This window comes from Hibiscus syriacus, unplaced genomic scaffold, assembly GCF_006381635.1.
Source record: "Hibiscus syriacus cultivar Baekdansim isolate YM2019G1 unplaced genomic scaffold, ASM638163v2 tig00111708_pilon, whole genome shotgun sequence".
NCBI lineage: Eukaryota > Viridiplantae > Streptophyta > Magnoliopsida > Malvales > Malvaceae > Hibiscus > Hibiscus syriacus.
In genome coordinates, this window is record NW_024063159.1 from 1,991,619 (window position 1) to 2,063,707 (window position 72,089).

Below are 72,089 nucleotides of genomic sequence, written 5' to 3' on the forward strand. Positions count from 1 at the left end.
GTCCTTTTTCGTGGAACGAAAAATAGGACAAAGATAAAAAGAGACACAAATTTTCGTTCAGTGGAGTTGAAGAATAACTCCCTATCGAATTGAGTTGCGGATGGCTCCTCCTTCGCGAAGTCGAGTCCATCTTGAAATGATTTGAATCAGAATGTGGCTTCTCGTTGTAGTCTACTTTGGTCTTCTTCTCGGTTTAAAGACCTTGGCTAAAAATTCGACTGGAAAGTAATCCCTTGACTCCACAATGTGGTTGATATGCTCTCGAGCTGAATGAAACCGAACTCGAAAAGTCTTCGTTGACAGATAGCTTTTCTCGACTTAAGTTATGCTGACGGAAAAAAAGGTTTCTTGCTACTAAGGCATGGCTAACCCAGATCTTCTTCTCGGCTTGAAAACCTCGTTTGCAGCTGGACAATAGTATGATTGAGGTGTCATCGAGCTGAATGGAATCGAACTCGACAATTTTTGTTGACAGATAGCCCTTATTGCCTTGAGCTATGCAGTAAATTTGATTTACCTCTGAGTTGAATGTAATCGAACTCGAAGGTCTTTGGTGATAGATAACTCTTCTTTGAGTTTGATATCCTTCGTCATGAAGTTGAAATCCAATCTAGAGATGGATGTTGTTTCTGTGCACGATTCCCCTTCGTCGTGAAGTTGAAACCGCAGGTGGCCCTTTCGTCGTAAAGTTGAGCCTGGTAATTGGATATCATTCATCGTGAAGTTGAAATCCAAGTGGGTAGCATTGTTCCGAGTCCAATATCCTCCGTCGTGAAGTTTAAATTGGCTCTGGGACTGGGAAATTGTTTGTTGACAGCCAGTCGCCCCTTCGCTGTGAAGTTGAGCTTGTGTTGTCTCGAGTTCAATATCCTTTGCTGTGAAGTTGAAATTGACTCTGAATGAAACTGAAAAGTTGTTTGTTGACAATCAGTCGCTCCTTCGTTGTGAAGTTGAGCTTTTGTTGTCTTGAGTCCAATATCCCTCGCTATGAAGTTGAAATTGGCTCTGAAACTGGGAAGCCCCTTCGTCGTGAAGTTGAGCCTCAAATGGCACGATATCCTCCGTCGTGGAGTTGAAATTGTGGATGTGCGGGTACGATATCCTCCGTTGTGGAGTTGAAATCGCAGATGGCTCCTTCGTCGTGAAGTTGAGCCTTGACTTGAATATCTTTCGTCGTGAAGTTGAAATCCAAGTATTGTATGTTGCGGGTGGACACGATTCCCTTCTTCGTGAAGTTGAAACCGTGGATGACCCTTTTATTGTGAAGTTTGGCTTCGAGTTAGATATTCTCCGTCGTGAAGTTGAAATCTACTCTCGAGCAAATTGTGTCGCTTTGAGTTCAATATCCTTCGCCGCGAAGTTGAAATTGACTCTAGCTAAAACCTGAAAAAGTTATGCATATATGTGATGCTATGAATGCAATGCTCTTAGGTGTGCATAAAATGCATATGTAACATATGTTATCCTTGGGCTCTGGAGAGAAATCTCGATCTCCGGTTGCCTGTCTGAAATGTTGATTCTTGAATCTTCAAGTTCTGATCCCTGATCTTGAATTCTTCAAATGTTCAAATATGATGTGCACACTCTATTTTTGATTTGAGAAATGCTTCTCGACCATCTCAAGTATGTGTCTGAGCTGAGTGTGACAGTTCAGATGATGCTTCAAGAGAAGTTGTCTCGAAAGAGATAGGATTCGTTTCAAGGGAAACGATCTCAAAGATATCTGTTGTTTCATGAAAACGGTCTCAAGGGAAACAATTATTTTTTAGGGGAAATAAATTCAAAGATTTTATTTCAAGGGAAACTGTCTCAAGAGAGACAAAATTTGTTTCAAAAGAAACTGTCTCAAGAGAGACAAAACTTAGTTCCAAAAGAAAATGTCTCAAGGGAGATGAAATTTGTTTCAAATAAAACATATTCAAATAATTTGTTTCAAGGGAAACTGTCTCAAGAGAGACAAAATTTATTTCAAGGGAAACTGTCTCAAGAGAGAAGAAATTTATTTCAAGGGAAATGTTTTCAATGTTTATGTTTCAAGAGAAACCGTCTCAAGGGAGACAAAATTTTGTTTCAAGGGAAACTATCTCAAGCGAGATAAAATATTCTTTTTAAAAACAGTCTTGAGTGAAATGAAATGCCTTCCTTCGAGTGAAACAGTCTCAAGTGAGACAAAGTCTGTTTTAAGAAAAGAAATCTCAAGTGAGATAATAATCAACATTAAATGAGATTGTCTCAAGCGAGACAAAATTTATATTGGAAATGTTGAATCTGAATATGAATGTCGATCTTTCAATCTGTCGAGTTGGTTGAAGTGTGACTTCTTGCTGCTGAGTTAAGCAACCACCATAGATTTTTACAAACTCTTTTGAATCAAGTATCTTTCGCCTTGAAGTTGAAACTTGACTCTAAAGATGTGAAGGAAAAGCCTTCGGAAGATCGGATCGTTCGCATCAGGATTTTGAATCCCCGGAGATGCCCCAATATTCAATGTTGAATCTCCAAAAATGCCCCAACATTAAAAGTGCCCCTATTGTTCCTCATTTCTTGCTTCAACATTAATTCTAAGCATGAGATTGCTGTCTGAGAGCCACATGTCATTTACCAAGATCCACTCTAGAGATATTGTCTTGTTTGAAAACAATGTTTCTCTTTTATTTTCAAAGTTCTGAAAATATTAATTAAAAGAGTTTCGAAAATTGTTTAATTAGAAGTTTTGAAAAATATTGCCCCTTTCACGGTTTTACAATTGAGACAAATCATAAAACTAGAGTTCATTGGATATCAAAAAATTAATTATATTATTAATCATTCAATAAATTATAGCCGTTTGACATGTGCCAAGATCAAATCTATTTTTGGGAAATGGTTAAGTAAGGAAAGGATAAAAATGTCTCAAGTTATTATGTTTGGTCAAAGGTTTGGCATTTTTGTTTATTTGATGCTCAAATGTTTGATGGGGTATCTTGCATGCTCCTCTTATTGGAAGTGTTCTCTTATTCCCAACTTTCATGGTCAAGCTCGGATTGTGCGATGTCTTATCAATGAATTCATGGGATCACCTCAACTGCCCATTTTTTGTATTCGAGCCGCCATTTCAGGTTTTCAACTCGAATCCTCCTTTGGTTTCAAGACGTCATTCAGAATTTACGCCTTGAACCCTCTTTTGTTATTTTTCTCTATCATGCATTAATTACATTATTTTTTTACAAATAAAGATTAATCCTGATGGGCGGGATGAAATCTGAATATAGTATCTTCTGTTCAGAAATCCATGTATGATTATAAGGGAATTTTAAGGCACGTAACGTAGGTCATGGTTAATGGTTATGAAAGAAATGGATAAAAGGCCCAAACAAGTGTTTAAGGGTGATTGAACCAAGGATCAATTCATTCTGATGTCTTCAATCATATATTGCTCAATTTGAATCTGCACGTATGTCTCTCTCTCTTGATACTCTATGATCTTCGAGTGAAGTGATTCAGTGATTCGAAAATGATTGTTCTTGATCAATCTCATAGTTTGAATCTCGATGCGTTGTTTGAATCAAGAGAATCTTTGCATATGCATCTTGTCTTTTTTTTAATTTTCCTTTGTTTTTTTCTCTTTTTATTTTCTCTTTGTTTTTTCTCTTTTTTCTGATTGAATCTTCGCACTTGGCATTTGGTTCACCTTTCGGTATCTCATCTGAATCAATGTCTTCACTCATGCGAGCAGATTTTCTCTACCTTGCCCCCCAGTGTGGAGGGTGATCCTTGGCTAGGGTTGAATCAAAAGAAAAAAATATTATAGGCTCAAAAGGGGACACAAGGGATATATATTTTCTCCTGTTGTGAAGGGATGAAGAAAGAAAGTCGTTCATCATTTCATACATGGAAGTCCTCACAGAAAAGGTATCCCCAGGGGGATAGATTTTTCAGGATTATTTTTATTCATATGAAAATAGTGCAATTAATATATGGTTGAATTATTCCGAGTAAATTCTTCTTTCTGCTTCTTGCCCCTAACATGTCTCAATGTTCATGATTTCTACGAGATGCCCCAAGTTGTGTCTTAGAAGAATGCTCATGTTCAAATGAACAACTCAATGCCTTGGGTTTTAATGGCATAAAAATGTCAATTTTGAGTCTAAAAAGACAATGGTGTGACTTTATTTGACTCAAAGAAAGGTATGTGTGTATCAAAAGATAAAAAGGCAATGTTCAAAAGTTTCAAAGGGAGGTAATGTCAAAATTTGGTTTTTTTGGAAATGACAATGAGTTATTTTGGGTAAAAAATCAAAGTATTTTATTTTGGGGTTTGAGACATGATAAGAAAGGTCTAATCTTGTCATATGTCAAAAATCTATAATTCTTGAAGAATTAAAAGAATCCTTAATTCATTTAATATTCGAAGAACTAAAGATTAAAATATGTTCAATTGCTCCACTTTAGAAAGTAGCATACATTCAATCGTTTAAAAGATTAAGCAAACAGGAAAGATCAAAGACGTGTTCAAACAAAACAATCCTCTAAGGGCAAATGATATATGCAATGCTCCCTTCTTCGACTGTCCATGCCCCTGAATCCATCAGGTTTGGGATCTCGCGCTTCAGCGCCTTATAGTTCTCAGAAGAATGTTTGGAGCATCCTATGTGGTAACTGCAAACAGCTTCAACATCGTAGCCCTTAGGATATGTGGACTCTTTTCTCAGATTATCCTGACAGGCTTAGTCGTATAACCAGTAGATCGGGCTCATTCGTTGTGATTTCAGTTTTTTTTCTTTTGATGTTACAATCTTGCTTCCATGTGGTGTCATGTGGTTAAAACCACTTCATCGAATTCTCCAGGAATAAATTTCATGTTTATGAAAATGCTTAAAAATGAAATGTAGATGCAAAATGCAAAAATGCATGAAATGTTCGAGGCATTAATCCAAAAATATGTTTGTTATTATAAATAATCTTTATTGGGACAAAAGTGTTTTATCTTGTAAGAGACATAAAAAACAATCAAAGGTACGTTCGGACTAAATCCTCTAGACCCCGAACAGCTTCTAGTAGGTTGACAAGTTTTCTGCCTTCATCTGTCATTGGTTGAATGCCTTGTCGAACCACTCCAGCTTCCCTTGTCAGGCCGTGAAGATGACGAGGTGCTTTTTGCACTTGATCCAGGAAATCTCGGATGACTGCGTCTCTAGCTTTCACCCTTTGTTGTGCTTGCTCCCAACGGAAACACCACTGCAGACCTCCGTCGAAGGGTACTATCTGAAGCTCGGCTGCTTGCTTCTTGAATCTATTCACAATAACTTCTAACTCCGATATTGTTTTTTTCATCTCTCTCATATTGTTTTTCTAGGTCAGCCATCTGGATTCTCAAGCATTGATTTTGATGTTGACTGTCTACTAAGTGTCTCTGAGTAGTTTTCAATTGTTCTTTCCAAGCTCTTTCATCAGACCCCTTGAACTTTCTTTTTAAGCTATGAACTTCGTATTTCCAGTATTCAGAGGTTAGTTTCAACTTGGAATTATCCTTGACTTTATCTTGATACCCTTTTCTCAAATCCTCGAGCTCAAAACGGACTCTTTTCTGTTCTCTTTCCAGCTTGTCTGCTCTATCTTTCTGAGATTCAGTATCTAGCTTCCATTGATAACGTTCAGCTTCCAGTTCTTTAACCTTCTGTTTCAGCTCGTTATTCACAGCTTCAAACTCCGCCTTAGTTATCTCAAGTTCAGAAGGGACATGCCTGAGATGTTCCTCCATGGTCCAGGTATCTTCACATTCTGGCACCGGGATGTTATCATTCTTTCTCAGTCTTCGCCACTCCACATAATCCGGAGTAAGCATGTCTCTGGCAGCCACAACATCCATTCGGTATACTTTCTTTCACGAATCAGCTGCTTCCTTGATCCTCTTCTTATAACTGTCATCATTATACACAAACTCTGATCTAGCTAGCCTGTATGTTACCGGGACAAACTGACGTGTCTCATACTGTCTAAGTGCTAACAACGGAGCATACCCAACTGCACCTCAAAGTCTGAGTAAGGTCATAGTATCAGAATCCCCACACCGAAAAAGAACGTCACCGAGGAATAACCAGGGGGTTCTCCAGGTAATATCCCAATCCTGAAGATATGTAAAAACTTTCATCCACTTTTCCTTTGAAGCATCTTCATGCCATTTTCTAGTGATGAATTCTCCCAAATGTGAATAGGTAGTACTGAATCGGCGATAGGCTACCCCATTAGTCTTCTAAAAGTGGCTGTGAATCTAGACTTGAAGGTGCTGAATACACCCAACGAACTTTCCTCCGCCAGTTCTTCTGCAATGGTTGAGGGATCGAAAGGTTTCAGCTAAGATGGCTGGTGCTGGGTTGACTCGCCTTGGACGTTATTCGAATAACTCTACCACGGCTGCGTCGATGCAGCCCAAAGTCTTCGAAAAGATAACCAGACCGTACAGACCTAGTGCAAAAAGGTATATAGTCTTCCATTCATTAGGGTGGTTCTTCATTAGTTGCCTTATGTGAATCCACTCGATTACTTCCCCGTTACCTTTGTGTCGAAGTCGATCAGTCACCCATTTTTCATCAACTCCTGCAATCTTAGCTAGTCCGTTCTTGAAAGGCTGACTCTTGATGTGTTTGATATTTGCCCTCTCTAGTCTGATGTTTTCGCAGTGCAGTAGGGTAGTATACTCTTCAATTGTGGGCACCATGTCCTCCCGGTTAAAGGTGAAACAACTATACCCCGGGTTCCAGAATTGAATTAATGCTCGGAGCAGGAGCTCATTAGTCTTGACATGGAGTAAGAGGGCAATATCACCATATAGTTGGCTGAACTTCTGCTTTTTGTCATTCCCCCAACTGTCCCAACTATTTCGTAGTTCTTGGACATCGTTTTGTTTCAGGCTGACAGATGCGTAACTAACAAGCTCTGACACATAATTTCCCTAAAGACTGTCTCCCTTCTCTTTCTGAGTCTTCTCAGACCATAGTCGTGCCTCAACGTTTTTAATCTCTTTTATTACAACACCTTTATCCATTAATTCGGATTTATTTTGTGTTTAACAAACGCTTTTTTAGGATCAATAGCCTCTTGTTATGATGCAAATGCTAGAAAATAAACACAAAGGCAAAAGGATTAGTAAAATAAAAATAAAAAAAAATGACGAAAGAAAGAAAACACAAAAAAGAAAATGGTTAGGGTAAAAATATCCTAGGTTTTGGAATGTAGTTTCGGGGTAGGCTCTAATTCTCCATGGTTTCCCGGTTTAGGTTCTAAAAACGGTACCCGAGTTCTTCTTGCCGGTGCCCCCTTGGGCTTGTCAGACCCTTAGTCCTAAACCCATCACAGGCTTGTGTGGACTAAGTTAAACTCGAGAGGACACATTCCCTTATCCCCGCACGGTGAATAAATTCACACGAAGACATAAGGTATATGAATCCTGAAGACTACTCGCTAGGCCTGCACGGTGAATAAATTCACACGAAGGCGTCACTTTCACCCCCACTTAAGACAAGGTTTGGAGCTCGGGTATAGAGCCTTAAATGAAAAAGATTTGAAGGTTGAAATCACGAGAAAACGATTAGTACAACTATTTACCCGAAAATATAATCAAAAGTAAGTAAAAAAGGATCGAAATATTACCTTAAAATTTAAACTTACCTTTTTCGTTAAAAAGACAACTGGAAATTACCTTAGCCTGACTCACTTACCTGTCCCCAGCGGAGTCGCCAAACTATCGTAACCGTCTTTCGGTTGGGCCCTGGAATTGGGCTTCGACTTGAAAAATGTGGATTGGAGTCGCCACCGACCATTTTAAAACGAATTTAGTTGGGTCGGACACCATCTTACCTGATCTGCGTTTTTACCAGAAATGTGTCGGGTTCGGGAGTCAGTTACGGTCAAGGAAGGATTAGCACCCTTGAACCGCCCTTTCGGTACCAATAATTTACCGGTTGTCTTAGTTACGAAAATTCAAAATTAAAATTAAAATTTAACAGACTCGATTCAAATTACTTACAATTAATTGATTTGAATACCCTTAAAAGATAAAAACATTTGACTCGTAGCGGAGTATAAAATCGAATTAGGATAGCAAGTGTGTAAACGTGAGAATAATAAATAAAACAATAAAAAATGGAAAATAACAAAACAGGTAAAAAATAATAATAATAATAAATAATAAAAATAAACAAAATGAATAAAATGTTAAAAAACAAAGACACGGATAAAGGGAAAAATTAATGGAGTAAAAAAATAAAAAAAAGATAAAAGAAATTAAAAATGAATAAAAATAATGTGTACATATAAAGTAGTATTTACTATAACAAGTAAAAATAATAAATATATAATACTAGGTAAAACAAATAAAAAATAAAGATATACATGATATTAAGAAAAAAATAATAAATAAATAAAAGGAAATAAAAATATAATATATATAAATAAATAAAAATAAAAATAGAATATTAAGAAAATATATATAAAAACGTATAAAATATAATATTAAGAAACAATATATACATAATAAATGTAGAAAAATTAATACATCTATATATATAATGATATAAGATATATATAATAAAAATAATATAATATAAATAAAAAAAGAGGAATATAGTAAATAAATAAATAAAATATAATTAAAAATATATATATAGGGGACGAAATTAATATAAAAGTAAAATTAAAGGGTAAATTTCAAGGTAAATTAAAGATTAAAATTGACTTAGGGGAAATATTAAATACTTAAAAAAATGAACATGCCTCAGGAGTAGATCTAGGTTCGAAACTTCGAAACCCCACCCCTTTTTGGTCATCGGCGCAACCCACGCTTTGGGTTATTCAAACCAAATCTCAAGAAAAATAACATGCACATACGAGAAATGAACGAATTAATGTAAAAAAAATATGTTACCTTTTATGTCCTTTTCGAATCGTTTACAATAGCTTTGCCTTTGTATTTTTCGTATTTTCCTCTGTATCTTGTTTGTAAATCCTCTTTTACAAATAGGGAGGATTACATATATTTATAGTGAAAAAAACTAACTATTTTTATAATCCTAGTAATAATAGAATCATAATGCAACTAGACTTCTTGCTCGGTTGTTGCACGTTTGTTGGTGTGGTTGTTGCTTTAAAAGATATAGAAGTGGAAGAGTCCTCTTAAGAGATGAACTCTTGCTAGTTCTATATTTTAAGAAAATGGGTGTCTACAATATAATCGATCTTAATAAGCCGAGCCTGCGCAGTGGGTTGCGCCTATTCAAGCCTTGTGTGCTAGGCCTGAAGTGCCGCCTCATTTGAGGATTCCTGGTATTCATCAACAGAAACAAGTGTTGGATCAAATGGCTCATAGATTGACTGAAGAAGCTGAGAAATTGGAACTCCCGTTCCAGTTCAATCCGGTTGTTAGCAAATTAGAGAATATCGACGTCGAAAAATTGCTAGTTAAAACCGGGGAGGCTCTTGCAATCAGCTCTGTTCTCCAGCTGCATTCGTTTTTTGCCTCCAACGATGAAGTCCGTCGAAAGAAATCACCATTAGGATAGAAGAATTCGAATGGAGTTCACCAGCAAAGAGCACTCCAGATGAACCAGGGCACATTAGGAGAGTTTCCTGAAAAAGACACAGTTAATGGATATAGTCCTAGTCCCGATTCGGCTTCACTGGCACCAGCACCGGCACCACTATCTTTGACCGGTTCGGTGAAGGTAGATAGCTTCCTTAATGCATTGTCGGGTTTGTCATCGGAACTGATGGTGGTAATAGAACAAGATTCTAATCATAATGGATTGACTCTAATGGAGAGACTACTAGAATCTCTTTACTCTTATGCAGCATTGTTTGATTGTTCGGAGTCCTCGGTCTCGAGAACATCTATGGAGAGACTCGAGGTGGAAAAGATGCTCTTCGGAGAGGAAATAAAGAACATAATAGCTTGTGAGGGAGCCGAAAGGAAGGAGAGACACGAAAAGCTCAAGAAGTGGATACAAAGGCTCAATTTGGCCGTTTCGTAAACGTCCCTCTGAGTTACTGCGCGATGTTGCACGCAAGGAGATTGCTGCAGGGGTACAACTGTGATACCCAAAATATAGGAGGAGAACAGCTGCGTCGGAATTTGCTGGCAAGTTCGACGGTTGTTTTCGGTATCGGCTTGGAGGTGCAGGAAGTAAAGTACGGTAAATAAAAAGTAGTTTCAATCCCTGAAATGTAATGGTTAAAGCTTTTTAACTTTGGAATGCAATGTTCAGTTGTTTATTTAGCTATCTCTGCATTTCTAAAATGAAAAAAGAGTAATGAGGTATGTGATCTTACGGATTTAAACCAACACATGATTCCGTGTTATATTATTTCTACGCAACTTATACGCTGTTGTAAACTGGCTTCTTTTAGCATCAAGCATTCTTTGTCAATGACATGAGTTGTTCGCTCAAGTGTTTCATTCATAATTTGAAACTACATATTGATACATCTAATTAATATTAAAATCTAGAAGATTATAAGATCAAATGTATTTAACTGTAATTATATGTTAAGCTAAATGTATAAATATTATTATATTGGTCTCATTGCACAAAGGCATATATGGAGCGCCGACAACAAATCAATAATTTTTTTTATTAATCTGAAATAAGTATGAAGAAGTATCTGTTTAAAGATAACTCTCAATCATTTGACAATGAACACTTACTCCTAAAATTCCTAGTGCTCGAACCACCGAGATTGTTTAGTTCGTATAATAAATTAATAATCAACACATAGAAGACGGAGAACAACATTTACCCTAAACCCTAAAATTAATTTGAAAGAAGTATTGAATGGTAAATGCGTAGAATAATCAATTTAGTTACTGACATGCAAAAACTTGTCAATAGGCTTAGTCGGTAATAATTCGATAACTATTTGTTATCACCAATGTTATACATATTTACTTCACGTCTGATTCAAAGACCAAAGAGAGAAAGAGGGAGAAAGCTTGCCAGTTAGCAATGCAATTTGATTACACAAGTTAATCTCTCGAAGAAAATGGGGCACATATTTGTGTTGAACACAATGACATCCCTCATCCACTCTGGCGCCACCCTCTCAAATGTCCCCAACGACGATACCCGGTACACCAACTCGGCTTCCTCCCCGCCTCTTTTGTCTACCCACGTTAGGCTGAATGAGTAACCTGTTTCATTTATCCAGAGTCAAATGATCAGTCATTTCTTGTACGCAGCAGCTAGTTCTTGAATAGGTGTGACTATCGTAAACACCAACTACTTATGGATGTATTTATTAAAATCTATATTACTTCATGTATGCTTAATTTCTTTTTCATGCTTTTTATCTGACTATAGTCCCTATCCATGTCCAAATAGATGTCGAAGACAAATGTCAAAAATCAATACTTCACAGAAAACATAAAAAAAATCGGATAAAAGGGTTGAAGGTTTGGACCTCATATTCTGTAAATCCAACCATTTTAAGTGAAACAGACTTTATCTCTGCCATTGCTTTATACCAAAGCGGTTTGCAGAAATAATCTTTAAATTTTTCTGATCTTAAATCACATTACAGATGTTACCGCTTAACAAATCAACATACCAACTTTACGGGGGGAAATACCTGGAACTAGAAATGAAAGATGGAAATACTCAAAATTTAATGAGATGACTACGATTCTCAAGTTAAGAATTACCGCTTGATTGATGCAGAGCTGAAATGCATAGTCCTTCAGTTTGGTTAGCGGTGGATATTTTCATACCCACTAAGCACTCAATAAGATCTTGAAGGAGACAAGTTCCACGATCAGTGGCATTTTCACTTATACTGCCTTTACAGCATTCTGGCTGCATAATCATCCAAACAGTCAGTAAAGATATAGAAACATCTTTTGAGTAAACAGATGATTAATTGAGAATATACCAGCTGAACATGTGAAAGATTCGCGTAGGACAAAGCTTTCTCAGGAATGTCTTCTGTCAAAGCACATGATGTGGTAATTTTACCATTAGCCGAATCAGGAGTAACAATGCTGTCTTCGGCCGCAGCAGCTGATTCCCTGCTACACTTTCTTGTATTCATTCTAGTGGTGTTACCAGAAATCCTCTCTGCCACAAATTGTGCACTTCTAGGAGAGACGGTTGGTATATTATCTCTATTGCCACCCTTAAAATGTCCCTCTTGAAGATTTTGCAGCCTCGTAACTTCTTCAGAAAGTGCTTTATCTGTCATAAATTTTAGCATTCGGTTAGAAAAGAGCTATACAAATGCTTGACACTAGAAAATTAAAACATCCAACAAAGGCAAGTCTACACATTTATCTTATTATGTTTCCAAAGACACCGTGTAAAAATTAAGATAATCCACTTTCAACTTCATATATATATCTAGTTAGTGATTGAGGTGTTCAAACAATAATTGACTTCGTATAAATGTCAAAATGGAAGATGTGGAGTGTAGAAAATTGTGAATATGCAATCAAATCACCAGCACGATAACCATCATAGATGTCAAAATTATGATTTAACCTTTTAAAGTTATAGCAAGGAAGAAGGGAAAAACGAGAGATCTATTAACATTGCTGAGAGAAGTAATATATAGCAATACTGAAAACAAATCAACAAGCACAGTTACCTCCTCCTTCCAGTCCATCTAATAATGAACTAAACAGTTTTTGTCCCGTGCATTTTGGACAAGTGCAAGCCTCAACAATACAAGAACCAACAACCAACTTCAAAGGCAATGACAGATGTAAAACCTAAATTCATTTTTTACTCAGACAAAAACCTGAGCATAGAAAGAGATGCAATCAACAACTGATTACTACTTACACTTCTGGCTGTCTTCAATCAAAAGCTTTTGGTAGTCTGCACAATGTGCACATTGCTTGTCCTTGCTAGACCTGCATTATTACATTTGTGTAAAAGTTCAAGAAAGTAGACTCTGGCATGCTATCGTGCAAAGGCCAAAGTGAATTAAAAATACTTACATTACAGAGGCCACTTCACTTCTCAACTCATTAACTTCAGCATTTAATTTGTCATTTTCATTCTTCAAGTGCTGTATCAACTCCTCTGCAGCTGTAACAAGAGAAAGCAAACAATTAAGCATTTTAGAAGGGTCCTAAACGATTTTTCAAGTTTGTTTAACTAGCAAATATAGCAAGTAGAAAAATTGTCAAGATAGCGAGATAGAACTTCCGTTAATGTTTGGTTCACTTAATCAGTAGAAGTTCAACAAGAATTTATAGAACCAAATGCAAGCCATTAGCAAAGTTTGGTTCGTTCTACAGCCTCACATTCATGGTTATAACTTAAAACAATAAATTTATTGCGTTAACACACAACTACTAGAATGTCACATATTCGTTACGTCTAGAGCTTAGGCCTTAAATGATGGTTCAAGTATCTGAGCACGGTTATGTAGAAATCTATAGTATCTAGTTTCTACCATTACCAACCAAACGAATTTTAAAATGCTATAGCCACAACCATACCTTCCACAAAACGCAAAAGCATCCTGCTTCCATTTTAAAGCTTTTCATAATGACAAACTATCAGTCATGAGATCAGCCCAACCATTAAGCATTCAACCTCAAGATAAAATGATTTTGAATTATAAAACACATTATTTTACCTTACATTTCATAAGGAAGGTCCAAAATAATAACGTATCTTTTATGTAAAAGCCAAAATCAAGTGATAGTTATATTTTGTTATATTTCTATGATATATGCAAAATAAACACAAAAGAGGAAACAAAAACAAAGAGCTGACTTTGAGATTCTCATAAAATATGAAGACAGATAAAAAAAAACCAGTAACACTAGAGTGGTGATATACTGACCACGCACATAATTCAAGAATTTCTCTTCTTGAGCTCTATGTATGTCATCCATTTCAGACAGTTTTCTCTTCTGAAAAAGGAATGGAAATAAAAATCATAATAACGGTGTAGACATAAAGCTACATTTCCTTCTCAACGGGTGGAAAGGGGGGGGGGGGACCGAAAATTCCATTTTAACCAAACAAACAAGAAATCGTATACACCTTGCAGCTGAATTTTATTCCACTTTAACGGGGAAAAAGGGGAAAAACATTTTGCTCTTTTCTTCAGTTTTGTTGGCAACCAAACTTATAAAGATATAAATTGCATGACAGATCTAAAAAGGAAGAGTGGGGAAGTGAAAATCTAAAATTATCATTAAAAATAAAATTTTAGGGGGGAAAGAGGAGTTGCGATACCTTGAGTTTGTCATACTTATCGTAAAGTTTTGCATATAAAGACTCCATCTGCAAAACAAATGGATTAACTAAAATCTGTGATTTTGGAATCAGAACTCAAGTGCCTAAAGAAACCCTTGTTTTCTGTTCAAGATCGATATATACATGAATCGAATCGGTAAAAGGCGGAAACAAAATTAAGCGTTGTAAAAAGGAAAAGATATGTACTCTTCCTCTTCGTCGCGTTTTCTAAGCAAACAATCAGAAATTAACGAGAAGTCTGAAAAAACAAAAGGCGATGATAGTGTTATGAAAATTTTAATTAAGATTTAGAAAATGAGAAAGAATTGTTTACTTTTAACCTATTGTTTGGTAGCCTGGGAAATGCGGGAAAATGGAATTTCAAAAAATCCAGGAAACTAAGCTCTCTCTTGGTCCGGTGGTCGGCCACTGCACTATACTTGCTGCAGAGCGTAAAAGTGAAAGCAATGGAAGAATTTTCAAATTTATGATCAAAATGAAATTAATCTATTTTTGGAATAATTATAAATTAAATTTTTAACATTTACACATTTTTATTAATTAATTCTATTTTTTATCAGTTTATCAAATTCAATTTCTCTCCCATTCTGATACATCAATTTATCCAAAATAATAATAATAATACCTCAATTATTATTGGGTAAACTACATGTTTAATATCTAAAATATCAATTTTATTTTATTTAAATACTTAAATTTTTATTTATTTTAAAATTATACTTAATGTTTACTTTTTTTCATTTTAATACACTGCCACTAAAAATGGCACTACATTTTTACCTTTTGGTGACATGGCCGAGCGGTAAGGCGAGGACTGCAAATCCCTTATTCCCCAATTTAAATTCGAGTGTTGCCTAATCAATAAAAAATTCAAAATCCTAACATCTCCTATTGTCCAGGATTCAAGGAAAAACTAAAGTAGTGGGAGGAAATCAATAAATCTTGATATGAGAGACTATCTGAGGGGTTACTAGGGGAATCCTGAATTAGATTGGATAATGAGAGTGTCTAATTAACTAATGAATGGTTGCATTGTAGAAGGGTTGGAAGATACTTTGTAGACATATTGATGAAAGTCTAGTGTTCAGGCATCCAATTAATATTAGATTCATGTATGATTGACTTTTACTTGATGAGATTAAAAAAATAAGACCCCAGTCATAATGGAAGGAATGGATCTATCTCCTACTGTCTCTTCAAGTGGGAGTGATGGCGAGTAGATCCAAGAAGCCATAAGCCGTTTTGCTCTTTTGCTTGCTTTCATGTACACGGGTACCTCTCCTCCTCGCTATAGGGACCACCAGTAGCAAAGGTGGGATGTTGAATTCATACACATCCCTCTTCATAATTTAGGTATTGATTGAATTATAAATGATTCAAACCTATAGGCGCCCACCCCCGGCTCTTTTTTTTAAAAAAAAAGGAAATGAAGCTTGATCCTTTATTTCTAAATAATATTTTTCATAATTAAAAATAATATATAATACTTTAAATCTTTCAATATTATTTAATTTAAATATTATTTAAATAATAATATATAAATAATATGTATAATAAGAATATTATAATAATAAAATATATAATATTATTCTTAATAATATTATATATCTTAATAATACTATATAGAAATATAGATTTATATAAATTATATTATTCATCACTCAATTATCTTCTAACCCTTATTTTTGTCACTAAAGTTTAAAAACTTTTAATTTAACTACTCAACTTTCAAATTGTTTCTGCTTTAATCACACTAATTTATTTTATTAAGAATTTTTGTGACATTATAATTTTATTAATATTTTATTAATATATAATAAAATTATAAAAAAGTAAATTTAAAAGCTAGAGTGATTAAACTAGGAGTAATTTAAAAGTTAAGTAATTAAATTAAAAAAAGTAAACTTCAATGACCAAAAAAGATAATTGAGTGATGAATTATGCAATTCACCCATAAAAAGGTATCACATACAACAATTTCGTTAAATTTTTAACGACGAGGTACCAAAACGAAACAAAAAATAAATGCTAGGCATGATTTTGAAACAAATGAAAATTTAGGCACTAAAACAAAACAAACTCGTAGTTTAGGTACTGATGTGTAGTTTACACATTATTATTTTATATCTTTAATCTAATTTTTGTAACAATATTAACCAAAAAAAATGAATTTGTGATACCTTAAAACGTATCACGAACTTTACTAATAATAATAATTTAAACATTAAAGTAAAAATAAATAAATATAATTCGAAAGTAAAATAGAGCCATTTCAAATTTAAAAATGTTAAATTATTTTTATTTTTAAAATGTGTAGTTTTGAAATAAGTTATCCTTTTATTTTTGTTGAAAATAAAACAATAAATGTGAATCAACTTATCTTAGTGGTTAAAAAATCGTTGTTATTCTTAGAGGTCATGGGTTCAACGACCAATGACTGCAATATGGCGAGCGATTGAGTGTTTGTTTTCAAATGGTTGAGAGTATTTAGAACAGATGTTACTTTGTAAAGGAAATGTTGTTATTCTTAAAGATCATGGTTCAAGGACCAGCGACGTCTTGAGCGTTCATTTTTTAATGATCGATAGTATTTAGAACAGATGCTACTTTATAATCACTAATTATATTATCATCACTAATTATATTATCATCACTAATTATATCACTATTTCGGGTTTAAATATTCAATTTTATGTATGATGTTTAGAGACTAAGAGAATGATAATTTATTGAAAATATCAATAATTTTTTATTCGATATTGTTGTTAGATAGTCGATAAGACTTAATAAAAGTTGAAATTAAGTCGAGACAAATTTTGTTTTGAGAATCAAAATCTTTTAATATTGTATTTCTCATTCATAATGTTTGAATTCATAATATTATTAAAAGGATATCAAATTTTTATCGCTTGATTTAATAAATGCAACACTGATATGAGACATATTATTAATATCTTTTTTAAAAATATTATTAGATCAATAAATGAGTTAAACAAAAAAACTGAACAAGAATTTAATTTATAAACCCATTACATAAATAAATAGTTTTTTTTCAAATGATTTTAGTTTATAATATATAGTTTCACCTTCACATGGTTCGTGAACAATTTTATATTTAGTTATTCTCAAAGATGTTAAGCACAAGGGGCTTCGAGGATTGAAGTTCGTTTCCTAAAAGGCAATATATATATATTATTAATTCATATCGCTCTTTTGTCTTGCTTTAATTTAATTCTGTTATAAATTTGTACGAATCAACTTACTTCAGCGGTTGAGAAAACGTTGTTGTTACTAAAGATCATGAGTTCGAATACCAATAACATTAGTAGAGTGATTAAGAGTTCATTATTAAATAGTTGAGAGTGTATAGAACATATATTAGTTTATAAACACATCGTCTTAATTAAAAAATTGTTGTTCCTAAAAGTATGAATAACTGTATACATCAATACAATATTGTATTTAAAATAGTTTTTTTTTATCATTCAGAATAATGCAATGGACTAATTAATAATACTTTTAAAATTTTATATAATATATAGGCCGAATAAATTAAAGAGTAATTTTAAATTAGAGTTTCAATTTTAGGAAGTCTAGAGTTTTGGGTTTGATATATAAAATTTAAATTTTATATATTTTAATTTCATGTGTTTCATTTAGGATTCAAGATAATTTATTTTTATTTGTTTCGAACGAATACAATATACTATATGTTAAGAATGTTTTTAATTATTGGTAACAACACATATACATCTTGTAAATGTAACCGTTCGAACCTGAAATATTTAAAAAGAACATCATTTTTATCACTAAAATCGTTTAATTAATTCAGATAATTATATTTCTCGTGAATTGACATGCTTAATATATAATCATTGTCAAGTCTCATAAGGATCATGGACAAATCTATTAAGGATTAGGGCTATTGTCCCTTCAAAATTTATTGATATAATAATATTTTAAATCCTTTTAAATTTATATATTAATCAAATTAAACTTTTATTTCTTTCAATTTTTAAATTTAAATAATATAAAATAATTTAACACTCTCAAATTTTAATTTTAATTCCGTCCCTAACAAGGACCTACTTGAAAGTCATTATATTATCACATAAAAGCACCCATAAATTCTTTATGGCAGCATTAAGTCACATCCCAGCAAAGCTCATTAAGGATCAGACACCCCCTCTTCGATAGTTATGTAGGCTTAATATACTATTAAAAAAATATATTATTAAAAATATTATTATTTTTTTAACATTTTTGATAAAATACTGTCTAAAATATTATTTTTATTCCAAATGTTAATTTTACTATTTAAAATCGGTAGAAAAAATAATATTTTACATAGCGCCCAATATTAATATTTCTAGTAAAAAATAAGGTTTTAAGTAACGTCCAATATTAATATTTCACTAGAAAAATAATATTTTAGATAGTGTTTTATCGAAAATATTAAAAAAAATAATATTTTCGGTAACACCTTTCCTTAGACATATATTAAGGTGCGGCACCCGAAACATCCCCTCATAGTTAGGAAAAGGACCATATTTGGACCACTTGGTTCACCAATTAAAGTTTTTTTTTTGGGAGTGCTCTAAATTAAAGATGATGAAAATAATTTTTCTTTTTTTATTTACTATTTTCTATTCATACTTTTTTTATTTCATTTTAATCATTTTTTAAATATAATAATTTCTTTTGGTTTATGAGCCGGTGTGAATAATATGAAAATATTTATTTTTCATACATAGCTTGTAATAATATTCTAAGTAAACAAAGCACCTAAGTGGACAATTTATTTTCCCTGGAATCCTATGTGGATAGTTAATCACTTAAAATTTTAAAAATAATAGTAATAATACGAACCAACTTACCGCAGTGACAAAAGGAATCGTTGTTGTTCTTAGAGGATACGAGTTCGAGTACCAGCGACTGTAGCAGGGTGATTGAACGTTCATTGTCAAATAATTGAGAGTATTTAGAATAAATATTACTTTATAATACCTTAACTTAATAAAAAAATAATAGTAATAATAAAGGTTAAAGTAATTTCTCAAAGGTTAATTTCAATTTTCAAGTCATTAACTACTCATATAGAATTATATAAGTAAAAAAGATAATTTGATAAAAAAATATTTAATTAAATTTTAAGATATTATGATTATCAATAAGATGATTGTAAACAATTTTTATTAATTATCTGAATTAGGTGTGTTGACTACTTAATTAATTCATTAATTAATAGGAATTTAGAACTTCAATGTTAATGCGAAAGATAGACAAGGGATCCACATGGCCTAGCTGTACAAATGTTTGTATTAATTCTAGGTATAATATGTTTGAGTTATATTGAAATTAATTTTCAATGAGTTGTCATGTTTCATTATTATATTATTATTGATGATGATTCTTATTCATCACCAACAATAATATTTACTTGTATCTTTATTTTTATTAAATTATTTTTTTAATTTTTGTGCATGATATTTTTTATTTATACAATGTTGTGTATTTTATTTTTAAAATACTATTTTTAATTCAACATAAATTATTGTGTAAAATAGATCATTCCACATTGAACTTTACTCTTTCTCCTATCTTACTTATTGTATTTTTAATTTTTATAATTTAATTACTGAACTTTCAAATTACTCATGTTTTGATCATTTGAATTATTTTATTATTATTTTTATATAACTTAGTATTTTTATTAATATTTGATATAAAATAATTTAAAATATAAAATAAAAATAGAAGGTGTCAGGACGCTATCGTTGGCCACCATCGATTGTCACATATGGTGGTTGTTCGATCCCAAATTTCATAAGTCGGTTCGTCTTGACCCTTGAGTCCGAGTTTGGTGATTGTTTAATCGAAAAATGTCTACAAACTTGTGAATCTCGACTGAAACATTTCGACTTTTTCACTTTCGATCTCTAATTCGTAGACTTCAAACAAGTTTCGATAAAAATGATCAAATTCAAACTCAAAATGTTGAAGCAAAGCAACCCTTGAAATTTGGGTTATTTTTAAGGAAAGTTAATAAAAAAAACCATTGATGGTATTATTAATTTGAACTAAATAATGAGATACTTAAACTAATATATAGGGACTAAATCATAAATTTAAAAAACAGTAGAAGAACCAAAACCAAAATTTGACTATTGTCCCACGTCTTACTCGAACATTGGGTCCTGAGTTAAAAAACAAAGAGTGAGTTTTAAGGCGAAGGCAAAGGTCCCACGTGGAAGCATGCGAGCGTGAAGGAGGTTTTGGTACTCTGCTCGGCCACATATGTTGCTGTGCTTTCATGATCTTTTTGGCTTTTGTATGCACTCGGTCATTGTTTAAAATTGATAAATTAAACTGATAAAGTACTTATTTTTTTAATTAATTAAAGGGTAAATTACACGTTTCTTCAATCTACTTTACTATCTCCTATTTTGCTCACCAAACTTTTAATTTTTCTAATTTTGCTCGCTAAACTTTACAGATTGAATCATTTTGCTCACTCCACCATTAACTTTTTAAAGGCGTTATGATGTGCCACATGAATCAAAATGATGTTTTGAAAAACTCAAATATACTCTAAAATAACATCGTTTTTTGAGTAAAATATGATATAGAGTAAAGTTTAATGACTCATGGTATAATTTACCATTTTTTCTTCTCTTCTCTATTTCTCAAAACTCATGATTTTGGGATGAAATATTTTGATATCCTCACTTTTAATCTCAAATTTATGGACTTCAGAGTAACTTCCAAAAAATAGAGGTTAGATTCGAACTCACAGCGTCGAGACGAAGCGATCCATCCCATTTTGGGACCAAACGACCACCATCTACAGCTGTCGACGATAGTCGACGATGACATCTAACCACCTTATATTTTTATTTTATTTTTTAATTATTTTATATTAACTGATAATAAAAAATCATCCATTAGGGAGAAAATAGAGGAGTGAGCAAAATGATTCAATTTGTAAAGTTCAGTGATCAAATTAAAAAATTAAAAGTTTAGTAAAAACAGGAGAGAGATTAAAGTAGAGGGAGGAACGATGTAATTTACCCTTAATTAAAAATTAAAGCTTCCATATTGGCCAGTTGCTGTGGGATTCTCGTTACGTCCCCGTGTATAGTAATACAATCATCATTATTCAAAGGCAATGAATTATTATCATTTCCATGGGGTATAACCGATTAAAAAAAAACAGTAACTCACAGAGCTTTTCTTTTTCGCTTTAATGTATTCTAAAGGGGCATTGAGTAGTAGTTTTTGCTCCGTTGTTTCCAAAACTTCGGAATTTTCTTGGTGAGTGTTTTCAGGGGCTTTTATTATTCATTTTGGGCTGTTGGGGTTTTGTTTTTTTGGAGGGGTTGACCTAAGCGGATTAATTTACTTTGGTGTCTGATTTGGAGATTCTCTTGTTTTTGGCAATGATTTGGTGGTTTTTCTCAATGGGGTATGTGGAATGAATCTGGTGATGGATTTGATGGATTTAAAGCAAGTTTTTTTCCTGAAATATTTAGTGGGTTTTCGTTGTTTTACATGTTGAAGAAGAAGCTATATTTGGGGTAATTCTCAAGGTCTGACCTTTTGAGAACGAGCTGGCTTAATCACTTGAGGTTGCTGTGTTTTTTTTTGGGTGTGAGGGTTAATGTAAAACTGGGTCTTCGTTTTAGATTTAGAAAGTGCCTTGCTTTGAGAAAATGGCTTGCATGAAACTTGGATCCAAAACTGATGCCTTTCAGAGGCAAGGGCAGGCTTGGTACGTAACTGGTCCCTGCAATTATATTACATCTCTATCTACTTCTGCCTACATTTGTTCTGTCATTGACTATTGTGAGATGATGTGTTGCTTTACTTTGTTTTGGTCTTGCTCTTTCATTTTAACTTTTAGTTTTTGTTAATTTTTTTGGACTTACTTTAATGTATCAATTTGGGTGCATATGGATCAAGAGACATACAAATATGCATGCTATGGTTGTGGATTTGAGCGACCAAACTAAGTTTAGGTTTCATATTCCTATGTCTGAAACTAAAGTTTTCATGCTACAATCACTTAATTGCTTAGTGATTCAGTCAGTTGCTCTTTAAACTCTGTGAGGTTAGTATTTGGTAAATAGACGTTGTTCCATTGCTCTTTGGTTTTGGATGAAGTTGAAGTAATGCACTTTATTAAAGCTTCAATTTACAGGAGAGGAGTAGCTTATCCATCATCAATCAACTCGAAACTTAAGAACAATTTATTTTGACTCTTTATAGTCTGAATCACCAATCTTTTGTTACCGATATACTGAATATAAGAATGATACGGTTCATGCTTAAGCACTTTAAGTTATGACTGAAGTTGTCATGTGGATTTGTGGTTAAACAATCAAAACAGAAGGGGGGATGCCCATCTGTTAGGAGACCTTGAACCTGTGCTGAACCTTTTGTTTATATATCTTATGCTTACTATTACCAGGTTAGACTGGTTTAACATTGTGTTTAGTTTAATAGTACTTAGGTTAAATAAGATAATCCATTTTCCCCACATTCCTTTTCAACAAATATGACAATTTTGATCAATATTGGAAGCTTGTTAACACTTAGCGCTGATGGAATCAAACAAAATGAGAATGTGGTAATGTTTCGTATCGTAGTGATTGCAAATGTGGAATCCCAGCATTTGGATGAGAAGGATGAGTCTTGAAAAGTGATGTGCATGCCCACTAAGATTGGGTTATTAATGTTTCATCCGTATAATAGATGGAACCATTTCATACTATTGTTTGTTTTTATTTACAATGATTTTTTGTATAATAAGATTACCTTTTAACATGGGGCCAAGCTTCTTTGGTTTTGATTCTAAGCACCCTGCATATCCCGAAGCATGTGAAAATCTTGTTATATTTCTCTGTGTTAAGCTTAATATGCATGTTATATTATAGGTTCTGTACAACTGGACTTCCTAGTGACATTGTTGTTGAAATTGGAGAAATGTCCTTTCATCTTCACAAGGTAATTTTCCCTTCATGTATATACTTCATTCTGATTGCTTTTCCCCTTTTACTTGTTAAACTTTTCTGAAATTATATGTTTATAAAGTCTTTCCACTCATTTTTATGGATTTTTGCAAAATAAAGATAGAAAATCCTTTCTTGTGCCCCGCACCATCTTTCTAAGACCTCATCTATTGAGTTGCAGTGTGTTGCTTTTCCAATTTCTCAAGTCTTTTCCTTTCAACAAAGAGCGGTAAAGTCCTTCGCATGAACTTGCATCCGGTGCGATGCATGGTGAATTGAAGTGTCTAATCAAATAACTATACATTTTAAGGTTCTTACTCTTCTTAACTATCATTTGGTGCAGTTCCCTTTACTCTCAAGAAGTGGTGTTATGGAAAGATTAATCGCAGAAGCATCTGACGAAGAAGAAAAGTGTTTTATATGCATCTCTGACATTCCCGGAGGGGCCAAAACTTTTGAACTTGTTGCGAAGTTCTGCTATGGAGTGAAACATGAACTCACTGCCTCAAATGTTGTGTACCTTCTATGTGCTGCTGATCATCTAGAAATGACTGAGGAATATGGGGAAGGCAATCTTATTGTACAGACTGAAACCTTTCTTAATCAAGTAGTCCTCCGGAATTGGAAAGATTCTCTAAGAGCACTTCAAACATGTGATGATATTATCTCTTATGCTGACAAACTGAATATTACTAAAAGGTGCATCGAATTGTTAGCCACAAAGGCATCTACTGACCCCAACTTATTCGGGTGGCCCATGATGGAACAAAGTGGTCCAATGCAGAGCCCTGGTGGAAGTGTGTTGTGGAATGGGATAAGTACTGGGGCCAAACCAAAAAATACAAGTTTGGATTGGTGGTATGAGGATGCATCAAGTTTAAGTTTACCTCTCTATAAGAGATTGATTTCAGCCATGGAGTCTTGTGGTATCAGAGAGGAGATAATTGCCGGCTCACTCACTTTTTATGCAAAAAAGTACCTACCTGGTTTGATCAGGCGTCAGGGTGCTAAGGATTCTAACTCGAGTGCCTCTCTTGCACCTGTGGCCTTGGGGGCTCCTCTATCTGAAGAAGATCAAAAAATTTTGCTGGAGGAGATTGATAGGTTGCTTCCTATTAAAAAAGGTCTTGTCTCAACCAAGTTTTTGTTTGGACTGCTTCGGACAGCCATGATTATTCGAGCAAGCCCCTCTTGTATATCTAACTTTGAGAAAAGGATTGGGTTGCAGCTTGATAAAGCAACTCTGGAAGACCTACTGATGCCTAATTTCTCTTATTCCATGGAAACACTTTACAACGTGGACTGCGTGCAGCGAATTCTTGAGCATTTTCTTGCCATGGACCAAATCATTGGTGGTGCCACTCCATGCTCGGCTGATGATGGCCAGATTATTGGCTCGCCGTCATTAACACCCATTACGATGGTAGCCAAGCTAATTGATGGGTACCTTGCGGAAGTTGCCCCTGATGTTAATTTGAAGCTCCCCAAGTTCCAGGCTCTTGCTGCATCAGTTCCTGAATATGCCCGGCCATTAGACGATGGTCTTTATCGTGCCATAGACATTTATCTCAAGGTACTATCCTTACTGCACATGATTGCTAGTTACATTGTTTTCTTCAGTTTTTTATACTGCAATATTACCAGAACTAGTTCACTAATCCAAGAACTCTGCAATTGTGCCCAAACGCTAGTCATATGTTTTAATATCTATCCAAGTTGAGCATAGAGTCCCTTTTAAGTTGTTTCTGTCATTGGTTCTTTTACTGGATACTTTTATTTGGCATTTTTAAAGTAAGTTGCTTCTCTCGTCTGCTCGAAACAAAGTTAGCCAGCCAGAAAGCTAAATCTTATATAAGTTGATTAGTAGGGAGCTTAAAATTGTCCTGTTCTTAAAATCAATAGTTTCATCTTAAAGAAGGGTACAAGAAAGAAAGCATGAAACGCTTGATTGCTACAATTATTTTTTGAACTTGTTTCACTTTCTCCTATGCTTATTAAACTTGCAGTCACACCCATGGTTGTTGGAATCCGAAAGAGAACAACTATGCCGGCTGATGGACTGCCAGAAGCTCTCCTTGGAAGCCTGTACCCATGCTGCACAAAACGAGAGACTGCCACTGAGAATAGTTGTCCAAGTCTTGTTCTTCGAGCAGGTTCAGCTTAGGACTTCAATTGCCGGTTGCTTTTTGGTTTCAGATAATATTGATGGATCACGACAGTTAAGAAACGGGTTTGCAGGTTCAACTGATGGAGGGTGGACCTCAACTGTGAGAGAAAATCAGGTTTTGAAGGTAGGCATGGATAATATGAGAATGCGGGTTTCCGAGCTTGAGAAAGAATGTTCAAACATGACGCAAGAAATAGAGAAGCTAGGTCGGGGGAAGGGCCCTTCAAGCACTTGGGGTACTGTATCGAAGAAATTCGGATTCAAGTTGAAGTCTCAAATGTGCAGTGCACAGGAGAATTCTATAAGCAACCAGAAGAATGGAAATGGAAAGATTGAGAAAGTGCAGGAAATGAAAGTTGAGCACAAAAAGTACTCGAGTAAAGATGACTAATACAATCAATCACAATGAAGTTTCTTGTATTCATCATTCTGATCCTTTTGGTAGTCATTGTTATTGTTGTTGTTTAGTTGTACTTCTAAACTTTGTTATAAACCAAGCTTCCCACCTTTGACCCCCTGTAACTGTGTACCATATCCCATTTTACTTTTCCTTTTAAAAAACACCCATTTGGTCTCCAGATTCTGAATTATGTGCCAGATGGAGATGATGGTGAAAGTGTAATTCAATTTGTTTCATTCATGTACTGTTTCCCTTTATACGCATGTATAATCTCAGATTATTAAACACCACTGAAATAAAGATGATCGTTATCACGGATAAATAACAGGCTTACATGTTTCAGTAAAATATTTTTAATAATTTAAAGGACATTAATAGATAGACTCTCTAATACCAGGGAATCGAAATAAAAGGTTATTCAAAACCCACTTATTTTTAATAAAAGACACCTTTCTATCAAAAATAAAAAATAAAAGACACCTAGATTCCTTGTATGAATTTTCCTTCCAAATTTTGACAATGCAGAAAAGCTAGCTAACAAGTGTTTCTAAGTGCTGCTTGAAGCTCCATCAATGGAACCGGCATCCCTATTCTCTATTGCTTTGGTGATGTAAGTTGCCTCAGGTTATATTTTGCCAGCTCCTTGTACTTCTCCACAACCCCAATCAAGCAGATTGTCTGAAACCGGAAAGAAAAATTACATAGTGAAATGTAGGCTGGATTAAGTGATATTGTAAAGAGCAAATTTGCCAAAAATGAGTTCTTATTCTAGCCAAGAAATATTGTACTCACCTTCACAATTTCAACTACAATAGTCGTGTCAGGATTGCTAAGATCAACTTTGTGTGGCGCAGGTACAGACTTCACAACCGAATTTATGATTTTCATCCTGTCAATAACAGAATTTGCACGCGCCTCGTATAGAACAGCAAACTGCAGTGAAAAACATATAATACATTTCAATCTGATGAAACCAAAAGGATGATGTAAATGTTTTGGTCATGTAGGGTCCTTGACAAGACAAGACAAAACAAAACAGGCAAGTATACTGAGATGATATTTATACTTCTTCCACTCTATAAATGCATTTTCATGATAAGAGGGAAAAAGATGTTAAAGTCCCCCAAGCCAACCCTCCTTTAAGGGGGCAGGTCCAAATCTAATATGAACAATATTTGACCACTCAAACATTAACATCACAGTAAATAAATCATCTAAATATAGGTCCGAGTTAGCTATCTTGCAAACTAAATGAAGGCATTCAAATATGTAGAAAGATTATTCTTTTATATATCGAAGTAAATCATGAATTGAATGTCTTGTCATGAACTGACTGCTTCCTTTATGGATAACTTGAGGGCTATCTTATATGGATCTGGCAACAAGCAAATGGTCCAAGAACACTGTAAAGGATCAAACACTGATTTAAAGCCATGGTTGTCAATCTTACAATTTCTAAGAACATTTCAATTTCCCGTCAAATCAATACTAGTGAAAATTCACTTGGCAGGCTACTACATGTATTTAAAAGGTTTGATAGGTTCAAATTGTCATTTGCCTAAGAAAAACCTCTCATTTCGGTGAACCACCTTGAGCTAAAATAGAAGTTGCGGCTTTAAATCGTGTAGCATGTGTACAAGTCATTTGGATTGTGTCAAATCTAAATTTGATTCATGTCTGAATGGTATCAACCAGAGACAAACAACAGAGATGCTTAAAGAACACTTAAAACACAATTTCTTTTTGTACAAATACAAAAATGTTTATAGAAAGCAAGTTAAATCCATGCACCTTTTCCATCCTATTGATTCTATCAACTTGATTTTAATATATGTCCTTGTATTTTATGAAAAAGCTAGCCCTTAGAAGCACTATAGCATATTTCATCACTTGAAAACCAAAACAAAAAGAATGGGATTCATCTATTTCATACCTTCCTATGATTCTGTGTCTCCACTGGAAAATACTGCTCGATGAGAGGCTTCATTGCTCTTGTAATTTCCTCTTCTGAAGAATAGCATGCTACTTCAATAGGTAAGACTCTTAAAATGAACCTACAAAGAAACAGTATGATTTTAGCTTGCTACTACCAATACAACATTTCTTATGTGCATGTGCTTCGTTTATGTAACATAACATGCAAGTGTATAAAGAACCTCGACATGTGCTTCCTTGTTGATGCAGCAGACGTCATCATACACTGTGCGATATCTTTGGGACCAGGAATTCCATCTCTCTTCCGCATTTGGACAAAGACAACACCATTACAGCCTGAATCAAGGTTGAAGAACAGCCTCTTCGAACAGTATGCAAAGGGGAAAAAAGGTTCAAGTAAAAAAATAATTGGAAAGAAAAAAAGAAAATGTAATAATGGTCAGCATCACCCATTGGTTTACAAGAGATGACAAAAAGTAATTGCATAAGAAAAACTTCACAAATTCAGCACTAAAACGGAAACTGAATATGGAAGGTGAAAGTAATAAACAAAAAGTTATGAATAATTATCTCTAAACAAATAAAAGAATCAGATGAACTATGTACAAGGTTGATAGACTAAATACAACGAGTTAGTGGGTCTTATTTTTTGTAGGCAAAGCTCAATGTAACAAAGAAAGAACAACCCCATTTGGGCTACTTCCATCTTGCATAAAGAAAATACGTGAAAGTTTCAATTAAGAATTTTCTGTTAAAGATACTATGTTAAATTCAAATAAAACTTCCAAGAAAAATATAGTATAAGCACTTTTAAATTTATTTCATTTTCTTTTTCAATAATCATATAATTGCCTTAATTCTTTCAATTCCATGCAAGACGCCAAAAACATAACTTATGGCCAAAAAGGTATTTCTCCTCTTTCTGGCATCCATTAATCTGCAAAATCAATTACAAACTTTAGCAGTCATATCTTAGTAACCTTACTCTTATCTCCAAGCTCATTGAGTTCATCTTCAATAAGCTTATCAATAGATTTATCTTCTCCACTGGTTGCACTCTTTGATTTATCTGTTTCAAGGCATTGTTTCTTTGCTGGTGGCTCCTCCGATTTACCTAGTTGATTTTCAATATTTGCCCCATCCATCTGAGCATTATTGGTCTCTTCTGCTATCTTTCCATGGCACACATCATCTGAATTCGGATGATCCAGATCTTTATTGGTTACACATTCTTGACTAGCTTCATTTTCTCTACTAGCATCTGATTCTGATTTAATAACTTCCTCTTGCCCTTCCTCCTCTCTTTCATCGCCATCACCCTCCTCTTCATCACTATATGAGAAAGTAATCTTTTTATTTAGAGGCTTATTTGGTAGCACTGCAGGTTCCTCTTCAAAATCCTTTCCATTGACTAGCTCTTCGAAAAACTGCAGGGAAATAAAATAAGCAGAAGTTAATGAATCATGAACACAGTAAAGATAAGGAAAAGATGCAGGCTTAAAGAGCAATGTCACAACTGTTATCACATATCAAGTCTATAATTTATAAATTAAAAGAAGTTAATGTGATTATAAGATTCAGCTTAACATTTTCTGTCAAAATCAAAGTTTTAGCTGATTTTAATTTGGCATAACCCACCCCTGCTAAAAAGAGAGCAATTATAAAACTAAACAATACACCGTTTGGAAGAAAGGGGGAAACAAAGAAATACCCAAATGGAAAATCATCAATTAATGACCCGAAATGAAGTTCAATAACAAAAACAGAAAAGGCTTCCACAATAAACTTCAAAAATAAGAAATATAGAAAGAACAGGAAAAAAAACATACAGAATCAATAACATTGATAGCTTCATGAGCAGCCTGTCGTTCTCTTCCACCGTCACAAGTGATAAAGAGACCTTGAATACCAGGCCTTAATGGGTATGCCCCTTTCTTTTTAACTGCTTTCTATTTTCCGAAAACAAAAATAATAATAAATTGAAGAAATACAAAAAAAAAACCTCGTGAAAATATAGGGTGAAAAACAAAAAGAGAGAGAGCTTGGGCTAACATTATAGGGAAGATACTGCTTCCTCTTCTTGCCTTTGGCTTTGTTTTCGGTAGCCATTGAAGCTTTTAAGTGTTTCCGTACTTCCGACTCGGGGTTTGATTATAGTTCTCAGTTTTGTTCAAATGAGATTTCTACTTTTAAAAGACCGGTTCGGAACGAGTCCAAAACCCGGCTTATATAAAAGAATGTTTAAGTAAAAAACAAGTATTTAAAATTGACTTTTTTATTAAAAGATTTATTTAAATTATATTTTTAAATGATGTTTTGTTTTAAATGAAAATTAAAAAATAATAAAATAATATTTATTAATAAAATAACATAGCAAATCTAAAATCTATTTACCTTTTTCCCCCACCATTTCTATTAATCTAAAACTCATTCTTCATTTTCTCCGTTAAATTAAAAAAAATAGTTTAAATATTTAATTTTTCATTTAAACAAAATAAAAATATTGTATTTGAAAAATAGATTCATAAACAATAATGCTTATTTAAAAATTAGGATAAAACATTTTTGAAGCAATTAACCTTTTTTATACTTATTATATTTGGTAAAAATTACATGTATATTATAAATTAATATATTAGATGTCAATATTCATATATTATTAAAATTAGATAAATTTATTCAATATTTTATTGTTTATTAAATTTTAAATTTTTTAATCATAAATATATAAGATATCACATACCATATATATATGACATGATTCGGTTACACTCTTTAATACTAATAAGTTTTACATTAATTTATAGCTATTGGATTTAAATAAATAAATGTCTTAGATTTAATTAAAATTTATAACTCGTAAATACATATATTTTAATTCACTGTAAAATAATATCTCTTTTTATCCAAACCTCAATCTTAAACTCTAAACCCTAAATCTCAAATCATAAATCTTAAACCCTTAAGCTTAAATCATATACCCTGGATCCTAAAGTTTAATTGTAAAAGAGAAAATATTATTTTACTGTGAGTTAAATAAATATTTATTTATGAGTTATAAATTTTAATTAAATTTAAACTATTTATTTATTTAAATCTAATGATTATAAACATGTATAAATTTTATTAGTTTTATACAGTGTAAGTGGATCTTAACCCTAAAAAAATACATACAAATATGAAAATCATCATCTATAATATTTTAGGTTAATTTATTCATATCACCATAAAAATTTAAATATTAAACTAATATTTATTTTCAATTAATTATCAAAATAACATTTTTCTAGTACCACATATGATAAAAACACATCACATTCCAATGCGTTATAAGCTTATATGGGATGGTGAAACAACTTTGTTTTGTAATTTGCTCAGGATATGTTTTAATTAATTAAAACTAATTAGTCACAGGCATGTAACTTCCTTCTTCTTTTTTTGTATACTAAGGTTTTAATCTTCTTTTGGCACAATATATAAACCCTTCGAATTTTCATATAGACTATAATATATGATTTTTAGGGACGAAATTAGGGGCCAATTATAAAAATTTTAGAAAGGGAGATTATATAAAATTATAAGAGTGAAAATACATTATCAATTAAAAATTCAAAAAAATATCTAAAATAAAGTCACATAATTGAATTTTGGCATTTGCAAATCGTGCAAATTATATTGGGAGGATTGTCCTCATCCAGGGATAGACCGAGGTTAGGGTGGAGGCAGTCGTCTCGCTAAAAATTAAAAATTATCATATATTTTAGATTTTTTCTATGTATTTTTTATTGAAAATTTATTTTCACCCGTGAAATTAGTTCGCCCCTCCTAAATTTAAATTCGCCTCCTAACATAAAATTTTACGTTCGTCCCTGTACTCGTCCCTATATTAAACCTTTGCTGTATGAGTTTCAAATTAGTTCATCAATAGATTTTAGAACGTGGTTGTAGAAATTAATTAAAGATGAAGGAGTAATATCATATAGATATAGCAAAATCATTGCCAACCGGTGTAGTTAAACAGAGAACGATACAGTGAAGAAATATTTATGGTCCCCTTGACAGTGCAATATATTCCTCTCTCAGACTGGTGTATTTCCGGCACAGTTCATTGAAAGCTTCTTTTTTTTCTCATCTGGTATTTCCTACTTCTTCTTCTCCTCCTCCAATAGAAGCTTTGCGATTTCGATTTGTTTATGGAGCTCTTGGATCTTCACTCGTTTCTCCTCGTACTGTTTCTGCAGTGTTTCCAACTCTGATATTGCTGCTTTGCCTAAAGCTTTTAACTTTTAATTAACTGTATAAACAGCTTTAATATAAGTTTAATTAACAAAAAAAAAATCTGAATTTGGTACCTGCTGGAGGGTTACAAGAGCTGCCACTGCTGCCTTCCATGAGTTTTTCCAGATTCCTGAAATAATAAAAAAAGTATATGACTGTAAATTCTTTTTACTGTTGTTGCTAGACACAGTGAATCTTATTAACTCAAACAGGTTATAAACTACTTCAAACCCACCATTGGACATCTTGTTTTAAGCTTGATGAATGAAACAAAAAAGATAAATAGAAAGCTCCTATGCCATGCTAGAAAACGCTAACCTTTTTCTGCTGTTGGTGGTCACACCTCACAGTGAAATGCAGTTGATGCAACAATGGAAGAACTTACCTATATGTTTGTGTGTTTAAAGCTTAATAGTGACAAAGGACGGGAGCCTATATGGAAAATGAGAAAAAAAAGGGCATATTTCCATTGATGGAAACAAAATCAAAGGCCGTAAGAATCTCTGGGGACAGAGATTTGCTAAGCCCCTGGTAGTGGAAGTCTCTTGTCTTTCTGCTGCTCACATGCACTTTTTCTCCGGTACTACATAACGGAAAGAATCAGAATATTTGGTTTCATGTGTTCCAAGCCATGGTGACGATGATGATATCATGGAAAAAGGAGCAATCAATCATGGCGGTCTTTTCTGCTTTTTCTGTTTCTGTTTTGGCTTTTTTCTGGTAAATGGTATACCCTTTTTGGGAAGCTATTTGGACCTGAATGAAATTATGTTTCAACACAAGGAAAGAGGTTTGTTAGCAGTCTGTGAACTGAAACCTCAAGGAGAGTCACGGACAAACTTCACTCGTTCATTTTCGATTTACAAAATTTCCATCATCAAAAACACCTACTCGTAATGCAGTTTTTCGCCTAACTAATACTACAATGCAATAAATTACAATTTATTCATCCTCATCGTCCACAGGGACGGACCTTGGGAGCGTGGGAGGTGCATGTGTGCGATTGCACTTCCTATTCAAATCTACGTATAATTTAATAGATTTATTGTTATCTCTTGAAATATCAAGTTTGGCACCGCGTACAGTGTTATATTTGAGCCTGGACAGGAGGGTACCTGCCCAGTGCCAGAATTTTTATAATGTATAATAAGGCTCAATTGTTTGAAATACTTATTATTATGGTTTCAATTTTTCCCTAATATTTATTATTATAGGCTTATTTTTAATATTTATTATTGGAGACTTATTTTTATAATTTATTTTTTCTAATATTTGTATAAGTGTCCAATTTTTTGTCAATATTTTTTTTCTAAAATTTATTATTAGGGGTCTAATTTTTTCAATATTTTTTTATTAGGGGCATACTTTTAAAATTCAATTTTTTTCTAATATTTATTTGTTTTTATGAATCTAATTTTTTTAGTATTTTTATTATTGGATTTTCAATTTTTTAATATTTTTTATTATGAACATACTATTAAAATTTATCTTTTTTTAATATTTGTTATTAGGGACTATTTTTTCAATACTTATTATTATGAAGATACCTTTAAAATTTTATTTTTTTCAACACTTATTATTATGACAGTTACTTAAATAATGGTATGTAACCACAACAATGACTGTTATGAAGTGGTAACGACATTGTCTAAAACTATAATATCAACAATCGTTACGTCCACAATAGTATATGTTATTAAAAATTCACATCCACGATACTTGCAGTGACCACAATTCATCTGTTATGTTCACAATAACGATAAAAAAAACGTGAACAAAGACACAAATACAAATTGTAACTTAAACCTCTAATTAGAGGCCTAGTTTTTTAGTTCGCCCAGGGCCACCAAAATCTCAAAAACGAACCTGAGCATTTATTTCAAGAGTACGAGCGTTCAAAGTATCGTGTGTATGTATCATAATCCAGAAATTATCGTACTACTCCATACTTACTTGCACCTTGGGTGTTGCCTACACCCGATAAAATAACCTGCACCAAACCTACTTTGAATATTAGCGTGCCCTCCATGCAACTGAAAAATAGGTAGGAAAAGGATGCCATAAGCTTTAATTGAAGAAGGAACTGATTAAATAACATATGAACTCATTTAACAACCTCATTGGTAAAAAATGTTTTTCCCTAGAGATCCCGAATTTGAATAACCACGTCTATAAGATGTAATACGATCCTTTGAGCTTTCGGTGAAATAATGTCGTTCACGTATATTCAACATATCAATCATTACACGAATCAAGTGACTTATGTAGTAAAGGAATTATTGTTATTCCTTGAGGACGCAGGTTCGAGCACCATAGATGCTAGGGGTGTGAGCGTTCAATGTCAAAAGGTTGAAAATTTATCTTTGAACAGATATTACCTTATATTTACACATATTAATTAAAAAACATATCAATCATCAATTTATTATCTTGCGAGTCATCAATACATAGTTCTAAATTTACGTAGAGGTAAGGTGAATATATTTAAACATTATAAGTGAATTTAATATTAATGCATCTTGCGGTTCAGTCCAATATATTATCAGACTCAAATAATATACCTGCCTCTACTTGAGAGTCAATTTACTCTATAGACAAGACAAATTGTCTCATTTTCGAAGTTTAAAATACATAATATTCCTAACATAAATTATTTACGCAAGATAATTCTATAATACAAACTTATTTAAATTACTAACTATTATGAATTGCATCTAATATTACAAATAATCTTATAATAGAATTTTTAAGTAGTTAAATTATTAGGCAATTATGTTTTTGGATAACAAAAAATTTAGGTCTGAGGTGGCTCCTATAGTCCAGGGTCAGGACATACCTAAGATTCTATTGTGGTTTACATAGAAATTTACATATTGTCCACAAAAAATGACAGTGGTAAGATTCGACTTTGGCCTTATAATCTCAAATTTCTGAATCACAACTACTTGCACACCCTATGTAATTATTAGGCAATTATGTAAGACAATTTTTACTTTTTACTTATTGCTTTGCGTACAATTCTAAGTTTGAGGACATTACAAGTACAAGAAATAAACAAATATTGTTAAAAAAATCAATTTAAATAAATTAGGATAATTATATGAAATTAAAGTACAAAAGATGAAGAAAATCCAACAGTAATTATATAAATTTATGATCATTTTTTTAAATATTTTCATTACGTAAAACAATAATTCAAAATAGTTTGTGTTATCCAAAAAAAAAAATCCAAACCCAACTCGTTTTCGTATCAAACGAGAGTAATATGAGGTGAGGGTTTAATCAATAAGAATGATTGCACTAAGTGGAAAATGACTTGTTATTGGAAAGCAACTTCTTTGAATGTGTACCTTGAATCATTATTTAAGATGATTTTATTGTTAAATTTTAAAAGTCAGTAATTTTTTTATCTAAATATATGAGTTTATTATTTTATTTAAATTTAAACTAATAATGTTTAAAATAGATTTAATATTTCGTTTTATTTAAAAATGTATGTTCAAACATTCAAAGCAAACATTCTCCTCGAATGTCGAATGTCCACGATTTTCTCGGGACAAACCACATCGAACAAAACACTTCTAGATCAAAGCAAATCTTGGGCTACTTACTTTCAGAAGAATCACCAGCAACTTGGTTCTTGTTTGCCGCCTTCTACTATACAAGAGGTAGTCCGATGGAATCCTGCTCCTACAAGATGGGTCACTCTCAACACAGATGGATCCGTTTCTGCTCCTTTTATAGTTTCAGCTAGAGGTCTTATTCGAGCCTGTCAAGGCAACTGGCTGGTTGGGTTTAATAAATATGTTGGAGTTTCCCATCCTCTCCATGCCGACCTTTGGAGTATATTGGAAGGCTTACGTATTGCGTGGACTACCGGTTTCGAGTGGTTACAATGTCAAACTGACTGAGGAAGCAATCAAACTTGTTACGTCGCCTACTGCCCATTGAGCCCTCTCGCTCTTGTCCGAGCTATATCCCAATTTACTTCCAAGGCATGTTTCGTTGAATTTAACTTGATTCGTCGCGAAGCAAACTTCCCTGCTGATTTTTTTGACAAAGATGCCTCCATCGATAGGGTTACCTCTATCCTTTCGACCCCCTATGGAGTTGTCAATTTGCTTGACAGGGACCTTAATGGCCCTCCCTATTTTAGAAATTAATATTCGTATTTGTTTTTAAGCCCTCTTTCATTAAAAAAAATATATGTTCAAAAATTTAAAGATTAATTTAAAATAAAAATTATAATCTAAAAATAATATTAAAATATTTAAAACTTTAGACATTAATTAAAAAGGAAAATCATAATTTAAGAATGTGTGAAGTAATTAATTCTAAAACATTTAGATATTAAAAACAAGACAAGAAATGCTTGCCTGACACCCTGACTTCATTTTGTAGTAATATCAGTCCCCCCCCCCATGTGATGAGAGCAAGAAAAAGGCACAACCCTTCAATATCATGCGGACCTATTATTATTCATAGATGCGTGTGTGCATTATAGTAAAAAGATGAGCTTTTTTTTACCAGCTTTCCTATGGATATACCCAACATTCTTCACTTCAATGGCAGCAAGAAACCTGAAAACAAAATATATTATTCATAACTACTACTGATAAAAGCTGACATATTAAATATAAATTTATATCAAATCACCAAACCCCATCATCTTCTTAAGTTGCAAAACTAAAACTAATGGCAAGACATTTTTACAAACTTCCAAGCAACTGCTGTTTCAAGTTAAATGTTACACATTTCAGGCATCAATGTCTGTTGGAATACATAAGGTGAAAGAAGATGCATAGATATGATGACACAGTGAGTCTTTGGTTTTCTGATTTTGTCTGTTGGGATACATAAACCTACAAATGAAAGGAGAAAAGCGAAAAGCCCTAAGCTCGCTCGAAACTCGGTTCCAATATGCATTTGCTGTTAGTGGTGTTGTATTGAAGAAGAAGATGACGATGATGTTGTTGAGATATTCTCTAAGATCTACTCTTCAGTATATGAATTCTGACTATACACATCTAGGGGATTTCTTCTAGTATATGCTTCTCTACTTTTCTGCACTTGTAAATTATCATATCCAAACATTAGAAGGATGTCATTTGATTCAAATGAGTTCATAAATTATCGATAACTCGTTTCCGAGTTCCAAGCATGCTTACCTTTATTTCCTAAGGTTCATTAGCTTTTCATGCCCATCATAAAACCTGAGAACAAATACCTTTTAATCTGGTAATTGTGACAGCAGATATCAAGTTACATCAATGTTAAGACAATGATAATACCTTGGCATTACGCAGACGATAACTTAAACAGAGGTTGTGCCGCTGGTGGAAGTGATGTGCCGTAATGGATCATCAGAAGATGAAGCAGCACATGAAGCAGAACTTTCCTTTGATCCCATCGAAGCCGGCTGCTCGGGGAGGTGATTTTCAGTAGATTTATTAGGGGAAGCAAAAGTGCTATCAGGAAGTGCATGCTCAACACTGCTCTCATGGCATATTCAAGAAATGTAGGTTAAATAAGTGAGAAAAACAACTAGATGTCAATCAACTTTAGAATAGCCTAGAAGAATTCCAACAAAAAAATACAAAATATGGCATCCGTACTTGTTCGAAATTTTATCTAAATGTCAGAATAAGTTCCGCGTAAAAGCGACATTATACCCTTTGGGACTGGGATGCTCTTGGCTATTTCCAACTCCGGCATTTTGAACAAGAGCTGATTCCACTTCCTCCACCTCAGAAGCATTAACGATCGAGGAAACAACAGCTGTATTATCACCATTGACTGCCACAAGATGTGATATAAATTTCACATCACTTATTTATCTTCCATTCCTTGATTTGACAAATCGAAACATATTGCACTACCGATTTTGATTTTATTTTCTTTTTTGAACACGAGAGACGGGAAACATATCCGCACAGTACTCACAAATCCAACAAAAATATAATGATCATAGAATTTAGGCTGTTTAGCAAACCTTCCAAGACTTCTTGTTTAATGTTGTCAGATGGATCAACATTTTGACCTGCATGAGAATATGCGGGCAAGGAAATAGAAGCACCAACGGATAGGCTTCGTTGGTGATGATGAATACCGTCATTCTTGAAGTCCGGAAGTTGCAAGTTCATGAACCTTCTCCTTTGCAGTTCGATAGCTTGCTGGAGATCAGCTTGCTCTTCCAATTCTCTTCTCAACATCATCTCCTGTGCATTGTACAGCATCTTTGCCCCTGTAAATAAACAGAAATTGAGAACCCCACAATCTAAAACGTAAAATAAAACAAGAGAAGAAGGCATTTTAAGCATTTTGTTTTTGCATGTATCATTTAATGCAAAAGACCCAACAAAGAGCCCTGATTGTTTGTTTTCTTACCAGCATGAAGGTCATATGGCTCTCTAGAATCAAGCCCAGAAGGGCTTGAACAAGGAGAAAAAGTTCCCCATCTCAAATTGTTGTTGCAGGTGTTGCCTCCTGCAATTGCTCCATTAATGGTTACAAAATCAATGCACAGGAAGGACAAACTGTAAGATAAAGAAACAAACAAGAGAAGATATCATACTTCTCAGGAACTTTTCCTTTTTCCTTGTATGGCTTAACAAGCACACGTGAATCACAAATGAAATGGGGATTTCCTCTGGACAAAATGAGCTTCACAGTCTCCGGATGGACAAAAGTAACAAAACCAAACATTCGTTTTTGCTGGTAGGGGATCCTCACATCTTGCACTGGTCCAAACAAGCTTAAAGATACATGAACGCTAAAGTGAATTCCCAAACTTGGAATTTAAGAAATTCATAAACCTTACTACTCATAACAAAGAAAACCACTCTTCGGTAGCTCCTTTCTAGAATTTCGCGTAAAAACAAATCAAGCAAATAATGGCAACATACATTTAGTGGAAGCCTTGGCTAAACAAAGGTGGGTGTATAAGCAACGCCTCTTTTGCTCAAAATTGTATTCTCTTATAATAAACACAATATTATACATCCGTTAGGAATGTTAAAATCATATATCTACAGTATAGCAATAAAACCTTTGTATTCAAAATTTCAAATTACAGAATTCAGACTCCCATATAAATTGCCACCTCACTTTCTTCTGTAAGCATACATATACAGCAATAATCCCTTTTCAATCCACAAAACATCAATTTTTCCCATTCACCGTCACAAGCCTTATCATACAGCATACTTGCTGGTTTAACCAACTCCACAAAGAACACCAGAAGCACACACCTTTTCTTTTTTCATAAGAACAGACAAGTTTTCTAATGAAATGTTTTCCTGGGATATTTACAGAGGTAAAATGCGCATGTAGCTCCTTTATACATTATTTAAAATTAACTTTGATGAACAATTAATGACTCACTGGAGCAAGAGGACTGATTGAACATATGTCTAAATATCATAACCCATATTTACTCTTTCAACTAAAGAAGAAGAAACTACTCAATCCTTTAATTTCCCCTACATCCTCAAGCACTAATGTAGAAACAAAAAAAAAATTAAGTATTGCCTAAATTAACATGAGTAGTTTTAAGTGGCCTGCTGTTGAAGACATTTTAGCCACCAGTAAATATATTATATAAGAACGCAAAGAATGAAAATGTGAATCTCGTTGAAATATGTCTCTGGTCATTTGTAAAACCCTTTTATCATAACAAGCACTATCGACAATTTAATCTAAAGTCTAAACTACAACATCAAAACTAAATATATAGTGGGTAAGCAAATTATTCAAAATGTAGCTCCCCCCTCAACAACGTGCATGGAAACTTGTTATAAACCACAAACTGCATGTATAAACAGAGGAGGAAATGTCAGACCATTTAGAAGTGAAAAATATACCTGAAGTAGCTTGAAACATCTTCATCTTTAAAACTACTATCAGCTGGAAAAGTCAGGTAAATCTGTTTTGAAGCCGAGTTAGGCTTCTCAGCCAATCCCATTGCGAAAAAACCATTCCTCTCGGCTCGGCCTTGAGCAAACTTGCAAATTTCCTCACCAACCATCAATGCAGCAGCTCTGCAACATAACAGTATGCCAAATGGAAAAGAACATAAATTCAGCATAATAGGCCATACTCCAATGCCATGCCATGGTTCTTTTAACTAACTATTCCACCACCAATTTTCTTATAAATTAAATCCCACTGATGAGCTAAACTCAAGTTTAATGAACTTCATGAATCTCAGCATCAAAAATAAAAACACAAGCCAAATAGATGTTTCTGTTATTCAACCAATAAGTGTACAAATAAATAAAAACGGACTAAAAGAAACTATCCATAGCATCAAGACTACGAAAGACAGCAGGAAACGAAAATGGAAACTATTTAACATACCTTTGGGCATCAGCTTGTTGTTGCAAGAGGAAATTTGTGTTTTTTTGGCAATGCAAGGGAGAAGAAGCACCAGCCATCAACTGAGCAGCGGCCAGCCTTTGCTGATGTTGATGAGCAGCAGCTCTCACTCTCATAACTTCCTCATGTTGACGATAAAGAAGGTCCATTTTACTAGGTGAACCAACAATGGCACCAGTGACGTCAACATTATCACTTAAACCACCAAGCATGTGAAACTTACAGTTATCACCATTTTACAAAAACCCTCTAGCAAAATAAGACAAGGCTTGTAACCACCCACAAGATCACCAAATCCACCGGCTTCTTCGGCTGTCCCGAAAACACATCATCTTGCAGAAAACTCTTCCTATGACCAACAAGTCCTCGTTCTTAGATGAAGAATCGTTCAAGAAAGAAAAATAATCACTCATTTGGTTCTCATCGATGAAATCAGTGTTGCTATCCCCGGTCCTCGAAGGAACTAAGAGAGACCCAGAGCGGATATTTTCATAAGAGAGAAAAGGACTCGACTTTGGGCAACTAGCAGGAGACCAAGAAGGCGCCTTCTTCGAAAATTCCAAGAACCCATTTCGTGGAATGAAACCAGGAGAAGATGGAGGGAGTGGGTTTTGTAAATTGTTGGAGTTGGAGCTGTTGGGTCTTGAGATCGGGTTCAAGGGAGTAGAGAAAGTGCTCGAAGAAAGTCCCAAGTAAGCTTTAGCCTTGAACACAAGGGACTGCAAAAGGGTTTCAGGGCCAAAGGCCAAACGCAACAAATCCCTGTCAGGCAAGTCCTGGATAAGGATGTAACCCATGATTTTCGAAGCATTTTCTGGGTCTAAACTCTTGATTTTTCTGAATAAAACGTTGGTCGTATCGTAAAGATCCATGGGGATATTTTTTTTCCAGTTTGGTCTTTGTTCGGTTTTGTTTATTGTTTGAGAGACTGAAGTTTCGTTTTTTTGGGTTCAGTTGAAGAGGAGACAGTAGAAGGAAGAAAGAGAGAGTAAAAGGAAGTGGCGTTTAGAGGCGGGGGAGAGAGGGGTTGGCTTTACGAAGTTTGTCTTTCTTCTTCTTTCCCGAAGAGACTAATAAAAATGGGAAATGATTAAAAAAAACTTCGGTTTTATTATTATTTAATTAATAAATTAATAAAAAATTATCAAAAAAATTATTATTTTTATTATTTTTATTATTATTAGGTGTTTTATTAGTTTTGTTAACAAAATCAGTAAAGCATTATCGGTTTTGTTATTTTTTCTATCGATTTTGTTATTGTTGGACACTTTACAAGAAATATTAAAAAACATTGACGTTTTATGTATAAATAATAATGCTTTAAGTAATTTTTTTACCAGTTTTGTTATTTAAATAATAACAAAACCGATAACGTTTTTTTAATTGTATATTAAGGGTGTCGCACTGTAGAACTTCCCAATAAAAATGAAAAAGAAAATTAGATAAAGAAAGAAATGGCGGGAAGTTATACAGTGCAACACCTTAAAATAAGGCGCTACCGGTTTCGTTATTATTTAAGTAACCAAACTGGTAAAAATTACCTAAAAAATTATTATTTTTACCTAAAACAACAATTTTTTAACATTTTCGGTAAAATGTCCAATAATAACATAACGGTAGAAAAAATAACAAAATCAATAGTGCTTTACCAAATCTGGTAAAACGCCCAATAATAACAAAATCGATAGAAATAATAATGTTTCTGGTAATTTTTTATCGGGTTTGCTAATTAAATAATAACAAAACATGTAACGTCTTTTTTAGTCGTATATTAAGGCTGTCGTACGTGAGCATTTCCTAGAAATGGTTGTTTAGGGTTTTTAGTGAAACGATAGCGGGCTTCATCTCTACTCTCTTTCGCCGATAATTACATGTCAGATACACTTTTTTCCAATATTACAGATCTAACACATTTTCTGATAAAGTGATAATAAAGTGTGTTTCAATATTTGCACCTTGTAGACTGGACGGAAGTATGGATCATGAAGGGCGCCTTATTGAGGAATTTAACACGTGGCAGAATGATCCGAGTCTTCCATTAAATTACCACCAACCCCTTAAATACCGCCCAATCGCCTGTTCTCGTCCATCTCCCTCCTATAAATACCCTCCCATAAAAACTTCAATCACACAAAAAAATTCATTCTCTTCCTTATCAATTCTTGTAGCAAGCTTTAAGTAAGTTTTGCTATCATTTTAGAAGCTATAAATTTTTTATTGTATTATAATAATTTAATAGTTTACTATTTAATTATTATTTAATTTACTAATTTTCTTATTACATTTTGAAGTTATAAAATGGAAGGTGTTGTTGCGTTTAGATAGGAATAAAACATCGAGTCATTTTGTCAATACGATAATAATTTTAAATTGTGTTATTTTAATTACTGTAAATATTTTATTTTCAGTATTAGTTTATCTTTTAATTTGTTTATTATTTATTTAATTAGGGGAATGACCTTATATTAGATCCGTTTATTCGTAACGCTAAGTTAGAGTATCGAGTTATGTCTGACCGTATATAGCTGAGACTGAATTCGGTTACATAGTGAAATATGAAGGCCACTGTAACCTTGAATCCAACCTTATTTCTGCATTGATTAAGAGGTAGAGACCAAAGACACACATTCATCTTTTGTGTGGAGAGTGCACTATTACGTTGAAAAATGTTTCCATACATTTGAGTATCCGATAGATGGAGTTGTTATTTCAGGTGTGGCAGATGGTAATTGACATTCCTTGTACGAGGAGTATCTTAGAGGTATCCATCCTAATTTCAACGATGGTCGAATATCGTTATCATAGTTGGCTACAAATTTTCAACATTTAAGTGAAGACTGTTCCGAGGAACAAGCTAAAATATTTGCTTGTGCTTGTATATTACAACTTATATGAGGGATCTTGATGCCCGATAAATCTCGTAACCAAGTTCATTGTATGTAGTTGCGTCACCTCGAAGATTTTCACGTTGTCGGTGGACTCAGTTAGGGCTATGCAGTTTTGCCATCTATATATAGAGAAATATGTCAGATAACTGATTATCGGAAGAATGCTATCTGCAGATGTCTCATTCTTCTCCAATCATGGGTGTGGTATCGAATGCCCTTTTTATGTCCGATAATGAATAATCCATTAGTTTTCCCGTTATTATTGAGGTAATTTAAATACTGAGTTCGTATATAAATAATTTTTAGGTATATAATGTAATTATTTTTTACATTGAATAGGTGATCATGTACCAGGAAAAATCACCGTGATATACCAAATGAATTGGAAGAAATTCGGCTAATCATTGATCAAAAGGTTGGTACAGATGTATGTATTTAAATTTTATTATTTACTTTTAATTATCGTTATATAGTTAGAATATTATTTTGATAAGAATTATATACATTTGTTTTAGTTTGAATGAGCTCCTTATTCTACTCAAGAAATGAGGCTTTGCATCTCACATCACTTGAGTGGCTCATTAGATGTATGGATGGCGGTGGTCCTCTGATATGTTATGTTATTGTCGAGTGGCATCTTATTGATCGTGTGCTCAGTTAATTTAGTTTCATAACACATTCCTGAAGCACCTAAGAATCTCAACAATATGCATAACATTGATAGACGGGGCACAAAAGATGTCAAATGGATGTTGAATCATAGCAAGTGGATAATGACCTGGAAGGATCGACGTGAACGTATTCACCATAGGGAGCCTATTTATATGAATCATTATTCGGTTACGGATGACTATTATAAGTGGTTCAACACGAACGGAAAGTCATTCTTACTTTCCGATAAAGCTCTAGACAGGAGCATTCATTGACATCGAGAAAAACGTCTACCGTTATAGCATCATCATCCCCCGACTCGTGGATGGAGAGCAGGCGCTTCCGGATCGTCCTCAACTACAGCACCGAAACCATCACAACAGCCACCATCTACACCGATTTATATTCTCAGCCCAGTACTATATATGGGTACACCGCCAGTTCTGATGGCACTGCAGCTATTTTAGATGGCACTGTAGTCATTTCAAATGACACTACAACCATTTCAGATGCCACTGTAATCGGTTTAAATACCACAACGCAGGGTTTTATGACATCTCCTGGCGGATATTATACTAGCATACTTATAGATCCATTGTGGGCTTCATATACTACTTATTCAGATGGTAGTGATTCATCGCATATACAAATATCTCTGACTTAGTATAGATTGCAGTCATCGATGTCGACGTTTCGTAGTTTTCACAGTTTTTTATGAGTGGTAGGATGGTTAGTCATACAACTCCATGGTCCTTATTATATGAAGGTGCTAGATTGTTATTCTTCCCTCATCAAAAAAATGTAGTTGCTATTACTACTGCCGATAATGATGAGAGTAAGGAGGAAGAGCAAGTTATAAAGAAACCCTCATCGAAATAGACAACACCACCATGTGTAACACATTCAAGACACATACATCGATAGACTTGTTTAGTTCGTAATGTTTTTATCTAATTTTATTTGATTATCATCAAATGTATTGAATTATGGGCTTCTTATTTATTTTGTTTCTTAATGTTGATATTATTTAATTCTTTGAATTATAATGTTTGTATTTAATTGTTTTAATTATTTTTACTATTTAGTTTGTAACATTTTTATTTAATTTTCACTTGAGTAACCCATTACTTGTTGATACTCAAATGACATTAATTGAAAGTAAACGAAAATGAAATAACACAAACTGAGATTTCAGAAACTAATATTACATTGTGATGCTCAACGATTACGTGATGCTAAAAGAGATTGACATTTTTTCCTATTGTGGCCTAGGTTTCTACAATTCTCACATCATTTGTTTTATTTAGATGTCTCTCGAATATCCATATCATAATGAATTCGAGTGGGTTTTGGACGAACCGCCTCCCTCAATAAGGAATGATCTAGTATAATCGGAAGCCAATTCTGAATTTCATCTGGGTCTTTCTCACTACCTATCAGGGGAACTTAAATTCATATACCTTAAATACAGTTGTAAGTCGGTATACGGGATCCACAAAATGGTTATAGTCTTGACGGGTATAAGAGCAAGTTGCTATGACATGGGAGCATGGATACTTCAGACACAATCACATCATCTGCCTTGTAGATTAACTCTGAACGAGTTAAATCCAATCCCTTGAAGATGTTGTTTCATTTCTGTGACATGAAATAATTCATGGGTTCAAGAGAAGCTTGTTACAGACATTCCATTTGATGCATCAATCATTTTTTGTAGATCTGCAATTAATCTTGGGTGATAAACATGGTCATTTTTCATCCAAGTTTGAGTTTGTCCCCCTGAGCTTGGCAAAAAGCGCCCCAAATGAAAATGTGTCATTTTAACCAAAGTTGTTACTGGTAAATTGTGCACCCCTTTAAGGTCGAATTGGTAGCCTCATCCAAGTTGGTTGTCATATGTCCATATCGATATGCACTATCATATGCATTTGTCCGTATTTCTTTATTGATAAAGTTGATGTAATTGTATCATTGCTCGTTTTTTCCTTGTAAATCTTAAAGCACGAGCTCAAACGTTTGAGGTAATATCCTACACGTCAAATATAGTACTTACTATTAAGTTCCCATAAAAAATGAAAATGATTGAGAAATGAAATTAGGTATTGTGACATACTAATGCGCACAAGTAATTGACGTTCACCATTCTTCTTAAATTTTCCATGATAGTTCGTAGTAATATGTTGGATACAATATCGATGTTGGACATAGGGCGATTGCCATATTGGACCCAAAGAGTCCATTGCTACTTTGATCCCAACTCCGCGGTTTGAAATGATGTAGATTTTATCTCTTGTGACATCATGTAAGCGTAAATTTCTAAGGAAAAAAACCTAAGAATGTGTATCTCGTCTTTAACAAGGGCAAAAACAACTGAAGAATATTACGATTACCATCTTGGATAACTGCCACTAGTAAAACTTGCTTGTATTTTCCATACAAGAAAGCCCCTCAATTTATACCATGGGCTTGTAGTATTTCACATCATTAATATACCGTGGGTAAGTTAAAAAAACTGATAGAATTGGCATCGATCGCGAAGCACTCGATCATTGTGGTATGCATGACAAGTTTCAAAGTTGACTTTTCCTAAGATTCAGTCTGCGCACTACCTTAAACCAACTAGGTAGTTCATTGCAAAATGAATCTCACTGCCTTAAAGTTTTTTTAATGGTATTCTACTTTGGCTTTCATGCTTTTCTGTTAGTGATGGTGTACCCATATTGAAACAGTATAGTTGAAATCAGCACCGCAATAGCTATATGGGAGCTTGCTTTGACCATGGACATGATGATTTGACAGATAATGTCAGAGTCTAAGTTGGGATGGTCCTAGTTGATCCCTATAGTACAACAAGTATGAGGATCATTTTATATTGTTAGTACCCTTATGTTGTTTTTCCTCTTCCTCTTCAATACATGAACCATCCAGTTACATCCATTATCACGTTCGATATAGTGGAAAACATACTTTTGGGTGATGGATCGGTCGAATTTTGAGTGAATAGAAGTACGAATATTGTAATTCTTAATTGCAATCATCATTTTTTCTTTAGATGAAAACTCTATTCCGATATATAACTCGCCATCATTGACTGGTGAGTTAAAACTGTAGTCACCAATATTAGGTATATTCACAAATTTTAGCACGTCATTGTATCATAGCCAGCTTCATACATGTGTGTTTGAGGTTCAGTGTGTACAGTATTCGTAGGAACTTCATCTACGTCATCATCATTGGAGTCCATGTTAAACTACGATGATTCTGACTCAACAAATAATTTAGTCTCTGTATTATATGTACCTGGCTCACGAAAAGGTTTTTCTAGTGGAGATGAGGGTTCCTCTGTGATGCCAATATTTAGGTTGAATAAGCTGGTAGTTGAATGTCTTCCCCTTGAACCTGAAGGCATCGTGTCATATGAGTTTTGAATTGAGTGTTGTGTCGCAGGCATCTCCATATTGAGGTCAAAGCAGCTCGCAGTTGAATGCCTCCTCCTGGAACTTGAAGGCATCGTGTCAAATGAGTACTGAACAGATTGCTTTATCGAGGGCATCTCCATATTAAGGTCAAAAAATTGGCAGATGAATGTCTTCCCCTTGAACTGGAAGCGATGTTGTTATACGGATTGTTAGTGGAGCCTCCTCGGTAGAGACTGTAACAAGTTGATGATGAATGTCTCAACATTGAACTTGATGAGATGGTACCAAGATGTGGATTCCCCATTAATAAGTTAAATTCATTACATATTACTTGAGTTAGACAGTCAACTTGATCAGCTTGTTATGCCAACCCATAGTGTGAGCATAATGACATACCACAAATCACATACACTTTAACAAATATGGCATACATTTGTGTAACAACGTATGAATTTTGATTCTGAGCATCAACCATCATAGCAACATCGTCATCGTTAGAGAGTTTGAAAGTTGTATAAGTTAACGAAAATAGGGCAGTTGGAAATCTATACTGAAGTGAGGATAATCTTCTAATGTTTCCAACATAGTAAATAATAGCTTAATACGCCTCATTTACAAAGTTTGAGAGTTTGAAAGATTGGAAATCTTATATATGCAGAAACGAATAATTGTTTCTAATATACGATCATTTTCCTAATTAAATAAATAATATACAAATTAAAATATAAACTAATACTTAAAAATTAAAAAAATATATTCACAATAATTTAAATAACCCAATTTAATATTGTTACTGTATCGACAAAATGTCTCGAGATATGATCTCACCTTCCATTTTACAATCGCAAAAAATAATAAAAATAATATATACAATAAAATTTGGTCAAATAAAATAAATATGAAATAAATATAATATAATAAAAAATAATTTACCTTCTAAAAACTGTAACAAAATCTATTTGATAGAAGGAATTTATAGAAGGAATAATGTGAAATGTAATTTTGGTGTGGTTTGATATTTGAATTTTGGGGTATTTATAGATGAATGGGGAGGGGTCGTCCAGGATTTAAGGTAGCTGCGATAATAATAGAATGAACAATAATTGAGGGGGAATAATCGAAGGCGCACTTCATGATTCGCGCCTCCCTGACATGTTAGAAAATCCCGCGAAGGCGTAGATTACAATCCACGCTTTTCCATTGTGGCGCCAACTCAGACCCCAAGAAGACACTTTATGATCCGCACCTTCCGTCCACGTCTACAAGAAGTGTATCCTGAAACACGTTTTATTATCATTCTATCAAAATGTATACTTGATCAATAATATTTGGAGAAAGAGTACGGGACATGTAATTTTTGATTGTTTGGGTGATTTTTTGTGGGTAAAAACGTCTTCCTTTTCATTCTTATAATTTTCCCTCCTGAATACCATCAATTGTGGAAATTGAATTTTGAAAAAAGAGAAATTTAAAAGTAATATCAAATTAACTAGAATAATATAAATGTTTTATATTATTGATTAAGTCATCAAAATTTAAAATTAAATTTGACAAAATTATTAATCGTAGACTATACTTTTTATTTTTTTAAAAATCGAAGTTAAAGAAAATTAATATATAAAAACCAAAATATTTTTTTTATAAAATGAAATGTTAAATTTAAAGAAATCTCTCAAAACTTATTTAGGGTTCATTTATCAAAAACTCTTTTTGTGTTTTTTACAATTTAATATCAAAATGTATTATATAAACATTAAATGGCAATATTAGTAATTTATGAAAATTAATTCAAATTAAATTTACATATATAAAAATATCAAAATAACACAATTCATGCATTATGTTATACATTTCATCGAAAAGTATAACTTTTTTTTTAATGGAATTGATTAAGTGAGTAAAGAGAGCTAGATTTAGAGGTGAGCAAAATTCGATTCAATTTGAAAAACTTATTTTTTGACTCGAATTAACTTCTAGCTGTAATTTCATAAACTGACTCGAATTTTTTTAAGTTCAAACCTAATAGTAAAATACAATTCGAATAACTTAAAATTTTTAGCAATTAGTGGACTTTGTATCATAAATGTATATCACATATGAAAAAAATGAAGAAATATACATGTATTATATATGATTATAAAATCTATTTAAATTTAAATTAAATAATATATAATGTTATAAATATTTATAATTAAATTTAATCAGAAATTTAAGAAATTTTTTTTGAAGTAGTTTTTAAAATATATAAATAATAAGAAAATTGAAAATTTACCCATCCCCTCAATGGTTTATTGTGTCAGTTAAAGGACATTTGTTTGTTTCAGACGGCATCTCTACCGTCTGATTTTTATATATTGATGATGAAATTTAGGATCCAACGGTTGACGTTTTTACCCACATTCAGTTTAGGGTCAAAATTGTAAAAGAATAACGTAATCGATCCATCTCCCCCTATGAATGTCGTATTGGGAGGTGTGTTTTCAATTATTTTTAACTTTTTTACTTTTTATGATGACAAATCATGATGTTCAATTATTTCTCAGGAGGGTCCTTGTTGAAATATTTTACGCACGTGCTTTCCATGGATTAAAAAAATAGAAACAAAATGCTTATAACAACTTTGTTAATGTCGTAACCGTATTTCGGTTGGGTCTTGATTGGCTTCGACTTGAAAAATATAGATTGTGAGTCGCCATCGATCATTTATTTAAAAATAAATGGGTTGATCGGATACCCTATTTCTTACCTGATATGCGTCTTACCAGAAATATGTCGGGCTCGGGAGTCGATTACGGTCAAGGAAGGATTAACACCCTTGAACCGCCCTTTCGGTACTACGTAATTTCCCGTTGTCTTAATTAAGAAAATTTAATTTTAAATTAAAAGGTAAAATTTGATAATGAATTACTTACCTCTGATTAATTGAGGAAAATACCTTAAAAAATCATAACATGTGTCAGAGGAAAAAAATGAATAAATGAAAAAATGAAGAATAAAAATAAAAAAAAATAAAGGAAAAATAATTAAATAAATAAATGAAATATTAATATATATATATATATATAAATGAGTAAAATAGAAAAATAATAATCATAACAATAATAATAATATGAAAATATAATATAATATAAAAAAAATCAAAACCAAAAATAAATAAATATATAAACCAAATATAAAAGTATACATATAATGATAATTGGCTTATAAATAAACTATTTAAAACATACATATATATATATGTATAATGATAAAGTTAAAAAAAATTAAATAAAAATAATTACAATATATATACATATATATAGTAATAATACGCTTATAAGTAAAATATTTTTTAAAAAAAGTATATATATATATAAATAATAAATATAATATTAAAAAATAACCAAATGAATATAAATAAATAAAAAATATATGTATAGATAATAATAATATATAGTGTAAAAAAATCAATTGAAAATCATTTAAAAGAACATACATATATATATTTATATAATGACAATAATGTAAATAATAAATAAATAAAAATATCTATACAATAAATAAAAGGACTAATAAAAAGAAAAATAAAGATTGCGGTCAAATTTGAAAGACAATTAACGTTGATATTACGCATTAGGGGGATAAAAATGAACACGTCTCGGGGTAGATATAGGTTCGAAGCTTCAAAACCCCACCCATTTTTGGTCATCGACATAACCCACGTTTTGGGTTATTCGAACCAAATCTCAAAAAAATAACGTGCACATGCGAGAAATGAACGAATCAAAAAAAATGTTACCTTTTATTTCCTTTTCGAATCATTTACAATAGCTTTGCCTTTGTATTTTCTGTATTTTCCTCTGTATTTTGTCTGTAAATCCTCTCTTACAATTGTGAGTTACAATGACTATTTATAATACTTGTGGATCCTATCTTTAGGAGTTTAAATCATAGTAGAACTCTATCCTATATTTAGGAGTTTGAATCATAGCAAAATTCTATCTTATTTTTAGGAGTTTGAATCCTAGTAGAACGAAAAGGTGTGTTGACAGCTCCTCCTCTTTGCCCATAGTCGTGTAACGGGGATAGGGCAAAGATTAAAAGACACACTTTTCGTTCGGTGGAGTTGAAAATTGACTCTGATGTTTCAATAACTCCCTTTCGAATTGAGTTACGGATGACTCCTCCGTCGTGAAGCCGAGTTCATCTTGAAATGATATGAAATTGAAGCCGTAGTTCGGAATTTGAATCAGCACGTGACTTCTCGTTGCCCTTGGATCGGAATCGAACTGAGAAATCTTCATTGACAGATAGCTTTTGCTTGAAAATGGTTGCTTGTCACTAAAGCACGGTTAACCCAGGTCCTCTTCTCGACTTGAAAACCTCGACTGCAACTGGAAAGTAGTGCGATTGATGTGTCATCGAGCTGAATGGAATCAAACTCGACAATTTTGATGGCAGATAACCCTTCTAGCCTTGAGTTATGCTGTAAATGATGTGCCTTGGAGCTGAGCGTAGTCGAACTCGAAGGTCTTTGTTGACAGATACTCCTTCTTTGAGTTGGATATCATTTGTCGTGAAGTTGAAATCCAATCTAAAGATGGATGATGTTTGTTTGCACGATTCCCTTCGTCGTGAAGTTGAAACCGCGGGTGGCCCTTTCGTCATGAAGTTGAGCCTGAAATTGGATATCCTTTGTCGTGAAGTTGAAATCCAAGTAAGTAGCATTGTTCTGAGTCAAATATCCTCCGTCGTGAAGTTGAAATTGGCTCTGGAACCAGGAAATTATTTTTTGACAACCAACCGTCCCTTCGTTGTGAAGTTGAACTTGTGTTGTCTCGAGTCCAATAACCTTCGCTGTGAAGTTGAAATTGACTCTGAATGAAATTTTGTTGACAATCAGCAGCCCCTTCGTCGTGAAGTTGAGCTTGTGTTGTCTTGGGTCCAAGATCCTTCGCTGAGAAGTTGAAATTGGCTCTGAAATTGGGAAGTTGTTTATTGACAACCAGCGGTCCCTTCGTCGTGAAGTTGAACTTGCGTTGTCTTGAGTCCAATATCCTACGCTGTGAAGTTGAAATTGGTTATAAAATTGGGAAATTGTTTATTGACAACCAGCGGTCCCTTCGTCGTGAAGTTGAACTTGCGTTGTCTGGAGTCCAATATCCTTCGTTGTGAAGTTGAAATTGGCTCTAAAATTGAGAAGTTGTTTGTTGACAACCAGCGGTCCCTTCGTTGTGAAGTTGAACTTGCGTTGTCTGGAGTCCAATATCCTTCGCTGTGAAGTTGAAATTGGCTCTAAAATTGGGAAGTTGTTTATTGACAACCAGCAGTCCCTTTGTTGTGAAGTTGAACTTGCGTTGTCTTGAGTCCAATATCCTTCGCTGTGAAGTTGAAATTGGCTCTGAAATTGGGAAATTGTTTGTTGACAACCAGTGGTCCCTTCATCGTGAAGTTGAACTTGCGTTGTCTGGAGTCCAATATCCTTCGTTGTGAAGTTGAAATTGGCTCTGAAATTGAGAAGTTATTTGTTGACAACAGCGGTCCCTTCGTCGTGAAGTTGAACTTGCGTTGTCTGGAGTCCAATATCCTTCGCTGTGAAGTTAAAATTGGCTCTGAAATTGGGAAGTTATTTATTGACAACCAACGATCCATTCGTCGTGAAGTTGAACTTGTGTTGTCTTGAGTCCAATATCCTACGCTGTGAATTTGAAATTGGCTCTGAAATTGGGAAATTGTTTATTGACAACCAGCGGTCCCTTCGTCGTGAAGTTGAACTTGCGTTGTCTGGAGTCCAATATCCTTCGTTGTAAAGTTGAAATTGGCTCTGAAATTGAGAAGTTGTTTGTTGACAACCATCGTCCCTTCGTCGTGAAGTTGAACTTGCGTTGTCTGGAGTCCAATATCCTTCATTGTGAAGTTGAAATTGCTCTGAAATTGGGAAGTTGTTTATTGACAACCAGCGGTCCCTTCATCGTGAAGTTGAACTTGCGTTGTCTTGAGTCCAATATCCTTCGCTGTGAAGTTGAAATTGGCTCTGAAGTTGGGAAATTGTTTATTGACAATCAGCGGTCCCTTCGTCGTGAAGTTGAACTTGCGTTGTCTGGAGTCCAATATCCTTCGTTGTGGAGTTGAAATTGGCTCTGAAATTGAGAAGTCGTTTGTTGACAACCAGCGGTCCCTTCGTTGTGAAGTTAAACTTGCGTTGTCTGGAGTCCAATATCCTTCGCTGTGAAGTTGAAATTGGCTCTGAAATTGAGAAATTGTTTATTGACAACCAGCGGTCCCTTCGTCGTGAAGTTGAACTTGCGTTGTCTAGTCCAATATCCTTCGTTGTGAAGTTGAAATTGGCTCTGAAATTGAGAAGTTGTTTGTTGACAACCAGCGGTCCCTTCATTGTGAAGTTGAACTTGTGTTGTCTTGAGTGGCACGATATCATCCGTCGTGGATTTGAAGTCATGGATGTTTGGCTTCGAGCTAGATATCCTTCGTTGTGAAGTTGAAATCTACTCTCGAGCAAATTGTGAGTTCGAGAGAAACTTTCAATCTGTCGAGTTGGTCAAAGTGTAGCTTCTTGCTGCCGAGTTAAGCAACCAACATGAATCTTTAAAGGTGCTTTTGAATCGAGTATCCTTCTTCTTGAAGTCGAAACTTGACTCTAAAAGCTGCAAAAAATTATGTATGTGGAAAATGATAAATATGATGCTCTAAAATGTATGCATAAGATGCATGTAACATGAATTGGTTATATTTTATCTCCTAAAAAAGGTATGATAATTTGCATTAGGATGTTGAATCCAAAAATGCCCCAATATTTGATGTTGAATCTTCAAAGATGCCCTAAATGTTCCTCATTTCTTGCTTCAATATTGATTCTGAGCATGAGTTTTGTGTCTAAAAGTCACAAGTCATTTACCAAGATCCACTCTAGAGAGACTGTCTTGTTTGAAAAAAATGCTTTTCTTTCTCTTTTATTTTCAAAGTTATGAAAATATCAATTAAAAGAGTTTTGAAAAATGTTTGATCCAAAGTTTTGAAAATATTGTCACTTTCACGGTTTTACAATTGAGATGAATCATAAACTAGAGTTCATCGGATATCAAAGAATTAATTATATTGTTAATCCTTCAATGAATTATAGCTATTTGACAAGTGCCAAGATCAAAGCTATTTTTGGGAAGTGGTTAAGTAAGGAAAGGATAAAAAAAATCTCAGATTATTATGTTTGGTCAAAGGTTTGGCATTTGATTCTCAAAGGTTTGGCATTTGATGCTCATAGGTTTGGCATTTGATGCTCAACGGTTTGATGGGGTAGCTTGCATGCTCCTCTACTGGAAGTGTTCTCTGACTCCCAACTTCGTGGTCACACTCGGGTTGTGTGATGTCGTATCAAGGAATTTGTGTGATCGCCTCAGTTGCATAATTTTTATATTCGAACAACTCGAACCCTCCTTTGGTTTCAAGACGTTATTCAGGATTTACGTCTTGAACCCCCATTTGTTATTTTTCTCTACCATGCATTAATTACATTGTTTTTGCAAACAAAGATTAATCCTGATGGGCGGGATGAAATCTGAAGATAATCTCTTATGTTTAGAAATCCATGTATGATTAGAAGGGACTTTTAAGGAACGTAATATAGATCAGGGTTCATGGTTATGAAAAAAAGGATAAATAGGCCCAAACAAGTGTTTCAGGGTGTTGAACCAAGGATCAATTTATTCTGATGCCTTCAATCATGTCCTGCTCAAAATGTCTCTCTCTTGATGCTCTATGATCTTCGAGTGAAGTGATTAAGTGATTCGGGAATGATTTTGCTTGATCAATCTCATAGTTTGAAGCTTGATGTGTCATTTCAAACAAGTGTTTCAGGGTGTTGAACCAAGGATCAATTCATTGTGATGTCTTCAATCCTGCTCAAAATGTTTCTCTCTCTTGATGCTCTATGATCTTCGAGTGAAGTGATTCAGTGATTCGGGAATAATTGTGCTTGATCAATCTCATAGTTTGAAGCTTGATGTGCCATTTTTTAGGGAATCTTTGCATGTGTTTTTTGTCCCTTTTTCTTTTTGATTTTTGTTCTTGTTTCTCTTTTTTCTTTATTTTTTTGCTTTTTTGCTTCTTTTCTTTTTTGTTCTTGATTGGATCTTCGCACTTGCCATTTGGTCCACCTTTTGGTATCTCATCTGAATCAATGTCTTCGCTCATGTGAGCATATTTCTTCCACCTTGCCCCCCAGTATGGAGGGTGATCCTTGGTTAGGGTTGAATCAGAAGAAAAATACTACAGGCTCAAAAGGGGACACAAGGGATATATTTTTTTCTCCTGTTGTGAAGGGATAAAGAAAGAAAGTCGATCATCATTTCATACATATAAATCTTCACAGAAGAGGTATCCCCAGGGGGATAGATTTTCAAGATTAATTTTATTCACATGAAAACAGTGTAATTAATGCATGATAGAATTATTTTGAATGAATTTTTCTTCTTTTTATTCTAGATGTCTCAATGTTCAGGCTCCCCGCGAGATACCCCAAGTTGGTTCTTTAGAAGAATGCTCATGTTAAAATAAACAACTCAATGCCTTGGGTTTTAATGGTAAGAAAGGTTATTTTTGAGTCTAAAAAAGACAGTGGTGTGATCTTATTGACTCAAAGAAAGGTGTGGGTGTATAAAAAAGATAAAGGTAATGTTCAAGAATTTCAAAGAGAGGTAATGTCAAAATTTGGTCTTTTTGGTAATGACCATGAGTTATTTTGGGTAAAGAATCAAGGTATTTTGTTTTGGGGTTTAAGACAGGATAATAAAAGTCTAACCTTGCCATATGTCAAAAATCTATAATTCTTGAAGAATTAAAAGAATCCTTAATTCATTTAATATTCGAAGAACTAAATATTAGAATTTGTTCAATTGCTCCACCTTAGAAAGTAGCATAAATTCAATCCTTTAAAAGATTAAGCAAACGATGAAAGATTATCTACGTGTTTAAACAAAACAATCCTCTAAGTGCAAATGGTATATGTCATGCCCCCTTCTTCGGCCGTTTATGCCCTGAATCCATCAGGTTTTGGATATTGGCTTCAGCGCCTTATAGTTTTCAGAGGAATGTTTGGGGCTTCTTATGTGGTAACACCTAACAGCTTCAACATCGTAGTCCTTAGGATATGGGGATTCTTTTCTTAGATCATCCTGGCCGACTTTGTCCTACCATCAGCTGATCAGGCTCTTTAATGTTACAATCTTGCTTCCATGTGGTTAAATCCACTTCATCGAGTCCTTCATGACTTAATTTCATGTTTGTGAAAATGCTTGAAAATGTAGATGAATATGCAAAAAGGCAAAAATGCAAGAATGCATGAAATGTTCGAGGCATTGATCTAGAAAAGTGTCCATTATTATAAATAATCTTTACTTAGACAAAAATGTTTTATCTTATAAGAGACATAAAAACGATCAAATGTACATTCGGACTAAATCCTCTAGACCCCGAACAGCTTCTAGTAGATTGACAAGTCTTTGTCTTCATCTGTCACTGGTTGTATGCCTTGTCAGACCATTCAGCTTCCCTTGCCAGGCCGTGTAGATGACGAGCTGCCTTCTGTACTTGATCCAGGAAGTCTCGGATGACTGCGTCTCTGGCCTTCACCCTTTGTTGTGCTTGCTCCCAACGGAAACACCACTGTAAACCTCCGTCGAAGAGCACTATCTGAAGCTCGCTCACTTTCTTCTTGAACCCATCTACAATAGCTTCTAACTCAGCTATTGTTTTGTCATCTCTCTCATGTTGTTTCTCCAGATTAGCCATATGGATTCTTAAGCATTGGTTTTGATGCTGACTGTCTGCTAAGCGCCTCTGGGCAGTCTTCATCTGTTCCTTCCAAGCTCTCTCATCAGGCCCTTTGAACTTTCTTTTCAGGCTATGAGCTTCGTCTTTCCAGTATTCAAAGCCACTTTCAACTTGGAGTTATCATTGACTTTATCTTGATACCCATTTCTCAAGTCTTCGAGCTCAAAACAGACTTTTTTCTGTTCTTTTTCAAGTTTATCTGCTCGATCTTTCTGAGAGTCGACATCTAGCTTCCACTGATAGTGCTCAGCTTCAAGCTCCTTTACCCTCTGCTTCAGCTCGTTATTCACAGCTTCAAACTCTATCTTAGCTATCTCAAGTTCAAAAAGACGGGCCTGAGATGTTCTTCCAGGGTTCAGGTGTCCTCACAGTCTGGCACCAGGATATTGTCATTTTTTCTCAATCTTCGCCACTCCACATAGTTCGGAGTAAGCATGTTTCTGGCAGCTACAACATCCATCCGAAATACTTTCTTCCATGAATCGACTGCTTCCTTGATCATCTTCTTATAGTTATCACCGTGATACTCAAACTCTGATTTAGCTAGTCCGCATGTTGCTGGGACAAACTGACGTGCCCTATAATGTCTAAGTGCTAACAATGGAGCATACCCAATTGCATCCCAAAGTTCAGGTAAGGTCATAGTGTCAGAGTCCCCACATTGGAAAAGAACGACACTGAGGAACAACTAGGGGGCTCTCCAAGTAATATCTCGGTCTTGATAGATGAGTGAAGACTTTCATCCACTTCTCTTTTGAAGTTCCTTCATGCCATTTCATGGTGATGAACTCTCTCAAAGGTGAATACGTGGTGCTAAATCGGGGTAGGTACCCAATTAGTCTTCCAGAAGTGGTTGTGAATCCAGACTTGAAGGAGCTGAACACATCCAATGAATCTACCTCCGTCAGCTCTTCAGCAATGGTTGAGAGACCGAAAGGTCTCGGCTAAGATGGTTGGTGCTGGGTTGACTCGTTTCGGAAGTTGCTCAAACAGTTCCACCACGGCTGCATCAATGCATCCCAAAATCTTCGGAAAGATGATCAAGCCATACAGACCTAGTGCAAAAAAGGTCTATAGTCTTTCATTCATGAAGGTGGTCATTCATTAGTTTCCTTATGTGGATCCACTGAATTCCTTGCCCGTTACTTTGTTTCAGAGTCGGTCAGTCACCCACTTTTCATCAACTCCTACAATCTTAGCCAGTCTTTTCTTGAAAGGCTGACTCTTGATGTGTTTGATGTAGGCTCGCTCCAATTTAATGCTTTCACAGTGCAATAGTGTAGTATACTCCTCGATGGTAGGTACCATGTCCTCTTGGTTAAAAGTGAAGCAACTGTATCCCGGGTTCCAGAATTGAACCAAGGCTCTGATTAAGGGCTCACCGGTCTTAATATGAAGCAAAAGTGCAATGTCACCATACCGCTGACTGAGCTTCTATTTTCGATCATTCTTCCAACTGTCCCAGATGTCTCGAAGTTCTTGCACATTGTTCTGTTTTAGGTTGATATAGGCATAGCTAACAAGCTCTGACACATAACTTCCTTGAAGACTGTCTCCCTTTTCTTTCGAATATTCTCAGGCCATAGTCGTACCTCGGGGTTTTTAATCTCCTGTATTACAACACCTTTGTCCATTAATGTAGATTATTTATGGTTAACGAACACGTTTTTTTGTGGATCAACACCTCTTTTGAATGATGCAGATGATGGAAATAAAATAAAAGAGAGGGAAAAAAATGAAAAGAGTTAGTAAGGTAAAGATAATAATCAAAGCAATCATGAAAATAAAAGTCTTACCCCACATGATATCTACCCCACATGCTTATTATTCCTACCCGTACATGATCTCTATCCCGCAAGTTGATTTTGAACAAGTTCTAACCGCATAAATTTCTAGTTCACATGTTTTACAGAAAGTAAAGCAGAAAATAATTTCGGCATCCTAGGGTTTAAAATGAGGTTTTGGGGTGGGCCCTAACTCCTTGTAGTCTCCGGGTTTAGGTTCTAAAAAAAGGTACTCGAGTTCTCCTTGTCGGTATCCCCTTGGGCTTACCAGACCTTAGTCCTAAACCCATCACAGGCTTGTGTAGACTAAGTTAAACTTGAGAGGAAACATTCCCTTATGCCCATACGGAGAATAAATTCACATGAAGGCATAAGGTATATGAATCCCGAAGGTTACTTGCTAGGCCCATACGATGAATAAATTCACACGAAGGCGTCGCTTTCACCCCCACTTAAAATGGGTTCGGAGCTTGGGTATAGAGCCTTTGGATGAAAAATCTTTAAGGGCTGAAATCATTAAAAAACGGTCAGTACAACTATTTACTCGAAAATATAATAAAAAGTAAGTAATAAGGATCGAAATGTTACCTTAAAATTTAAACTTACCATTTTCATTAAAAAGACAACTGAAAATTACCTTAGCCTGACTCACTTACCTGTGTCCCCAGCGGAGTCGCCAAGCTGTCGCAACCGTATTTCGGTTGGGCCCCAGGATTGGGCTTCGACTTGAAAAATATGGATTGGGAGTCGCCACAGATAATTTATTTAAAAATAAATGGGTTGATCGGATACCCTATTTCTTACTTGATCTGCGTCTTACCAGAAATATGTCGGGCTCGGGAGTCGGTTACGGTCAAGGAAGGATTAACACCCTTGAACCGCCCTTTCGGTACTACGTAATTTCCCGTTGTCTTAATTAAGAAAATTGTAATTTTAAATTAAAAGGTAAAATTTGATAATGAATTACTTACCTCTGATTAATTGACGAAAATACCCTTAAAAAGTCATAAGATGTGTCCGAGGGAAAAATAAATAAATGAAAAAATAAAGAATAAAAATAAGTAAAAAAATAAAAGGAAAAATAATTAAATAAATAAATGATATATATATATATATATATAAATGAGTAAAATAGAAAAATAATAATCATAACAATAATAATAATAATATGAAAATATAATATAATATAAAAAAACCAAAACCAAAATAAATAAATATAAAACCAAATATAAAAGTATACATATAATGATAATTGGCTTATAAATAAACTATTTAAAACATACATATATATGTATAATGATAAAGTTAAAAAAAACTAAATAAAGATAATTACAATATATATACATATATATAGTAATAATACGCTTATAAGTAAAATATTTTTTTTAAAAAAGTATATATATATATAAATAATAAATATAGTATTAAAAAATAACCAAATGAATATAAATAAATAAAAAATATATGTATAGATAATAATAATATATAGTGTAAAAAAATCAATTGAAAATCATTTAAAAGAACATATGTATATATATTTATATAATGACAATAATGTAAATAATAAATAAATAAAAATATCTATACAATAAATAAAAGGACTAATATAAAGAAAAATAAAGATTGGGCCAAATTTGAAAGACAATTAACGTTGATATTACGCATTAGGGGGATAAAAAATGAACATGCCTCGGGGTAGATCTAGGTTCGAAGCTTCGAAACCCCACCCATTTTTGGTCATCGGCACAACCCACGTTTTGGGTTATTCGAACCAAATCTCAAAAAAAAATAACGTGCACATGCGAGAAATGAACGAATCAAAAAAAATGCTACCTTTTATTTCCTTTTCGAATCATTTACAATAGCTTTGCCTTTGTATTTTCCGTATTTTCCTCTGTATTTTGTCTGTAAATCCTCTCTTACAATTGTGAGTTACAATGGCTATTTATAGTGCTTGTGGATCATATCTTTAGGAGTTTAAATCATAGTAGAACTCTATCCTATATTTAGGAGTTTGAATCCTAGCAAAATTATATCTTATTTTTAGGAGTTTGAATCCTATTAGAACGAAAAAGTATGTTGACAGACCTATATAGAGGAGTAAATAAGAGTAATAGCAAGAGATGTCAATGAGTTAAATAATAAGAGGATTTCTTTAATGAAAGTGTTGTGGATGAACCATGATGTTGATGAAGTGACTTGGGAAAACGAAGAGGATACACAGCTCCAATACCCTCACTTCTTATACCCAGGTAAATTTCAAGGACGAAATTTTAATTAGGATGGGAGAGATAATTCCCCAGCTCCCAGTTTAGAAGATTTGGGTTAACCCAAGATATGCCTTGAATTAAATCTCTAACTTGTGGAAAGTTTTTACCCAAAATGAAGTCGATTTGGGCTTGAGATAAGCCAAATAGAGAATAAAAGGGGTATTTTTAGTTTATAGCTAAAATCATAAGGACTCGGAGTGAAACTAGACCGTTATTTAAAATAAAAGTTAAACACCATTAAAATTTGATGATCTCATTTATGTGCATGCCATTCTTTTTCTTCACGACTTTGTCTTCTTTTATTCTATTCTCTTCTCTATATCTTCTCCTCCTCCAATCCAAGCTTAAAGGTAGAAACTTTATAGATTTATAGTTGTTGCAATTAGAAATTAAGGTAAGAACCATCATCCTTACACCTTCAGCTCCAATTCAAGCTTTCATTTGCGAGTTTTGGTAAAGGAAAAACCAAAACGGGTTTAGTGGGGGGTTTTTAGAAACCCAAGTGTTTCAATTCATTTTGGGGAGATTTAGGCCTCTTATAACGTTTTAAATTCTCCTCTAATCAACCCAACAACATTAGTAATTTATATGTTGATATTGTCTAGTGAGAGAAGCTAGAGAAAGCTCTCAACCATGGGGGAATGAGAAGTTCACCTTGGGTTGACCTTTGGGCACCCTTAGAAAATTAGAATCGTTAGGTAACTCACTTCTAACTCCTCTATACCACATGTCACTCATTTAGATAAGATTGGGTAGGATGCATAAGCTTGAAGCATGTTCTTGATAGTCGTATCATTTGAGTGTTTTCAATATGCTTAAGACCTATTTATGATCCCAAAAATCAAATAAAACACTTAAATATCAGTTGGGGGCCTCAATGAGGCCTTTAAAATAGAAACAATATGATTTTTCGTGCTAAAACATAACACCCAGTAGTGATGGTATTAATATTGTAAGAACAATATCGATATTGTTCTTCATTCAGGTAAAAATTAACAATTTTAAAAGGGTAGTATCGATACTTATTTATAGAGTATTGAAACCATGGCAGAAGTATTGATACTCCCCATAAATGTATTAATATTGAGTGTTTTTCAAAATATTGAACCAAAATTTGGTATCGATACTCATTTAAGTATCAATACCAACAAAAAAATCTGCATCAATCAGGGGGTATCGATACCAATTGGTGAGTATCGATACCAAAGGTTTAATATCGATACTGAATGATCAATATCGATATCTATCAATAATTTTGGATAAATAATCCAAGGATTAAGGGATCAGATTCGAGGTACCCCAAAAACACAAAATAACAAAGCATGAATAGTAATAAACCTTAAAATAATAGAAATAATAATAGTTAGATCTTCATAAAACTAGTCTTGTTTGACGCTCGGGAAACAACCAGGACACCCGAGCTCCTCTTTAGATGAATACTACAGTTAGTGGATATCCAAGTCAGTTCCAAGGTACTTTAATAGCCAACTGGGCGTAGATGCCCCAAGACTCGATGAAGTAAGTTGGCGGCTTTACATTTCTGATGCTGCTCCAGATCTCACCCTAGATACCCGTGGGTATCTCAGAAGGCTAGAAGGGTGTGTGAGCTCTGAGATGCAGAACCCTCAGCCACGTCATGATGCCTACTCAGTAGTTAAAAATAATATCTCTGTATGTTCAAACCTGTGTCACTTGCTAACTCCTTTAGTGAATGCATTTAGCGTAGTTATGTAATTATTGAGGCACTGAGTTCGTAAACTCAGCGTTCGGAATGTGTTTCCGTGTGCATGTTCTTAGGGCAGTTCGTGGGGAGTTATCGTCACCAGACGTTCCAGTGCATTAGTTCAAACCAACAGAGACTATCAGAGTACGTGTTGAGTCATCTTTAGAGTGCATGTACTATTTATGGACCTTATGTATATTCAGTCGTAACTTTGGTTTGTATTTGGTATTGTATTTATTTTGGATATTTTGGGAGCTCCCCCATTATTTTGTAAACTCGTATCATTTTCACGTTTTATTTTTACTACTTTGAATGATATATTTTCAGTGAATTATAACGCAATTTTCCCATATAGCATTGTAATCCATGTATCTTCGGGTTGAACTGGATTAGGGTGTTACAGGTGGTGACCCTTCGTTATCGTCGAAGGTGGTGGTTGGAGGGAGAGGGACGATACATGGAAGGATTTGATTTTTTAAATTTTTAAAAATAATATTTTTATTATTAAAAAGTAAAAAAGTTATAGGAGTAGGCACCTAAAATAAGGGAAAAATGTTAGGTAACTATTTTTAATAAAAAAATCTTTAGGCATCAAAAGTCAGTTTGAAGTTTAGTTTATGCACATAAAAAGTTCATTTTTAAAAAATATTTTTTAAAATTTTATGCACGTGTTAGATAATGGCCAAATTTAACTGCTGCTACGGTCCAGACACTTAAAAATATAACGTTGTAAATATTAGACACATATTTTCAGAAAAAAAACTTTAAGAGCCAAAAAGCAATTTGAAGTATAATTTAGACACCTAAAAGTATATTAAATATGTTATAATTTAATTCTAAATTATCGGCTACACTAACTATATCAGCTATTAATAAAACAATTAAAAAAGATTAATCATCATGTAATCACGTATGTGTATTTTGTAGTAATATGATATGTCATAGATAAAAGCTAATGTTGTTTTTAAATAAAATAATAATATAGCTTTAAAATAAAAATAAAAGTATAAGTAAATTAAAAGAACTCAAATAAAAATCCAAAAAACGCTTCAATTTCATTCTAAATAAATATTTTTAAGGGACGTTATACAACATTTTCTTCATTTATACTACATCATATTATGATATTAAACATATCAATGTTAATACTTATTACCAGGAGATGTCATTTGCATATAATGATAGTTTACGATGAAAATGAAAAGCATTAATAAATTTTAACTTACTTTATAATAAGACCATAGTTTGAAGATAAAATTATAATATTTAAAATTTTGATGATTAATTTTAAATTAGAAATATAATTTGACAATGAAATTAGGATAAGAACTATATTTTGAGATATATGATAAATTAATTGTCACAACCGTCTTTGGTTAGGCCCCGGAATTGGGTTTCGACTTGAAAAATATAGATTGGAGTCACCACCGATCATTTATTTAAAACAAATGGGCTGATCGGATACCCTATTTCTTACATGATCTGCGTCTTTCCAAAGATGTGTCGGGTTCGGGAGTCGGTTACGGTCGAGGAAGGATTAGCACCCTTGAACCGCCCTTTCGGTACTACGTAATTTCCAATTGTCTTTGATTAAGAAAATTGCAAGTTAAATTAAAAGGTAAAATTTGACCCGAATTACTTACCCTTAATGAGTTTACGGAAATACCCTTAAAAAATTAAAATAAGATGTTAAAAAAATAATAATAATAAAAGAAAATAACAAAACTAAAGAGTAAACCAAGGAAATAAATGAAACCAATAATAATAAACATAAAATAATTGGATGAAACAAATAAAAAATGAAATTGAATAAAATAAAATAAATGAAGAAAAAAATATATATACAAAAAAAATAAAAAAGGTAAAGTGTTTTTAAAAAATAATAATAATAAGAACAAAGAACAAAAAACATAATGAAAGTAAATAAATAATATAAATAAAATAATAAAATAAAAAATATATATATAAATATAAAAATGTATGTATAATATAATAAAATATTAAATAGTAATAATAATAATAAATGAAAAATAATATACATATAATATTAACTAAAAAATAGTAATCATAGAAATATAAAATAAAATGAAGTAAGAATATATATATAACGTTAGGAAAATATAGTAAAAAAACATAGTAAATAAGTAAACATAGATAAAAAATAATATATATATATATATAATAGGAAAATAATATAATATAACGCAAAGAAAAATAAAAAAAAAATTATAATAAATAAATAAATAAAATATAATTAAATATATATATATTTATACATATAAATAATAAGGGTTAAATTAAAATAAAAAATGAATTAGGGGTCAAAATTAAAAGTCAATCGAAGAAAAAAATGACAAAACACGCGGATCCACACGACCCGTTTATAAAAATCCGAATAGTTTTTCAAAAATACAAGCCTCGGGGACTAGATCTACAAAAATAGATCTCGAAAACGCCCCCGTTCATCGGCCAAAAACACTTCTCTCAGTTTTCTTTCGAATCAAAACACAACAAGGATAAGGAAAAATAACATGCGAAGGTATGAACTTTACGTTTCAAAATATAAATGCTTCGAAAAATGGCTACGAGTTGCTTGTAATTTTTTGCTTGGTATTTCGTATATCATTCTCCGAATGTGTTATAATAGTGAGTTACAATGACTATTTATAATGCTTGTGGATCCTATCTTTAGGAATTTAAATAATAGTAGAACTCTATCCTATTTTTAGGAGTTTGAATCCTAGCAAAATTATATCATATTTTTAGGAGTTTGAATCCTAGTAGGACGAAAAGGTGTATTGACAAGGTCATGTCTGGGTTAACTTTTATCTGCTTTAAGGGTATGACGTGAGAGGGGCTGTAACGGTATCTCATGAGCATGGAAACATGAAACACATTGTGAATGCGCTCCAACTCTGGCGGTAAAGATAGTCTGTAAGCCACTGGTCTGACTCTATTAAGTATCTCATAAGGTCCAAAGAAGCACGGAGTCAACTTTTCCTTTCGCCCAAAATGAAGTACCTTCTTCCAAGAGAAAACCTTGAGGAACACATTGTCCTTAATTGTGAACTTAATATCCTTACGCTTCAAATCCACTTAAGATCTCTGCCTATCTGAAGTTTTCTTTAGTCGATTTTGAATCAACAGAATTTTCTCCTCTGTCTCTCCGATCAAATCTATACCTACTAGCTTCCCTTCACCGAGCTTTTCAAGCATAGCGGAGTTTTACACTTACGCTCATACAAGGCCTTATACGAAGTTATCTGAATGCTTGAATAAAAATTATTGTTGTAGGGAAACTCCACTAATGGCAAATAGTCACCACAACTACCTTTTAGATCCATAATGGTACACTTGAGCATGCCCTCAAGAATATTGATGGCTCGCTTTGATTTTTCATCTGTCTGAGGATAGAAAAATGTACTAAAGTATAGTTTGGTGCCTAAGGATTCATAAATGGCTTTCCAAAAGCGATAAGTGAATTGAGGGTCTCTGTTTAATATGATGAAAGTCGATACACCGTGCAACCTCACTATCTCAAGGATACACAACCGAGTTAACCTCTTTAAGGTATAGTCCATCCTTACTAGAAAGAAATAAGCTGATTTAGTTAGATAGTCTATTATGACCTAACCTGCGTTATATCTTTGTCTGGCTATTGGTAACCTGGTCACAAAGTTAATGGTTAATCTGTCTCATTTCCACTGAGGAATTTGAATCGACTGAAGCAAACCTGAGATAACTTGGTGTTTCGCTTTAACCTACTGAAACTATGCATCTGGCGACGAACTTTGACACTTTCTTTTTCATTCCCAACTAATAGAACAAATAGTAAAGCTCATGATACATTTTGTTACTGCCTGGGTGTACTGAGAATTAATTGTAATGCACCTAATGGAGAATCTTTCTACATAACTAAGCGTCTTCGGGTGCACACAATCGACCCCTGAAATACAACACATCTTCATCGCACAACTCAAAACATGAGGCTTCGCCCTGACGGACCTGCTCAATCCAGGTTCTTAACTAGTCATCTAAACTATATAGTCTCTTGATTTCACCTACCAATTCTGGTTTAACTCATAACTTGGATAACAACTTACCATCACTAGATAAACTCAACCGTGCTAGAAGGGCTCAAAACTCTGATATTGACTTTCTGCTCAAGGCGTCTGCAACAACATTGACCTTTTCCTATATGGTAATATTTCATAGTCGTTGTCCTTAAGTAACTCGACCCACCTGCGTTGTCTGAGGTTTAATTCCTTTATAATGAGAAGATAATTGAGGCTTTTATGATCGTTAAAGATGTGACACTTCTCACTAAAGAGGTAATATTGCCAAATCCTCAAGGCGAACACAGTTGCTGCTAACTCTATGTCATGGGTGGGATAATTACACTTATGAGGTTTAAGCTATCAAGACGTATAAGCAAAAACTTTACCCTCCTACATCAAAACACATCTAAGTCCATTTAACGAAGCATCATTGAAAACTGTGAAGCCCTTACCCGATTCTGGTTGGGTCAAAATTACCTTAAATTGTTCAAAACTCTCTTATCGATTCTCATTCCAAATTAAGGGGACTCTTTCTGAAGCAGTTTGGTCAACGGGGTGACTAACATCAAGCAACCCTAAATGAAACAACGATAGTACACTGATAATCTAAGGAAACTGTGCATCTATGATACATTCTTAGGTGGCTCTCATTCAACTATGGCTTGAATTTTCTGGGGGTTAACTTTGATGTCATTCGATGACACGACATGTCCAAAAAATGATACATCTGATAGCCAAAACTTATATTTTTCGAATTTGGCATACAACAAACTGATCGTACTCCACCTATGATCGAGGGTACACCAGAATGTCGTCTATAAACACCGCCATAAATTGATCTAAGTATGGGTGGAATACTCGATCATCAGGTCTGTGAATATTATAGGAGCGTTGGTGAGTCCAAACGATATTACCAGGAACTTGTTATGACTGTTCTTTATCCTGAAAGTTATCTTTCACACATCCTCATCCTTAACCTTCAACTGATAGTAGCATGACCACAAACCATTTTTTGATAAGACAAACACTCATCTTAACTGGTCGAAGAGGTGGTCTATCTTGGGAATGAGTAACGGTTCTTAATGGTTAACTTGTTTAATTGTCTGTAGTTGATGCACATCTTTATTGACCCATTTTTGTTTTTAACAAGCAAGACCGATGCTCCTCAAAGAGAGATGCTTGGTTGGATGAAGCCCTTCTTAGCAAATAATGAAACTAAGGCTTTAACTCTTTCAGTTCTATCGGTACCATATGATAGGGTGTAATGGACATTAAAGTTAAACCCGACATTACCTCAATGCCAAATTTTAACTCAAACTCGGGTGGTAAACTCGATAATTCTTCTGGAAACATATCAGGAAAATATTTCACTATTCGAATCTCCTCGAGTGTCGGTACTGAGATTCGAGTGTTGACCACGTGAGCCAAGAATGCTTCATACTCATGATCGATAATCCTTTGGCCTTCCAAAGCTGATAATATCATTGTCTGATGAGATCTCTCATTGATCATTATTAACTTGGTCCCATTGACTGTTCTAAGTTTAAGTTGTCTAGTCTTGCACCTCAAACTTGCATCGCACTCTTTTAGTCAATCAATCCTCAAAATCATATCAAACTTTATAAAGGGTAACTCCATCAAATCTGTTGGGAAATTTTGATCCTGAATTATAACTGGGAAACGTCTGAAAATTTTATCCAAAAGGACGTCTAGACCTAACGGCTTAATATTCGAACATTTATATTAAGATTCTCTACTGGGACTTTTATTTTTTAAAATATGTTGGAGCAGATGTATGAGTGGGTGGAAATGGGTCTATCAAAATGGTAACTAGAATAGAAAAATGTAAATATACCGATATCACATATGTCGAATCAACCTCTTATCGGGCTCGTACCACATATTATCTGGAAACCACTCTAGGCGTTGCACCGACCACAGATCTAGTTTCCCCTCAACTTTGTTACTCAGACACTCTACTACCACCTCTATTGATCCTGATTCCTACACTACCAGTGTCAATCATTGAGTCACTAATGATATTATACCTTGGGTTCTTTAGCTGTATCTGACGAAGTGGTCAATGGAACCGTAACTATAGTAACCCCTCAAACCCTGTTGATACATCCCTGGATACCTCATCCTACACTGAGTACAAATTAGGTGAGTGAAAACTCTGGTAAACCCACTGGTGTTTCCTCCGAGGCTAAGTTCAGTGGTCTCCTCTTAGAATCGGACCTACCTCATCGGTCAAAACTCTGCCCAGTCTTCCTCGATTATGCTGTTGGGGTCTCGACAAACCCTAATTATCTCTGCTCCTCTTGGTTGGAGTCTAAGATGGCTTCGTTGGCTTAGAGGTTCTTCTAGTTTGTCTCACAATCTCACTGGTCTGCCTGGCTTGCCTAGCTATAATCCTCTTCGTCACCTTCGCCTGGTGGTTAGTTGATTGAAGATCCTGGGAGGATCGATTACAAGGTGTGTCAAAATGTCATAGTTAAAGTCCTCTCTAAACTTGTGACTGTGATGCTTCTCTGTCGGGATCAACTTTATAACATATTTTCTAAGCCCGAGAAACTCTCGCTCATACTCTATCACTGAATGATCACCTTGAGTCAGGTGTAGGAACTGCTCCATCAAGTCATTGGTATATGTCTACCCAACATACTTCTGTCTGAATTCTGTGAGAAACTGCTCTCATGTCGGCCTATTTGGCTCCATCGCATCTAATTATCTCCAATTAATTTATCGCGTCACCCTTAATCAGGGGTGATGACACACTCTAAGTTACCCGCTGGGGTAAGATGCAACTATCTAAGGGTACGAAACGTCTCTCTGAGCCACTTGTCTGTTACTATAGGATCAGTATCCTCAAAGTCGAATAACTTAGTGGTCTTATGCATATAGTCGCTTTATTGGGGACTCATGAGGAATGATAATTGGATGAATTGGGGGTACTAGTAGGGGAGGTGGTGCAACTGAAGAACTAGGAAGGGACCTAGCTATATGTTTAAGTACGTAGGTGAGGTCCCTGAAAAATATCGCATCCTCCTACCCCGCATCTACTAGGGCTTGACACTATACTATATTCGGGATGAACTTGTCGCTAATATCTGCTGTTAGCGAGACATGAATCTCGTCTTTACTTTCCTGACTATAAGTTGGGTTATTAACCATAGTTTCTATTTGAAATTAGAAGAAAAAAAGGGTTATTATCGTCATTCCAATTATTATAGTATTTTTGACTCCTGGAGGTATGTACATATATAGTCGCTGACTCACTCTAACCCTTGGGTCCTAGGAATAACTAAACCTAGATGCTTTGATACCACTAAATGAAACACCTTAATCCAGTTCAACTAAAAGATCCATGGCTTACAATGCTACAGTGGATTATCGAAATAATGACCCAAAAAATTTCTTTTAAAATTGTGTTATAATTCACTGAAAATATATTATCCATAGTAGTAAAAATAAAACGTGATAATGATATGAGTTTACAAAAATAATGGGGAGATTCTAAAATATATCCAAAATAAATACAGTACCAAGTACAAACCAAAGTTACGATTAAATATATATAAGGGTCTATAAATAGTACATATCCTCTAAAGATGACTTAATACGTACTCTGATGGTCTGAACTGCTACACTAGAATGTCTAGTGACAATAACTCCCTATGAATTTTCCTAAGAACATGCGCACGGAAACACATTCCGAACGTTGAGCTTACGAGCTCAATGATTCACTAATAATTGAACTACGCTACATGCATTCACTAAAAGAGTTAGCAAGTGGCACAGGTCTGAACATGCAGATATATTGTTTTTAACTATTAAGTAGGTATCATTGTGTGGTTAAGGGTTCTGCATCTCGGATCTTACACACTCCTCTAGCCTTCTAAGATGCCCAAGGGTATCTAAGGTGTAATCCGAAACTGCATAAAAAACGTACACCCGCCAACTTACTCCGTCAAGTCTTGGGGCATTTGTGCCCAATTGGCTAATGAAGTGCCTTGACACTGACTTGGATATCCACTAACTGTCGTGTTCTTATAAAGATGAACTCAGATGTCCTGGTTGTTTCCCGAGTGTCAAACAAGGCTAGTTTTATGAAGACCTAACTATTATTGTTTCCACTGTTATGAGGTTTATTAGTGTTCTTGCTTGAAGTCTTATTTTTTGTTATTATGAATATATGGGGCACCTCGAGTCTGATCCCTTAATACTTGGATTATTTATCCAAATATGTTTGTGGGTACCAATACTGACCCTTCAATATTGATACTAAATCTTTGGTATCGATACCCCCTGACCGATGCGAACTGTTATGTTGAGGCAGTACAGATACCTTGGGATGGGTATCGATACTCTAATGTTGAGGTATCGATACTTGATTGAGTATCGATACCAAATTTTGATTCGATGTTTTAAAAAATACCAAGTATCAATACCCTTATGAGGAGTATCGATACTCCTGCCCTGGTATCGATACTCGATGAATGAGTATCGATACTACCCTTTTGAAATTGTTTAATTATTGCATGAATGTAAAATAGTATTGATACTATTCTTACAATATCGATACCACCGCTACTGGGTGCTTTGTTTTAATACGAAAAATCCTATTTTTCTATCCAAAGGCCCCATTGAGGTCTTCAATTGATATTTAAGTGTTTTATTTGATTTTTGGGATCATAAATATGTCTTAAGCATAATGAAAGCACTCAAATGATGCGACTACCATAAACATGCTTCAAGCTTATGCATTCTACCAAATCTCATCTAAATGAGCTATGTGGTATATAAGAGTTAGAAGTGAGTTACTTAATGATTCTAAGCTGCTAAGGTTCCTAAAGGTCAACCCAAGGTGAACTTCTCAATCCCCTTTGCTTGAGAGTTTTCCCCAACTTCTCTCTAGACAAAATCAATATATAAATTACTAGTGTTGTTGGGATGATTAGAGGAGAATTTAAAATGTTCTAAGAGGCCTAAATCTCCCCAAAATGAACTGAAAACACTTGGGTTTTTAAAAACCCCACTAAACCCGTTTTGTTTTTTCCTTCACCA

The 72,089-nt window shown here is 34.0% G+C and overlaps 3 protein-coding genes, 1 long non-coding RNA gene and 2 pseudogenes across 4 annotated transcripts; 2 read left to right on the forward strand and 4 right to left on the reverse strand.

Moving 5' to 3' along the window:
- The first annotated feature begins 9,189 nt into the window (after positions 1–9,189).
- Positions 9,190–10,160, forward strand: LOC120168064 (annotated as a pseudogene).
- Positions 10,161–10,808: 648 nt separating this feature from the next.
- Positions 10,809–13,493, reverse strand: LOC120168065. Its single transcript, XM_039176907.1, has 6 exons — positions 13,472–13,493; positions 12,965–13,055; positions 12,807–12,877; positions 11,899–12,200; positions 11,672–11,822; positions 10,809–11,161 (listed from the first exon to the last, which is right to left on the reverse strand). The coding sequence occupies exons 1-6, from the start codon at positions 13,491–13,493 to the stop codon at positions 10,971–10,973; spliced, it is 828 nt and encodes a 275-aa protein (XP_039032838.1). The 3' UTR covers positions 10,809–10,970.
- Positions 13,494–21,394: 7,901 nt separating this feature from the next.
- LOC120168017 (BTB/POZ domain-containing protein At1g30440-like) lies at positions 21,395–26,073 on the forward strand. The gene is made up of 4 exons (XM_039176885.1): positions 21,395–22,011; positions 23,177–23,246; positions 23,595–24,824; positions 25,258–26,073. The coding sequence occupies exons 1-4, from the start codon at positions 21,953–21,955 to the stop codon at positions 25,807–25,809; spliced, it is 1,911 nt and encodes a 636-aa protein (XP_039032816.1). The 5' UTR covers positions 21,395–21,952; the 3' UTR covers positions 25,810–26,073.
- Positions 26,074–26,284: 211 nt separating this feature from the next.
- Positions 26,285–29,908, reverse strand: LOC120168018 (THUMP domain-containing protein 1-like). Its single transcript, XM_039176886.1, has 7 exons — positions 29,806–29,908; positions 29,583–29,702; positions 28,734–29,180; positions 27,975–28,114; positions 27,752–27,872; positions 26,611–26,751; positions 26,285–26,496 (listed from the first exon to the last, which is right to left on the reverse strand). The coding sequence occupies exons 1-7, from the start codon at positions 29,860–29,862 to the stop codon at positions 26,413–26,415; spliced, it is 1,110 nt and encodes a 369-aa protein (XP_039032817.1). The 5' UTR covers positions 29,863–29,908; the 3' UTR covers positions 26,285–26,412.
- A 1,902-nt stretch (positions 29,909–31,810) lies between these two features.
- Positions 31,811–32,416, reverse strand: LOC120168011. Its single transcript, XR_005520094.1, has 3 exons — positions 32,350–32,416; positions 32,106–32,161; positions 31,811–32,023 (listed from the first exon to the last, which is right to left on the reverse strand). It is a non-coding gene; the product is annotated as an uncharacterized LOC120168011 (long non-coding RNA).
- Positions 32,417–36,421: 4,005 nt separating this feature from the next.
- LOC120167973 lies at positions 36,422–41,433 on the reverse strand (annotated as a pseudogene).
- Positions 41,434–72,089: the final 30,656 nt, after the last annotated feature.

Coding starts and splice junctions, on each gene's coding strand:
- LOC120168018 (XM_039176886.1), bottom strand. CDS start 29,862: ATGGCTACCGAAAACAAAGCCAAAGGCAAGAAGAGGAAGCAGTATCTT. Junction 29,703..29,805: donor AGCAGTATCTTCCCTATAAT/GTTAGCCCAAGC, acceptor TTCGGAAAATAG/AAAGCAGTTAAAAAGAAAGG. Junction 28,115..28,733: donor AGCTTGGAGATAAGAGTAAG/GTTACTAAGATA, acceptor TACTGTTCGAAG/AGGCTGTTCTTCAACCTTGA.
- LOC120168065 (XM_039176907.1), bottom strand. CDS start 13,493: ATGCTTTTGCGTTTTGTGGAAG. Junction 13,056..13,471: donor GCTTTTGCGTTTTGTGGAAG/GTATGGTTGTGG, acceptor CTCTTGTTACAG/CTGCAGAGGAGTTGATACAG. Junction 12,201..12,806: donor GATTGAAGACAGCCAGAAGT/GTAAGTAGTAAT, acceptor AATTTATGACAG/ATAAAGCACTTTCTGAAGAA.
- LOC120168017 (XM_039176885.1), top strand. CDS start 21,953: ATGGCTTGCATGAAACTTGGATCCAAAACTGATGCCTTTCAGAGGCAA. Junction 22,012..23,176: donor CAGAGGCAAGGGCAGGCTTG/GTACGTAACTGG, acceptor GTTATATTATAG/GTTCTGTACAACTGGACTTC. Junction 23,247..23,594: donor TGTCCTTTCATCTTCACAAG/GTAATTTTCCCT, acceptor CATTTGGTGCAG/TTCCCTTTACTCTCAAGAAG.